The sequence below is a fragment of the Ctenocephalides felis genome, unplaced genomic scaffold (genome assembly GCF_003426905.1).
Source record: "Ctenocephalides felis isolate EL2017-DRISC unplaced genomic scaffold, ASM342690v1 CF-g0.4_SCAFFOLD_03570, whole genome shotgun sequence".
Lineage (NCBI taxonomy): Eukaryota > Metazoa > Arthropoda > Insecta > Siphonaptera > Pulicidae > Ctenocephalides > Ctenocephalides felis.
In genome coordinates, this window is record NW_020539724.1 from 11,445,821 (window position 1) to 11,517,909 (window position 72,089).

The window sequence follows — 72,089 nt, forward strand, 5'->3', positions numbered from 1 at the left end:
GCAATACACACTTTCACTAATATTCAAACGACGTACATTGATAAGAAAATTGATTAATTGCTCTGATTAATTAACGAATTTAAGACACTAAACATATTTTGGTGAAAGAAACATTTTAGAGACGAGGAACAGGTGATTGATTTGGATGTGAAAATTTAGGGTTGCAAAGGGCAAAGGATTTGAGTATCACTTTTCTCACAAACTGTCAGATCCAATCACGTTGTTTATGTGTTTACAGTACATCCATAACCTCTGTTTATTACACAAATGTATGTTTATAGCACTTAACAATTTATTTTACTTCCACTGGTCCATTTTGATTACAATTTTTTCGGCACTCGCACCTTCCGAAGCGCGGTCTTCGGTCCACGGGCCCCGCCGGGCTGAGAGTTTTTTACGCCTTTTTAGCACTTTTTTCAATCGATATTAATATTTTTTAATTAAAGATTGTTCGAAATGAACCAAACGCGGACGTGTACTGTACATTTATAATGCATACGATCGCAACGTAGAACGACGCCGAACAAAATGAAAGTTGTGTACTGGCACTTACGACAGAACCACTGAATAGAGAAGTATAAATATGAAGCAAATAAAAAATGTATATATATAAAAGTGAATTAAATTATTTTCTGAGTCCCTTCTACTGTCACAAAGCGAATTATAGAGAGGCGGTTTTTTTTCCACCGCACCGCTGGACCAAAAATCAGTTCATTCTGTGATCCATAAAATTTTGCATTTCAGCAAGAAGTAGAATTTGTTATTGTGAAATGAAATATAGTTATATTAAATAATAGGATAACTTAAATTACAGCATGGTTTGTATTTTAACAAGGAAACGTATAACACACTTTTAACACTTCAGCATTTTTTATAATCATGAGACATTTGGCCAGTTTTTAACTCTATATTTTCAGTACTCACACTCTAAAATGAAGAAAATTTTACATACTTTATTTTTTTATTTTTGAGTACTCAGTACATTACGTTTTTTTAGTGCTATTTTATATTTTTTCGTTTAAATGTGGAAGTGGGCTTCTGGATCAAACCAATATAACTATGTATTGAAACATGTATATATTTTTCAAGGCAATTTTAATTCGTTATTTTATTATTATACTAAAAATTAGATAAATTGAATAACTGATCCAATTTACGACATTTTTATTATTATTTATTATCTATCATACATTGATTTTTATATATATATCTATTTTATATATTATATTAAGAATATTATATATTATATGAAATGTTTATTAAGAGTATTTTGAATACATTAACATCATTTAATTTTTATTAAATCTAATAGTAGTAGAAAATTCACAATCATTGGCAGATATTTAAACTATATTTCAGCGTTTCTAAAGAATCATAGGTTCCTAATTTAAAAATTAAAAGAATGTAATTTTTAATTAGAAACCCTTAAATTTTTAATTTGTGAACGATATGCCAATTATAACTTACGACGTTTTTAGAAGAGAAACTATATTTGAGCATTTTATAAAAACTTAATTAATAATTATAATAATTTTAATTAATCCGAAAGCAGAAAAGTTATAGTAGTAGTGAAAATTGGAAGAACAATTAATTGCGTTTAATAGGTCTTCTATCTGAGTCCATTACACCTTACGACATTTTTATTATTATTTAACGCATTTATTATCCATAATACGCTGCTGCGACCCAGGCGACAATACATAGCCGGATCGTGATTTGCAGACCTGATACTTTCCGATTTCTTAGCTAATGTTAAAGAAGATTTGTCTGCTTCTTTAAAGGTCGTACGACGCTCTCCGGCGAAAGTGAAAGAGCATCCGCAGACACAGACACATTCATGACATTAATCCATAAATATTAATAATCTATGCGGATGGTGTTAACAACATTGTAATAAAAGAAATATTAATAAAATTCTAACCGTTCATTAATCAAGTCAATGATTTTTGAGAATTTTTGGACCACTTCTTTCCCCTTGGTGATATCTGGTGATAAAAATAACCCCTATCCCATATTATGTTCATATTAAGTATCTATAGCAGAAAGTGAAATTTTTGATATTTTTTTTTAATTCAGGTAATAAATAAATGCACGTGTTAGCTTTATAGAGCCCTCTACTTGATTTTTTGTCATTTTTTTTCATACAAAAAAGTGTAATAGCCATGATTTTTTAAATTTCATTTCTTTAATTTGTGTCCTTTTTTCTTCTAAATATTATCTTGAAAATCTTACTTTTTTTCTTACTTACAATTTTATTGTAAGAATTCTTATAATACTTAAGTCAGCACAAGGACTCGAAACGAGTGTCACTGGCGAGAGAATGGGATATGCTACTGACTGAGCTATTTTCGCCACTAAGTATTGAAACAATCATGCATTCGTATACATTTTTGTTCTTAGGTATGGCAAAGTTTTTAATGTTTTTATTTAACTTTGGAAATATTTTGATGTGAAAAATGTTATGTTTTGTGCTCAAGTTCTATTACATACTAGGCTTCTGATAATAATTTGAATCATCATTTATATCTCTTTTAATGTACATCACGTGCATATAAAATATATAAAAATCGCAAATTTACTTTGGAGAATCTGGTTTAGCTCATTGGATTCTTATGGACTATTATGCAATCTCTTAACCATTATAATTTTTTACCAGCTAAACATTGGGACTTGAGATGTTTTTTTGTTTTTCCGGACTTGAGAGGTTGCCTACCTCTAGTATATGTTTAATTTATATATATATATACGTATATATATATATACTCGTATATATATATATATCTACATACGATGATCTTCCATGATCAACACTTCAATAGTTTTTCATCGTGTAATGCCATCCGTGTTAGGGATTGCATTGTATAATATTCCCATTTGATGACAGGCTAGATTTAAATCGACAGAACGTTTTTTTTCATACTATACTAAATTATATTAGTTGTTTATTGCAATAAACATCAAATCGTATCATAACAATGCTTTTTGATTAATATATAACAATGGGCGAGCGCTAATTTAAAACGAAAGTGCAAAATATTACCATCTTTTTATAGCCTACAATATCCATTTAAAGTTTGTTGCCTTTCTAACATTGTATTTTAGATTATGCGTTGTAAATTATGGTTTTATATTGTGTTATAAAATATTATTAAGAATTATGAGTAATATACCTTCAGTAAGATCAATATAAAAAAAATTTTGGTCTTCCGTGTTCATATCAACTTAAATTTGATACGGTCGTATATACTAAATATACGTATTTATCATTCTTCAGTTAATGATTATTTATTTTATTATTGATTATTGATCATAATCAATTATTAACAAAGTGAATTATCATGATGCCGTGACTTAATATAATGTTTTCCATTGTATTTAATTTAAAGATTTATTAGGATACTTAACCCAAGGTTCCAGCCAAGAATTTGAAAGCAAATGCACCTACGTAGAAAATGTCAACTAATCATAATAGGGCGTAATATTCGTAAAGATTTAATAAATTTAATAAACAGGGTTTTTCAATTTTTTGAAAGAACAGATCCAATTGTATGTTTTCGACGTTTCATGTCATTCTGAAACGTTTGACATCAAAATTGGCAAAATATCAGTGAGTATATGTATATCCATATAGCTGAATTTTAATTCTTGTTGGCTAATTTGGGAAGTTTCCGCAACTTGCCTTAAGGCAAAATGCCACTTACAACTAGTACAACATTTTATTTGCATATTCGCTTATATTTCATTTCTTCAGTCAGTATTTTTCGTCTTGCATAATTTTAAGAATCGTTCAAGCATCGACTTCGAACTTTTCTTCTCTCATGACGTTTACCTTTACATTACATGCTGAAATTTATATAATTCAATTATTATCGAATGATGTAATAAAAATGACATAAATCATTATTGTGACAGAATGCGTATCAGAATTTTCAGTCATTCGTGAAATTTTTCCATTGAATACAGATTTAGTTGACAAACTATATAATCTAAAAACTCTAGTATTAAGAAATGGCAATGGTTGGCAAAATAATTTGCGGGTGAGTGGTATCGTTTCGAAAAACTTAATTTGAAATCGGTAATATATATATATATATATATATATATATATATACTAGCTGACCCAGCAAACAATTCGCCATATTTCTACAAAATAAAAAATAACTAACATATTGTAAATGTAGAAGTAAAATTTAGGTTTTCCATAAGCTCAAGAAAATTTCAATTGAAATTTGGTGAAAAACATTTACTGACTGAAAACGTAATGAAAATTATTCAATTATTTGTTTTTGGCAAGAGGGTGAAAATTTAGGGCTGTGTGCATTCTTTATTTAAGTTAGATCTAAAGATCGGGCATTACATTAACAAAACATGTACGAATTGTTTTCTATTTGTTATGTATGAATTAATATTTAATAATAAGTTCTTCTTATGAACTATTGTCTCAACTGGCAATTACGTTTAAAATTTCTTTATTCACATCTCTTCATAAAAGTACATTTACACGCATATCACAATTCCATTAAATAGTTAGCATGTTGAATAATGAAATGATTACTGGTTGTCAACTTTTTGTAATCGTTTTAGCAGTTTCTCTCTCCGATAGTTACGACAAAATTAATTGTATGTTATGTTTTCTAAGAATATTATTCTTTATTGTTGTCCTAAATTCTGGACATATTGCATCGGGAAAAAGTAATTGTACTTTGTAATCAGTGGCGGATTAAGCTTTCTGCCGCCCTAGGCCCTATCCGTTCAGCGCCCTTTTTAATAGACAAAAATTTTACTTTTTTAATTAAACAATTTATTTTAAATTATTTAGATATAATTTTTAACTATGCGTTGGGTAAGTTATAGTAATTGCAAAAGAATCGAAAATGTTTTTTTTTTATCTTCACGCTTCAAGGCCCTCTGAACATTTTGGTATATTTCAAAATATGTATGTGTGTATGTATGTATGTATGTATGTATGTTCGATTCCGATTGATACGAAGACGTTCTGATTAATTTTTTGCTAAGGTAGTCTAGCCGTTTCGAAGATACGAAGCAAAAAGTGCAAATTTAAATCTGAACCTTACACCCTGAATCTTTTCCTTATGTCGTATTTTTGTAGAACGTAAGCCGACTGTTGATCGATCCATAATACATTACTTCATTATTAGAAATTATCTAATCTACCAGGACTGACTTATTACAAACTTCCCGAAGGAGCAGTTTGTTTGAAAATTTAGAGTTTTTTTTGCAAAGCAATGTTAACAAAATTAACTTACCCCGCGAGAAGTTAAAAATAAAAACAAAATTTCTACTGATTATTGAAATTTTTGTAAAAAAAATTGATAATTTGATTTGCAAATCTACATTGATCATTTTTGACTACCAAATGAGACTTTTTTGGATCACCAAAAACGCTGACTCTGCTATCGCAAGAATTTAGTCAATTCTTTATTTAGTCGCACAAGTAAAATGTTTTGAATTCTTCAATCGGGTAGAGAATGGGCCTCTAAAAAATTGAATAGCTTTTTTTTATCATTTTGCCCCCTATTCCTAAATGGGCAAAACTGTATTTACCAAAAACTAATCAGCGCATCTTTCCGACAATTGAATCACTCAATCGGCTGATTTGTCTAAAAAACGTCAACAAAAAAATGTAACCGGAAATACACAATCATACATTTATTTTTCCTAAGGTATGCCAAAATGTTCAGAAGGTTTTGAAAAGTAAATATTTATAAACAATTTCATTTACGTTTCGTTTTTCAAATTACTATGACTTATCTGTGAACGGAATGCCAATTGGCGGTCAAAAATAATCAATGAACATAAGCACACCAAATTGGCAGATATTTTAGTTTAGGTTCACTTTTATCTCATAAATATCATTTTAAAGAAAAAAATATATACGAACAACGAAATAATTAAATTATCATAAAATAACAATTAATATATTATGTTAATTTCCGAACTAAAATAAGATTATGTATGATTCACCTTAACAAAGTTGCAAGAAATGAGCAGAGCTTCAATATTTCTCCCAAAAAAGCTTATCAATTTGATAATTTATTTATTTATTTGATATCAATTTAATTATTTATTCCTTCCAAAAATTTTATTTTATTAACTTCCCGAAGGGGAAGTTTATGTTTTCGTCAAAAAATCCGATTAGCTAGTTTTATGTTTTTTCGACGTTTTAAGCCGTTCTGAATGGAATGAGACCAAATTTGGAAAAAGTATGTGTGTGTGTGTGTGCGTGTGCGTGTGCGTGAACAGATTTTTTGCTGTAAATTGACGTTTTCTCAAAAACGGCTGTACCGATTTCAAAAATTCAAAAGCCATTCGATGTATCTCGATGAGGACTATCGTTTATCAATTGTGCGACGATCGGCCTAACCGTTTCTTCGTAAATAGCAAAAAAGTGAAAAGTTTTTCGTCTACGTTTTAGCCCGCAATTTTAAATCGTATTGAAAATTCAAAAACTGTTCGAAAGATATTGGTTGGGAATCGACCTGATTAGTTTTTGGTAAAGATCGGCTGGGCCGTTTTCTTGTAATAAAGTTAAAAAAAAAAATCGGCGATTTTCACGATTTTTTTTTGTTGATAGATATCATGGGTTTCTAGATCATACTAAAATATTACGGCCCTATGACAAGCCGTTTAATTTTAAAAATCCGTCAAAGTTTGCAAAAATTAGTATCGTTTTTTTTGGCATTTGTCAAAACTAAAACTTTCATCGACGTTTGCTCAAAAGCGCTTGAACTGATTTCAAAAGTTTAAAAGCCATTTGATGTATCTCAATGAGGATTATCGTTTGTCAGTTTTATGCGACGAATTTGTAATTTGGAAAAAAGTGTTAAACTTTTTGTCCACATTTAAGCTCATACTACTGAATCGATTTTAAAAAATCAAAAAGTGGTCGAAACATATTTGTTGGGAATGATACTGATTAGGTTTATGTGAAAATCTACCGAGCCGTTTTCTTGTAATTAACTGTTGAAAAAAACATTTAAGCCGATTTTTATGGAACTTTTTTTGGCAATATATATCATGGTCTTATATAACTTACTGAAATATTACGGCCTTACTACAAGTAGTTTAATTTGAAAAATTTATCAAAGTTTGAGAAAATGAGTAGTTTTTTGACGTTTGTTAAAATTAAAATTAGACCATTTACTTGGTATAACGATAAGTCTTAATGTACATACTGAACCACTAAAGTCCTACGGAAACTGGTTCAATTATAAAAATTGTTGATTTTTGAAAATACTCCGAGTTAACGGTTCGTTCGTTTTCATGTTATGTGTGATAAATCCACTCGGAATACATTTATTCACTCATAAGCTGATTTATTGTTTATTGATTAAGTCGATTATTTACAAATATCGGAAAGTTCATGTATTTTGCCTCAAGGCAAAATACCAACTAGTTTTATTTTATTTCTCTCAAAAAAGCTTATCAATTTAATATTTTTTATTTTAAACATGATACATCAATAAAAATATTAATGAGGCGCCTTGAATAAGTTTGATTAGAAAACGAATAACATTTATTTCATAGAAAATAATCTAGATCAGAATCAATCCTTAAAATAAATTGCCGTGACAATTTTTCGGGTTTAAAATTTTGATATTCGAAAAAATTTGCCGCCCCCCAAATTGTGCCGCCCTAGGCCCGGGCCTCACGGGCCTATGGGGTAATCCAGCACTGTTTGTAATGTTTTTTTTATTTTAAAATTCAACTATTTTTAACCACTTAATTAGGCAAATGCAATTCTAATTGCATTTACCTAATTTTGAGTCATAATGATTGATGAAGAATGCTTAAATTAGTTGGTTGGCAGAGTTATTTTTTTTTATCAAGAGTTTCAACTTTTATTTTTTTGACTAATTATAGAAAAAAATAAACATTATTCAAGTACCTACTTTAGACAAAATTTTATCGATTAATTTTAATCATCCAAATTTCAACGACTGTTCAACTTCAATAATTCATGCATTAAAAATTATTTATAAAACTTATTCACTGGGCTGATATCTTTCTATAGGGTACATAATTGTCAATTTATTTCCATTGGTTTATTTATATTGACTTTTTGATCTTATAGTCATTTATAAATTATTATATAACATCTTATTAAATCTGATTGTGTATATTGTCAAAATCTTTTTTCGCTCGATTGAATTTTAAACCGCAATTGCATAATATCAATTTAATGGTAACATAATCTGCTCTTTATAGAGACAATCAAATAGATCGTTGGAATAAATGAACTGAATATTAAATTGAACTATTAATATGAAAATTTGAAAATATTCGTATAAACGTAAGTTTAAGCTAAATTAGTATAAATAAGGTTGAGAATTATTGTATAAATTAGTAATGGTTTCATACAATTATTTTTAACAAAAAAATATTAAAAAAATGTATCAGATAATAGTAGAGTACATAGGAATGCACCAATTATATATAATACAGCTAGAGTTTGTTTACTGAAATTCAAAAAAATGTGCAAAATTGTTAAAAGTAACATACAATTATTATACAAGTCAGAGCACACCATAGATAAATAAACATAAAAATAAATAAATAAAAATAATAATTAAAATGGAGCACACACTGTTAGTAGTTTAAGTTAACTAAAAGACTATCAAATAGAGCAATGAAATGAATGAACTGATATTAAACTGAACCATTAATGTGAAAATTTAAAAATATGCGTATAAACTTATGCCTCAACATAAATCAGTAAAGGTTTTATGCAAATATTGTTAACAAAAAAAATTAAACAAATGTATCAGATAATAGAGTACATAGGAATGCACAAAATGTAGACAACACAGTAACAGTTTATGTTAACTGAAATTCTACAAAATTCACCAAATTGCTAAAAGTTACATACAATTATTTTTAACAAAAACATTTTTAGTGGAGTTATAAAATGTATCAGATAATAGAGTACGTGAGGTAAAAGTTACATGCAATTATTTTTAACAAAAAAATGTTTTAATTGAATTATCAAATATATCATATAATAGAGTACATATGAGTGCACAAAGTGCAGAGCACACTATTTCTAAATAAACATAAAAATAAATAAATAAAAAGAAAGATGAAGCACACTGTTGCAGTTTAAGTTAATTAAAAGACAATCAAATAGAGCAATGAAATAAATGAACTGGTATTAAAATTAATCATTAACGTGAAAATTAATAAAAAATATTCTCAAAAACGTATGCTCCAACATAAATTAGTAAAGGTTTCATACAATTATTTTTAACAAAAAAAATATCAAATGTATCAGATGATAATAGAGTGCATATGAATGCACAAAATGTATAACACGGTTTATATGTTATCTAAATTTCTGAAAAATAAACAAAAAAATTAGTAAAAGTTACATACAATTATTACTACTCCTCAACAAGCAAAAATATTATTAAAAAAATGTATCAATGCTTTAACAAAAAAATTATTATTAAAAAAATGTATCAGATAATAGAGTATATGAATGCACAAAATGTATATAACACAGTAACAGTTTATGTTATGTGAAATTTTAAAAAATTCACTAAATTGGTAAAAGTTACATACAATCATACAATTATTTCTAACAAAAAAAATTTTTTGTGGAATTATCAAATGTACCAAAAAATAGAGTACATGAGGTAAAAGTTATATACAATTATTTTTAACAAAAAAAAATTTTTAGTGGAAAAACAAAGTGCAGAGCACACACAGTTAGATACACACAATTATATACAATTCTAAACTGCATTGAAAAATTAAAAAAATATATATAATCCTTAGCATAAATGAACCAAATTAATAGAGATTTTATACAATTATTAATAAAATTTTAATAAAATTACTGTCAAATGGATCAGATAATTGATAATAGAGTACAAATTATGGATTGAGTCTACGTTTAAGCATTGAAGTGTAGAGTTAGTAGAGTAGCCGAGGCCGAGGCACATAGTTATTGATCGTTTACATTTTTGCTATGCTTTTGTGAAACGGTATATAAAATTTCTTTTACAATATTTGATCGTAAGAATGATACATTAATGTTTATCAATAACATATTAATGTTTTTTTTTATTTTACTTATTTATAGAGTCAGTGTAATCCACGATGGCTTCGGCTTCGAGCAGTAGCGCGAGGTCCTTGTTCAGCGACTCGAAGCGCCGGCTGGCAGAGCGGGTCCAAGTTAATGTACAGAACGCGGCGTCCGTGGCGCGGCAGATTGTGAGAGGATCGCGTTCTACCGAGGTTTTTATCTTTACTCATTAACATAATAATAATTTATTCATTAAATTTTAGTCTAAGAGTATCTGATATATTATAAAAAAATAATATAGAGCCGTAGAGTACTAAGGATAATTAAAATCCGCTCCCTCAAGGACCCGTTTTAAGTTAACACCGTTTCAAATTTTAATCACCTTTGTACTACCACTGAGAGGGTCATCTCTAACTCAGGTACATCTCTATGCGTTTAACCTTAATTTTGATTTTCCAATTCGTTTATATCAAGTCAACAAAAATAAAGTCATATTAAATACTATATCCTTTTTATACGATGAGTACATTCGATGGTTTTATCCCCGAAATCCCTGGTATATCAGTAGACAAATTTCTGCCCCAAAATCTCGAATCCTCCTTATTTTTTCTATCCCATTGCCATCAAGATCATATGGTAGGACTCAAAGAAGCCTCAGAAGACACCGTCGACTTTCCTGGGAAATTATATGCAAGTCCTATATCAGTTGTGTTTTTAAAACAACAATTTCCTAGACTTGCAGACCATTTAGTCGAATTAGACATAGGACGTACGTTGGAATTGATATAAATTCATAGATTATTAAGATATTTCACACCTTTATATATTTGTAGATTCTAAATTAATTCATTTATTAAATGATGGTCAAGATGAATCTCTGTATGTTACCGCGCTGCCTGCAGGACATTGTCCAGGATCCGTGATGTTTCTATTTGAAACGAATACCTTTAAAATTTTATACACAGGAGACATAAGGTTGTCTGTAGGTTCATACAAAAAAATGCAAAGACTGCATACTGCCCAAGGCACACCCAAAATATTCAACAATATTTATTTAGATACAACATTTTTTGATAAGGATTACAAGTATTTTCCATCACAGTTTGAAAGCTTTGAAGAAATTTTTAGGATATCAAATAAATGGTTAAAATCAAACAACAAAAATATAGTTCTATTACAATTACCTGCAAAGTATGGATCTGAATTTGTATTTATTGAACTAGCGAAAAGGACATCTATGCCGATTCATGTATCACAGGATTTATTTGATCAATATAAATATATATCAGAAATAGACAAATCGGTCACATTAGATGCATCAGTTACAAGAATTCATGCATGCCAGTATAATAAATCATGTGAGGATTATCATGAAGGTAGTAATAAGATTAAATTGCTTATTAAACCATCTGCAATGTTTTGGAAGAATTTGCAGAAGGATAAACCAATCTCAAATATAAATAAGAACTGTGTACGAGTTTGTTACTCTAGTCATGCAAGCTTTCAAGAATTACAAGATTTTTTAAATTATTTTCAACCAAAGACTTTTACTCCTTGTGTAGTTTTACAAAAGTATGAGTTTGCAGATTTAGTTAATAAAGTATTGTTTGAAATAAGTAACAAACAAACAAAGAAAAACCAAACTGATTTGTACGAAGTGGGACAAGAAAATATTAAAAAAGAAATATATGTTATAAATAAAATTATAAAACGAAAATTCACACAAGTGCCAAATCCTGAGGATAGAAGTAATGCATGTTTAAAAAAACATAACTTTGATTCGGATCTGTGGGATGAATCTGATCTTATAGAATAAAGATAAATATTGTGATTTACTAAATATATTTTATATAATCATACTGCTAGTTGAAATATACACAAGCACAATTTTATAACATTTACATATATATATTTACAAATCATTCCTTTTGATATATAACAAATTTCTTTGCATCTGAAAGAGTTAAAAATATATTAATTTAACATACTCAACTTAGTATTAAACTATATTTTTTTTATTTATTTTTTAAGTTTGTAGAATTTTGTGGTATGAGTGAAGAAGTATTAATTATCTTGTCCGATGATAATTTTTATAAGTAAACCTACTAGAAAACAAACATTCAGTCTTACTGCATATCCTAGAATTTATAATTTATTACCATTTTATTGCCAAATTTGTTATTACTATGTGATTTGTACTACGATTAAACTAAATAAAATATAATCTAGGTATTTGTTCTGAAATGATTAAAGCTGGAAATTTGACTAGTTCTATTAGTCAATTATTTTTTTACTTTCATATTTATTCTCAATTTTTGCCTCCAACGTTTTAAACTGCATTTCTGACATAACATCTTCTGGTCCTTTAACTTCTTCAACTCTTACTACCTCAGGGATATAAAATTGTAGCATATTTTGAACACCGTTTTTCAAAGTAACAACAGAACTTGGACATGTTGAGCATGAGCCTTGCATTTTTAAACTTACCTATAGATGTTTATTTTATTAGATAATTTTTAGAAAATGATATGTAATGTAGAATCAATATTTACCACCCCATCTTTGAAACCCATAAATATTATATCCCCACCATCTTCTTGAACAGTCGGCCTAATCCGAGTGTCTAACAACTCTTTGATCATCATAACTGTCTCTGAGTCCTCTTCATTAATTTCTATTGTATATCATGATATTACTATTATTGTCCTTCATACTATTTACTATTCATTACTATTTATACTCACGTGTATCAGATGAAGGTTTCGCTTCTGTTAAAACTGGTAGACCACTTGCAAAGAAATCCATTATAGTAGCAAATAATTCAGGTTTAAGTACTTTCCATTCAACATCTTCATTCAATTTAGTTATTGTTATAAAGTCGTGTCCAAAAAATACACTCTTAACTCCCTCAATTCGAAACAATAATTTACCTGATGTGTTCAAGGATTATATTAAGGATCTTGATGATTTTTAAATATTATTTACCTAGTGGGCTGCAGAAGGCTTCGTTGGCTGTAGGGAAATCCATTGTGTGGCCTGGTTTTAATATTTCTACGCCGGGGAAAAATTTAAGACTGTTTGGGTTCGGAGTATCTTGGGTTTGGATGAACATATTTCTAAATAATGGGGTTTGTAATTTTGCCAGATTTATATTAGAACCTTTGCTTGATAAAGAGTGATACAGTTTTGTATCAGTTGGTTGAAATCTGAAATAAATATTTTCAATATGAGTAACCTCAAATGGTAATTGAATATATTGTTATTTAATTTCTTACGGATATAATTTAACATTTTTAGACAAAGCGGTGTAACTGGAAAATTTAACGAGCCTTTTATACATTTTTAATTCTATATTAATCTAATTTCAATTTAATATAATTTATTTGCGCAATTACATGCCAATATTTGAACTGTCAAGTTGACATTGACAGTTTCCACCATTAAACCTTTGAAGTGAATTAATATAAATATTTTGAATTATTTGATATAGCAAGATTTATACAGTATTTATAGAATTTTTTAGGTATTTAATATAACAAATTTGATTATTCTATATTACATTTGCTATAAATTATATTCAAAATTGATTTATTATATTCCAGGTGTTGATGCATTCGGCAAGAGGTTTCGTGGCCCAAGAAAATGCTATTGAAAACAGTTTGGCTAATTTAAATAAGATGCAACTTGTTTTGGCACATTTAAATTATCAGCATGATTCTATGGCAAGATCTTCACGAGAAATATTGGAATTGGAGGAAAATATAAAGGCTTTGAAGTAACATATTAAATATGTTTGTTCTTTCATAAAACGGTACACAGAGAAAGTTTAAATTATTAAAAATATTGTTTTCATATGAACTACATAAAGCTTCAACAATAAATATCCACTTCACTATTTAATCTGGCCAAGATTCAATTTTGATGCTTGTGAGTACAAAATTATAAATCCTGTTTTTTATTAATAAATATTGCAAAATTTAACCTGTTGGTATTATTATTATCATCTTACCTGTACCATTGTCATTTTATTCCATATAAACTTTGCTTTAATGAATTATTTTTTGTTATCTGTCAACCGTCAATTGCATTTTCGTTTTGAAAATATTGCATTTGGCGCTCTTTTGAGTGCAATGCTGGCGCCAAAACATAACATCGGGTAACACTAATTTCTTTCATTGCATTTATGGCGCTTTATTTTCTTGTTTTGTTCATGTCAACAGGTTAAATGTACAATAAACGTATTTCATTGTTGCGCGCGATGCTAAATATTGTAAAAGTGTTAATTAAATGAGTGGTTCGAGATATGTTTACATGATATTTATATAAGGTAATTATTGTTTTCCATCTTTTATACGTATAAAATAAATCTACTTCAACGTCTCGTCGACAGGTTATATTTACAGCTCAATGTAATTTTTTTTGAGTATATTGAATGTTTTTGTTAATTTACATTGTAAGATATCGTGGTCTGTCTAAAGCACTGAATGTATTTGAAAATTTAATTTTGTTCTAAATGCATTAGTAACTTAGTGCTTTTAAAAATCACTTTCTATATTATTATTTTCAGCAGTCTCTAAAGCTACAGGTTTATGAAATGTATGTAATTCGCACCTAAAGATGTTCTATTCTATTCAATCTGTTGTTTTAAATTGCATAAGTCTATTAAACAAACCTTCCAGCTTCTAGAATGGCTCAAACACCACATGGTTGTCGGTTCCCCCCAACACCACAACTATCTGCTAGGAAAAGGGAGCTGTTTCCTAGCCCTCTAAACAGAAAACAGCCTTTTGGTTCTATCCTCTCTGAAATTGATACAAATACACCACGGCGATCTACTCGTATTGCTAATAATAAACTTGTGACAGTTTGTGAGGCAGATGAAACTACACCTTCATCCAGACACTTATATTTAAGTGATAATTCTTCAGATTTAGGACATATGAGTCCACTGGAATTGAGTTCGAGTCCAGAACGTTATGATTCTCCTTTCCATAACACCCCTTGTTTAGGTCTGTATTCAGGAATCAAAGAGTGTGGGAATTGATTAATAATAATGGTGTTACTGGTTAACGGAAGCATGGTCCATTAATAGTATTGAAGCATGATCATTTTTTTCAGTAATGTAATAGGTATTAATTGTCACACATTTCAATAATTAATAATAATAATTATGCTTTTAACAATCTATAAGTTAAAAACTGCTGACATAATCAGTATTTGATTATATATATGGTTGTATGGTAAATTAAAGTACAGGTATATTTTCAAATCACAATATTTATTTGCTGCATATCATTTAACAAATGATGCATTACTATATCTTAGTGTATTTTAAAATTTTCTTATGTGTGTTATTTGATTAGTAATTTAATTGTTATTGCCATACATAATAATACATTTATTAACTATGTAATTCATTTGCTCAATGTATAAGCTTTCCTAGCATTTATTCAGTCGTTTTACCTTATTCTCTATGATAAAGCATGCTTTAATGATATTTTTTTATAGCTGGTGACTGCATAATAAAGATCATTTTCTTCTAGCAACTTCTAGTAAATATTCATATCCAGTTTGCATCATTATTCATGAGAAAGCATGTTTTTAATATTTTTTCATAGCTTTAATATTATTTGAATATAATTATAAGTCCTTCACAAAAACTATTTTCAATATTAACAATTTATTACTAATTAGATACACCTTCTGCACTTCTGGCTCGACCTAGATTTTTTGCTAAGAAGGGCAAAGATATTTCTGAATATACAAGTTTTGAAGATCTTGCTAGTAAAATTGATGATGATGAGGGAATGCCATTGGTGGATGTAAATCCTGAAACTCCAAGAAAAAGTTTTTCTGGTATATTTGTGAGGAAAGATCCTTTGCACGACAAAGAAAATATTGAGAATCGAAATATTAACACCATATATAAAGAAGATATTGAATCAATATTGGATGAAGACAGTATAGTACCTGAAACTCCAGAGAAGCATTCTCCAAGTGCTAATTTAAGGACACCACATGAGATTTCCTTTGAGAATGCTGAACCACCTAAGTTGTATCACAGAAAGTCTTTAACTGAAGTGAGCTCATCGAATGTGAAGGAGAATGTGTCTAAACTGAAAAGACACTTATCAAAGGATTGCTTTGATACCGTTCAAAACAAAGTGCCTAAGTTAACAGAACAAGCTCCTAAGGCAAGGACATCTTTGTTCTCAACTAAATCATTTTATCCACAAGTACAAAGAGAGAGTACAATGTCTTCAAAAATTACTAATTATTTTGGTTCCATCAAGAATGATGATTTAACAAATAGATCACATACAAGGAGATCTCAAAATCATCGAGTCATCAAAAAAACCAGAAAGGATGGTCAAATTAATTTGGGTGTACAACATAAAATTCGTAAACCAAAACCCAAGCGTCAAAACTTAAACACAACCCAATTGCTCAAAGCAGCTTTGAATATTATGGATAATTCACCTTTAAATAGTTATCTGAATAATTCTTTTACAACTGAAATTATTAATGGTACTGATAATAACCCACTAGCAATAAATTCTAATAATAATCAAACACTCAATACGTCTTTTAATAGTTGTTTTTCTGAAAAAACTGTACATAGAAATCCTGTAAATGAATTTTCTATATCTCTAAATATTACTGAAAATGATAATTCTAATGAAGAAAATGAGGAAAATCGTCCAGCAAGAAAGTTCTTCAAGAGTAAAAGATCACTTGCAAATAAATTAGTTAAATTACAAGATAACTTGATTATAAATATCAAATCAAAAAATGATAAAGAAAAGGAAGTTAACAAAAGTGCTGACTTTAGTTTTAATACTAGTGACTCATTCAAAGAGACTGATGGTTAGTATATATTATTCTTATTTATTTATTATATTTATATATTATTTATTTTACAACTGTATTTTATATTCTAGGTGATTTGACCAAAGTGCAGAGCGAAGTTGAAAAGTTGCTCTCTGAATGGAAAGATTCTGATGAATCATGGCAAGAAGAAACTGCAAAACGCATTTTAGATAATGAGGACAGTTTGGTGCTCGATTGCCAAAAACTATCCATCAACAATAACAATATTGACACAGGTTTATTATCACCTACAAGCCAATTGAGCAATATGACCTCAGTTATGGCTTTGGATAGTCCTGCCATTGCCTCAAATGCATCAACTGAACAGACGAATAATAATAATAAACTATATCCATTGTTCTATAAAGGATTTGATGGTGGTTAGTATAAATGATTCAAATTTGAACTTTAATAAGTATTTAATTAATCTTTATGCTTGTGATTTAGGTTCAGCAGATGTTTATGATAATTCTTTTAAAAAAACTCGTTCCAAAAAGATGTGGAAACCTCATAAAATTCCTCAATATCAGTTGGATGCTGGTCAAAAGAAAATTGGACTGACTTATTGTGCAGAATGTGATTTTGTATATGAGGTATAAAGAAAACAATTAGACACATTTTATATGTTTATAATTAATAGACACTGTTTACATTTTTGATTAATTAAGACACATTTAAGATTTTTATTATTAAAAGACACATTTTAGATTTTTATTATTAATTAACTAATAGACACATTTTAGATTTTATTATTAATTAAGGGGGTATTCTACTGTAGAATTTTGAAAAATTCGAAAAAATTTTTTTTTTTATATTATCAAAGTTTAGTTATTCAAAAATATGTCATTAAAAGGATTTTTCAAAATTACTATTATTTCCTGAGTTATATCCGTTTTAGTGACGTGGCCTCGGTTCGGGTCAGACCGAGTCTCAAAACTTTGAACGCGTTTTTCTCGAAACTACTTTTTTCGAGCTGGCGGTAACGATATCTCGAGTTCTAATGAACCGATTTACTTCAAATTTGGAGAGGATCTTCTCTATACATCTCTTTATCGTATGGACCTTGCCCAAAACTATAACTTTTCATTTAGTATTTTTAAAAAATTCGGAATTGTTAAAAAAACATGAAAAAAAATTATTTTTTTTTCAAACTGCCGCCATTCAAACAAATTTTTTTCTTTTAACATATCCAAGGTTCATACGATAGCGGCATCTATAATAATTAAGAATCCATTTATTTTTTATGTTTCGGATCACCAGGAGGGTTGGAATCATGCACGCCAGGACACCCTCTTTTTTTTTGAGCCCCCACTTTGACTGCTCATAACTTTGTGAATTTTAATTTTTTTTTTCTAATATTTTTGTTGTGTAATAATAAAATATCACCAAACAAATGATAAAAAAATCGATGGTAAAAATATTATTTGTTTCCTTTATACAGCGCTTCAAAAACCAGGCGAAATTCATACCTCTAAAGTAGAATACCCCCTTAATAGACACATTTAGGATTTTTATTATTAATTAATATAAACATTTTAGGTTTTTATTATTAAATAATTACACTTTAGATTTTTATTATTAATTAATAGACACACTTTAGGTTTTTATTGTTAATTAATAGGCACATTTTAGGTTTTTATTATTAATTAATAGGCACATTTTAGGTTTTTATTATTAATTAATAGGCACATTTTAGATTTATATTATTAACCAATAGATACGTTTTAGATTTTTATTATTAACTAATAGACACATTTTAGATTTTTATTATTGACACTTTAGATTTTTATTAATTATTACACGTTTTAGATTTTTATTATTAATTAATACACTCATTTTACATTTTTATTATTAAGACACATTTCGGATTTTTATTATTAATTGACACATTTTAGATTTTTATTATTAATAGACACATTTTAGATTTTCGTTATTAATTAAAAGACACGTTTAAGATTTTTATTATTAATTAATAAACATTTAAGATTTTTATTATTAACTAATAGACACATTTTAGATTTTTATTATTAATCAATAGACACATTTTAGATTTTCATTATTACTTAATAGACACATTTTAGATTTTTATTATTAACTAATAGATACATTTTAGATTTTCATTATTAATTAATACACATTTTAGATTTATATTATTAACTAATAGACACATTTTAGATTTTCATTATTAATTAATACATATTTTAGATTTTTATTATTAATTAATAGACATATTCAAAATTTTTATTATTACCTAATATACACATTTTAGATTTTTATTAATATTTAATTCACACATGTTCATATTGTATTATTTATTTATATTATTTTAGGTTGCAGATCCGGATGAGGAATTGTTTCATTACAATTATCACAATTCCCTTCATATTCTTAACTTTAAAGTAAGTCGAATATAATATTTATGTATCACTATAATTGTGTAATTAATCAATCATATAAATCATTTTTCCACTTATTATTTTTCAGGGCTGGAAGAATGAGAGCGTCATAAGTGTTCTAGTGAATGTAGGCCGTGTTATTCATATCAAATGCAATTCTCCTAAACCGTGGTTTAATAGAGTTCAACAAGTCCTAGAAATTGTTGATAATGAAATAGGAGCTTTTTCTGAACCATTTGAACCTGATGAATCATCTCAAGTCAGTTGAATTTTTGTTTGTGAAATACTTCAACGAATTTTAGTTAATAATGTAATTTGTTCTAGGTGTATTTGATGGCCAATGCCAAACAAATCATTGGAATCTTGTTAGCAAAGACTTTAAGTAAAGCACATCGTATGATCAGCAGCATTGACAGTATAGATTTGTGCACTGAGGAATCATTTGATGTCAAGTAAGCAAAACTTCAGCAAGCAATTGTATTTTTTTACCTTTTTTTTAAAAATCTATCTTTTACCCTTGTAGATGTGGTATCTCACGGCTTTGGATCGCGCCCCCTTTTCGACGAAAAGGATATGCAACACATATGTTAAATGCCATGAGGTGCAATTTTATGTTTGGCAAAGTTTTAGATTTAGATGAAATAGCCTTTAGTTCACCGACGGAAGCTGGTTTAACTCTGGCTAAAAAGTTCTCAGGACGTGAAGATTTTTTAGTTTTTCAAGAAGCTTAATTTTATAATACCAAATATAATGTATATAGGAATGAAATGAATTTTATATTGATTTTTTTTTAATATGCCGTTTATTGTCACAGTGATTTATGTTGCGTCTTTTGTACTAAAATATAATATATATTTAGTCAATTTTTAAATATTAATATTGAATATTTAGTTCTAAAGATATTTAATTTTATAGATAGATAGTTTTGTGAAGTTGATAAATGATACATAAACAAATGTATATTGAGATTAATCATTTATTTTTATTGTATTTAAATATTTTTAAAAACATCTTTTTTTTACAGCCATTGATCTTCTTAATTCCATTGAAATTCTTTTTACAGCAACGTTGGTCCAATATTTGAATTTTCAGGATAAGAAGTTTCAAGAACATTTCTCAATCAGGTTTGGCTTTTTGATTATCTTTAATAATTGAAGAATTAATATTCAATTATTAATTTTTATTTGTTAAATAAAAATTAATAATCAATATTATTAAAAGCTCTTGGTAATTGATAGATATCAAATTATGATCTCAATAATATTGCATCAGTATAAAAAATATGCTTTTTTTGATAACTGACAATAATCAGTTTTTGTAGTGAAAATTTTGTTTTTCTTATTATTAATTTGTTTAATGTGTTCATTTAATATAATTTTGAGAATTGTTTGATTTGGTTGGTTGATGCAATTTTAATGAAAATAGCCATACACTGTTTGAGAAGACTTTTATGTTTTTGCCGCAGAATCCGAATTGCTAAAATTTTGTCTTCTTGATGTTTCAACTTATTCTGAAGCCTTTGAGAATAAAATTGAAAAACGTATGTGAGCCAAAATTTGTCTATTCTTCAACGCTTTCTCTAAATACGGCTGCACCGATTTCTAAAATATAAAACCATTTATTATTATGTAGTTATATTTTCAATAAGTTGTTGCAGAAAAAATAGTTATTTATTTGTTTATATATATATATATATATATATATTTAAATAAATGAATAAACAAATAACAATGGGAAGAAAATAATTTATAAATTATTTCCTGTGAAATTAAAATATTTTCAAGAACATACTTATATATATTTTTTTTGTTTAATAAAATATATACTATAAGGCACGTTGTCTGGTGTAAGAGGCCACAGTAATCATTTTATGCAAATTCTGTTACATAATTTACTGATATTTATTATAATAATAAATTTTATTGGTATTATTTTGGCAGTTGCAACACTATTTATTAGAAAATTATTTTCCAATCAGGTAAATTTCCCTTTGGAATCAAATTAGAATTCATTCTTAGTTCGGAGTCGGTTCGGTGTACTACAAATTTGTCGATACGTATTTTTCGGGATCGTAATTTGTGTGTAATTAAAGTATTTGTAAGTTTCATAAGTTTAATGCTAATTTCACTAAAATTATGGTGATTTTAATATAGAACACGGTTTTTAAGGCAGTGTTGTGGTTAATGTGCAAATAAGTGCTTTTACGTACGATTTTACGTAAAAGCACTTATTTGCACTTTTAGCACATAACTAATAATCATTATTAGTCTTTGTCCCATACATAAGTTTTGAGACAATTAAAATATAATAGTTATTAAAGTGATTAAAATATTTTTACCTAAAATATAATTAATTAAATAGTATTTGGCAATCCTATAAAGATTGTTATCGCCGAGGTTTAATAATTGGTTTCATATTGGAAAAGCACGTGTTTAGGGCTTCAGATCGACCAGAGAGGAGTTTAGACCCCGAATAATAAGGTGAGTGTATTTTATATGTTTTTTTATCTAAATATTATTTTTTTACTTTTCATTAAAGTTTGTAATACCTAAGGATTTATTTATTTATTTATATACCATTCCATTACAACTTGCACTGAATATTTAATTGTATTTCCACACATATCATCAATAAATATTAATTAATATCGATTGATTGATTGATTGATTTCAATCAAATAAATTTATTCATAATGTTAATTATTTATAAGGCCCATAAACTTACTAAAAATAATAAAATAAATTTATTCTAATTGTTCTAATTGTGTAAAGTTGTACATATACATTTCATAACTTAACAATTGTTTCATCTAATCTAAAGTAACTAACAATAGTTACTGTATTATTTATTTTTTAATTACTTATACTATTCATAATATTTATTATCACTGTTTTGTTAATATAATCACTATTTTTGATTATTTGTTCTAATTTTACATTTTTATTTATGTTATTAATCATACTCTAATACCATTTGTCATCACACTGATGGCCTTTCATTGGATATATACATGATTATGTAATATAACTAGATGTTTTAATAATAGTTGGAACGAAAATTGAAATTTAAAACTATATAAAATTATAATTTATATCATATTCTTTTCTTGATTCATAATATCATCAAACACTGACCACAATTATATATATCAATTGATTATTATTGATTAATCTTGTTTTATCTCACAAACAAAATACGTCTACTAGTGTTATTATATACAATTATAATTGCTTGTCACTATATATCTTTTCTAATAACAATAAGATATATCGTATTTATAATTAAATTCAGAATCTTTTACCTTCTATCTTCAACTATTGTAAGACGAATATGTGGAGTCGATTTATCCTTCAAGCAAACGATGATTTAACTCTCCGTTGCCCTAAGACACAAATAAATATATGTAATTCTAAGATTGAAAACAATTTGTCAAAGAAATAATAGAAAATCTTTGAATAATACCTTTTCAACTGTTAAAGGTAACTAAAAATTACGCACAAATACCATAAAAGCATTAATTATATAATACGTCTGTAATATTAACAAATAAACATATATATATATATACATATATATATATATATATATATACATTTTACTCAATTAAAAAATATCAAGTTAATACCATAAACTAAATCAATAAATAAATACTGTTCACGTTTTTTTAAAACACATTTTACTTGAATATGACTATTGAAAAATTAAATAAAGAAATGTATTTCTTATTTTTACTTTTTCTATTATATATGGTCTAGCTGCCTTAGTATGTATGGGAAATGGATATATAAATGTATATATTGATTTATACATGATTATATATGGCCTAGCTGCCTTAGTATGTATGGGAATTGGATATATACATGTATATATTGATTTATACATGATTCTATATGGTCTAGCTGCCTTAGTATGTATGGGAAATTGGATATATAAATGTATATATTGATTTATACATGATTATATATGGCCTAGCTGCCCTAATTTGTATGGGAAATGGATATATAAATGTATATATTGATTTATACATGATTATATATGGCCTAGCTGCCTTAGTATGTATGGGAATTGGATATATACATGTATATATTGATTTATACATGTATATATATGGTCTAGCTGCCTTAGTATGTATGGGAAATGGATATATAAACGTATATATTGATTTATACATGATTATATATGGCCTAGCTGCTTTAGTATGTATGGAAATTGGATATATACATGTATATATTGATTTATACATGATTATATATGGCCTAGCTGCCTTAATTTGTATGGAAATTGGATATATACATGTATATATTGATTTATACATGATTATATGTGGTCTAGCTGCCTTAGTATGTATGGGAAATGGATATATAAATGTATATATTAATTTATACATGATTATATATGGCCTAGCTGCCTTAATTTGTATGGGAATTGGATATATACATGTATATATTGATTTATGCATGATTATATGTGGTCTAGCTGCCTTAGTATGTATGGGAAATGGATATATAAATGTATATATTGATTTATACATGATTATATATGGCCCATCTGCCTTAGTATGTATGGGAAATGGATATATAAATGTATATATTGATTTATACATGATTATATATGGCCTAGCTGCCTTAGTATGTATGGAAATTAGATATATACATGTATATATTGATTTATACATGATTATATATGGCCTAGCTGCCTTAATTTGTATGGGAATTGGATATATACATGTATATATTGATTTATACATGATTATATATGGTCTAGCTGCCTTAGTATGTATGGGAAATGGATATATAAATGTATATATTGATTTATACATGATTACATATGGCCTAGCTGCCTTAATTTGTATGGGAAATGGATATATAAATGTATATATTGATTTATACATGATTATATATGGCCTAGCTGCCTTAATTTGTATGGGAAATGGATATATAAATGTATATATTGATTTATACATGATTATATATGGCCTAGCTGCCTTAGTATGTATGGGAATTGGATATATACATGTATAAATTGATTTAAACATGATTATATGTGGTCTAGCTGCCTTAGTATGTATGGGAATTGGTTATATACTTGTATATATTGATTTATACATAATTATATATGGCCTAGCTGCCTTAGTATGCATGGGAAATGGATATATAAATGTATATATTGATTTATACATGATTATATATGGCCTAGCTGCCTTAATTTGTAGGAGAAATGGATATATACATGTATATATTGATCTATACATGATTATATATGGTCTAGCTGCCTTAGTATGTATGGGAAATGGATATATAAATGTATATATTGATTTATACATGATTATATTTGGCCTAGCTGCCTTAGTATGTATGGGAATTGGATATATACATGTATATATTGATTTATACATGATTATATATGGCCTAGCTGCCTTAATTTGTATGGGAAATGGATATATAAATGTATATATTGATTTATACATGATTATATATGGTCTAGCTGCCTTAGTATGTATGGGAAATAGATATATAAATGTATATATTGATTTATACATGATTATATATGGCCTAGCTGCCTTAGTATGTATGGAAATTGGATATATACATGTATATATTGATTTATACATGATTACATGTGGTCTAGCTGCCTTAGTCTGTATGGTAAATGGATATATAAATGTATATATTGATTTATACATGATTATATATGGCCTAGCTGCCTTAGTATGTATGGGAAATGGATATATACATGTATATATTGATTTATACATGATTACATGTGGTCTAGCTGCCTTAGTATGTATGGGAAATGGATATATAAATGTATATATTGATTTATACATGATTATATATGGTCTAGCTGCCTTAGTATGTATGGGAAATGGATATATACATGTATATATTGATTTATACATAATTATATATGGCCTAGCTGCCTTAGTATGTATGGGTATTGGATATATAGATGTATATATTGATTTATACATGATTACATGTGATCTAGCTGCCTTAGTATGTATGGGAAATGGATATATACATGTATATATTGATTTATACATGATTATATATGGTCTAGCTGCCTTAGTATTTATGGAAATTGGATATATACATGTATATATTGATTTATACATGATTATAAGTGGTCTAGCTGCCTTAGTATGTATGGGAATTGGATATATACATGTATATATTGATTTATACTTGATTATATATGGCCTAGCTGCCTTAGTATGTATGGAAATTGGATATATACATGTATATATTGATTTATACATGATTATATATGGCCTAGCTGCCTTAATTTGTATGGGAATTGGATATATACATGTATATATTGATTTATACATGATTATATGTGGTCTAGCTGCCTTAGTATGTATGGGAAATGGATATATAAATGTATATATTGATTTATACATGATTATATATGGTCTAGCTGCCTTAGTATGTATGGGAAATGGATATATAAATGTAAATATTGATTTATACATGATTATATATGGTCTAGCTGCCTTAGTATGTATGGGAAATGGATATATAAATGTATATATTGATTTATACATGATTATATATGGCCTAGCTGTCTTAATTTGTATGGGAAATGGATATATAAATGTATATATTGATTTATACATGACTATATATGGCATAGCTGCCTTAATTTGTATGGGAAATTGATATATAAATGTATATATTGATTTATACATGATTATATATGGCCTAGCTACCATAGTATGTATGGGAATTGGATATATACATGTATATATTGATTTATACATGATTATATATGGCCTATCTGCCTTAGTATGTATGGGAATTGGATACATACATGTATATATTGATTTATACATGATTATATATGGTCTAGCTGCCTTAGTATGTATGGGAAATGGATATATAAATGTATATATTGATTTATACATGCTTATATATGGCCTAGCTGCCTTAATTTGTATGGGAAATGGATATGTAAATGTATATATTGATTTATACATGATTATATATGGCCTAGCTGCCTTAGTATGTATGGGAAATGGATATATAAATGTATATATTGATTTATACATGCTTATATATGGCCTAGCTGCCTTAATTTGTATGGGAAATGGATATGTAAATGTATATATTGATTTATACATGATTATATATGGCCTAGCTGCTTTAGTATGTATGGGAATTGGATATATACATGTATATATTGATTTATACATGATTATATATGGTCTAGCTGCCTTAGTATGTATGGGAAATGGATATATAAATGTAAATATTGATTTATACATGATTATATATGGTCTAGCTGCCTTAGTATGTATGGGAAATGGATATATAAATGTATATATTGATTTATACATGATTATATATGGCCTAGCTGCCTTCATTTGTATGGGAAATAAATATATAAATGTATATATTGATTTATACATGATTATATATGGCCTAGCTGCCTTAATTTGTATGGAAAATGGATATATAAATGTATATATTGATTTATACATGATTATATATGGCCTAGCTGCCTTAGTATGTATGGGAAATGGATATATAAATGTATATATTGATTTATACATGAATATATATGGCCTGGCTGCCTTAATTTGTATGGGAAATGGACATATAAATGTATATATTGATTTATACATGATTATATATGGCCTAGCTGCCTTAGTATGTATGGGAAATAGATATATACATGTATATATTGATTTATACATGATTATATATGGTCTAGCTGCCTTAGTATATATGGGAAATGGATATATAAATGTATATATTGATTTATACATGATTATATATATACCAGCTGGCCTAGTTTGTATGGGAATTGGATATATAAATGTATAAATCGATATTCCTTCAAAACCGGGACCATAATTATATATCTAATAGCGTATAAAGCGATATATAAATGTATATATTGATATTTCTCATATGCCAGGACCATAATTATATATAATAGCGTAAAAAGGAATCCAATAAGAATCATATGTTTCTAAGGCGATTGCATGCAGCGCCTCTATGCAAAATTGTTCCCAGTTCGTGAGGAACTACGTAGTGACTACCGGGTTCATATGGTTCTGTGTTAGATGGCGCCACCGACCGATACGTCAAACGGCGCATATAAATTCAAAACAATAATAAGAAAATTTAATAAATAAATGTATATATTGATTTATATATCATTATTTGTGCACTAGCTGCCTTAGTTAATTAGGAAAATTTAATTTAACATATATATACTTTCTGAAATGTATCCTAATCTTCGCTTACTCGAATATATAAATGTACATATTAATTTATACAATGCTAGGACACTAGGAGTCACAAAATGCTTATGGATTTTAGGATAATATATATATTTATTTGTTTTCACATATATACATGTTTATATTTATATATGTATTTAAATACATCGAGTCTATAAATTAATAAGGGCTATTTATCGCTTCCTAGCCAAAAAAGAGCCTAACTGATATTGTATTGTCCTATATCCTAATCTTGTTTAGTTCTCTCAAGAGAACGCCGATAATAACTTTTGCAAATAATTTCGGAAATGTCTTTAGTAAATATTACGAAATTGAATGACAGCTTTCGGACGGGCACTTGTCACCCCGAAATTCCACCCTTAAATTCGCGGCTTACCGAGGCTTAATTTCATTGCATTTTGCTCTGTCAAGGGGAAAAATGACACTTTATATATAGACGCGATTGTAGACTTATTCTGAGATAAATTTGCTCCTATTTTACTAATAATAAAAACAAAATTAACAAAAAAAAAATCCGTAAGAAATAGACTTATTCTGGGATAAATTTGCTCTTACTTCACTATAATAATAAAGAAAATCTATTAGATATAGCCTTATTCTGGGTTAAATTTGCTCCTATTTGACTACTAATAATAAAAAATCTATTAGATATAGATTGGAATAAATTCGCTCTTATTTTACTACCAATAATAAAAAAAAATCCATTAAATATAGACTTATTCTGAGAAGAATTCGCTCTTATTTTACTACTAATAATATAAAAAATCCTAATAAAAAAATCTATTAGATATAGCCTTATTCTGGGATAAATTTGCTCCTCTTTTACAACAACAATAATAAAAACAAACCTTAATAAAAAAAAATCTTAACAAAAATCTTCTATTAGATATAGCCTTATTCTGGGTTAAATTTGCTCCTATTTGACTACTAATAATAAAAAAAATCTAAATAAAAAAATCTATTAGATATAGATTGGAATAAATTCGCTCTTATTTTACCACTAATTATAAAAAACAATCCTAATAAAAAAAATCTATTAAATATAGACTTATCCTGGGATAAATTTGCTCTTATTTTACTACTAATAATATAAAAAACCTTAATAAAAAAAAATCTATTAGATATAAGCTGAAATAAATTTCCTCAGATTTTACTACTAATAATAAAAAAATCTTAATAAAAGAAATATGGACTTATTCTGGGATAAAATTACTCTATTATTTTACTATTACCGACAAAAATACTAATAAAAAAATCTAAAAGAAATATTTTTATTTCTTAAGTATATTACAATTTTTTCACTTACCTTCCTTTAAGATTCTTCCAAATTGTGTTATAGATGAAAATTACTTCGTATTAGTAATATTTAGTCCAGGGTTTTTTATTATTTTTTTGGGTTAATAAATAAATATTTATCAGTGATTACCTAAGTGGGTCACTTGGACTCCCAAAGGTCTATCATTAACCAGAAGATGTACAAAAATGTTGCCAAATGTTAATAATTAAACATTTACTTTTTTTTATTTATTTATTTGCTTTACTTTATTTTTTTTATTATTTTGTTAAATTGATTAAATAAATTTATATAAGTAACATGTATTTTTACGTTTAAATATTTATAATAATTTTAGTAGTTAGAAATTTATTACTAGTTTATTATTTATTAGTTAGAAATTTATTTATAACAAAAAATCTTTATCGAGTAAATAGGGGTCAACGATATAAAATTTTTGGAAACTCATAGTTTGGTTTATCATTTTTTTTTTGTTTATATTTTTTTATAAATTTTTGATATTTATTATATTATTTTTATAAATTATTATACATTTTTTATAAATTATTTTGTTAAAGTTTTATTCGCTAAAGAAGAGTCAAGCTAGGATTTAACACGAATTGAAGTCTAATATTTATTTTTGAATTAACTATAATTTTTAGACCAACCTCTGGATAATAAATAAATGTTCATATTATTTTATAATTTAAATTATTTTATATTTATTATATTAGTATTATATGTTATGTTGAAATTTTATTCGCTGAAGAGAAGTCAAACTGGGAACTAATATATAATTTTTTAAAAATCCAACTTAATAACTGAATGGATTGGCAGTATGAGAAACTTTATAATATATATATATATATATATATATATATATATATATATATATACATATTATCATTTTAAGGAAGTAGCAAATTTTATAGTACACATAAATAGATAATAATTCTATTACCACATTTCCTGGCTTTGTGGTTGCAGAGATTAATAACGGTTTCAAAGAAATATAATTGTTATTAAATATTAAATAAAATATATAATTATTATATTTTTAATGCTGTTAACACGTTAATCGCCACAAAAATATCAGAACATTTTTTACATAAACTATGGTAACTTTATTAAATAATAATTCAATTAAAAATGTATAACGAAACTTACTGTATCAAAGGAATTTTTTTTACAACAATTTCTAAAAGAACACTTTTTTATCGCACATATGTGACTAGCATGGGGATTAACGTGTTAATTTAAAAAAAAAAAATTATAATATTAATAAATGATCTAATTTATATCAAAAACAAGAAAAGATTGAATAAAGTCCATGCAAAATTCATATGTACAAAAAATCTTTACTATTGGATGGAAAAAAATATGTGAAATATATTGAAATACTACTTTTATATTCGCTAGATTTTAATACTATGCTGATTTGGTTCATTTTTTATATTAAGAAATAAATAAACCAAATTTTTAAATTATATCAAATTAAAAAAAAACTTCAGTAAAATTATTACAATTACTACAATTTTGAATAAATTCCATTACAAATGAACCAAAAAAATAAATATTCATGATATGATTTAATAAATTAATTAAATTAATGTATCTAGATTAAAAAATGTGTTACACTTCTGAAATTGTGTTTTTGTTATTTGATCTACAAAACCAGCATAGTAGTTGATAGTCATTCGCGAATAATTTGCTGAAGACAAAAATCAAAGTTTATTAAAAATAATAGTGCAAAATTTAGAAAAATGTCAATTTACGTGCAAAAGTTCTTAAGTAAGGTAAGTGAATTTCAAATTAATATCTGAACATTAACTGTCTTTAAAAATTTCATTTAAATTTCTAAGAATTTACCATTTTCTGGTCAATTTGGAGTCCCGATAGTACCCAGTTCGTTTGGATATCAAACCATCAAAATTCGTGGACGAATGTTAGATTTAGATGAAGCAAGGTAACTAAATTAAAATAAAATTTAACTTTAACCACTTTTTGAGTGCTCTTGTTTGGATGTCTTTGCATGTGCTTACTATTTGTATTCTTTAATTGTTTTCGATAAAGTATTTTAATGGTATATTGGATTTACTTGGATCCGATCAGCTAATCTGGTACCTAAAAATTAAATACTGGTGTCCTGTAAGGACACAAAGCAGAATTCATTTATATTTATAACATCAACAAAAATTATAAACTAACAATAATCAATTACTTGACGTACTGATTAAATTCAATATTAAATCTTAATAAGTGCTATTAAATTGTATCTATTAAGTGTAACTAAGTGTTACTAATTATTTTTCTTAAAGTTTCTATGTAAGTTTGCAATCTGGAGGTTCCACAAATGGTTTAGATGATTCTATCTTACACATAAAAGCCCACAATACTGATTTTAGACCTCGATTATCTTTCAATACTTTTGCCAATGTTTGGGCTCGAGAGGAAGAATGTTGTGAAAAAGCTATAAAGCCAGGAGACGACTTCGAATTGTCCATAGTTTGCGAACATCGTTTGTATAAGGTAATAATATAAACACAGTTGTTTTTTTGATAATGTTGATAATTTGTTTCTTGTAGATTTATGTCAATGGAGTGTTTATCCATAGATTTAACCATCGATATCCTACTGAAAGGGTGAGCCATATAGTCGTTGATGGTGATTTGGAATTAAAAAGTGTGGAAAGAGAGTTGCCAGGAGATTTTAGCTCAGCTATAGCTCTTTTGCAAGCTGCTACATCGCGTACAGTTTTGATCTAAAAAATAAAAAAGAAGCAATATTATCTACATACATATAAATCATCATTTTATAAAATAAAATCTTATCTGGTTGCACCCGAGATTTGGTTCTTATGCAATTTAACAGAAAGGTTAATTTGGAGTTTGCATTTCATCTTAATTCAAAATATTTTGATAATCTCTAATAAATATTTAATAAATTTTATCTTATTTTAATTTAAACTATTTGTTTATATTTATTCTGTTTTTTTTTTGACTTTCAGAAAGAATTTTAAGAAGGAAAATTGTTCTTCGTTATTCAGATTTACAATAAAATTCATCAATTATTTATGAGATTTTTTATTTAAGTAGTTTGTGACGTTGATAGTTGTTTTTCCAAAAGTTTTAAGAGTTGGATTCTTAATTTTTTAAATGTACACAAATTAGTTATGATTAAAAGAAAGTCGAAATTCAATTAGCTATGATCAAAGAAAAGTTACAAATGTAGTTATCCAGAAAACTTCAACAAATGCAGTTAAAATGAAAATATTAAAATTTACTATAATATATTTAATTTACCAGAATACCTTTTTGCTAATTTGCACGTGGACGAAATCGCAGGTACAGCTAGTTTTATATACAAAATTAGATCATATCAATTTTTGTTAACTTATATCTATAAATATAATTGCAATAAAAACTTGAAAAAGTATTTTCATTTAAAATTCTATATATAACTTCAAGAATCAAGACACCTTTTAGATATAATTCAAATAAATAATTTTCAATAATTTACTGGATAAAAGTACCTGATTTCAAATTATTAGGTAGGTTTAAAATTTTCTAATAGCTATTCGACTCCTAGGAGTGTATGAGATTGTGTATATAGAATTGTAGTAAATTTTATCTATTTTCAAAAAACTGAATTACTAATACTTATCTTTAGTGGAATGTTTTTGATTTCCATAGATCTTTAATACTGGTGCTCCAGAATATATTATAATTTCTCGATGACGATACCGTGAAAACCGTAACAATATGCCTTTAACCTGTGCTCCTAGGTTCTTATTTTGTCTTAAGTGCTGAGCCGATGATTTCTTTGCTTGTCTTGTGCATTTTTTTAACCGAAAGTCAATTTTTCGATATTCATTTTGTATTTTTTCGATTCTACTTCGAACTTCAAACCAGGAAAGGCAGAGTCCTACTAGGAAAAGATTTTTATGGAACTTTTTTTTAGATCAGACGAATCTGTAATTTGAAGAAGTCATGTTTTAATATAAACCTGAGACAGGATATAAAATCCAGTTAATTTAGGAAAAGTTGCTATCGTACCTTGTTTCCTTGTTTCCTACACTTTTTCTAAAATTCAATTTTTGAAGTTCAAAGTTTTTTGAAGTCAACTAGGAAAGATAGAGTCCTGCTAGGAAAAGAATTCTACGGAACCTTTTCAGATCAGACGACTCTGAAATTTAAAGAAAACATGTTTTAATATATACCAATACAAATAATATATTCCAATACAAAAAAATATGAATCCAGTTAATTTAGAGAAGAAAACTATTGTACTTTTTTCACTTCCTTTTTTTTTAATTCGTCTTCCAAACTTTTTAAATTTATTGAATTTTTCCTTTTTATTTGCATTTTTCTTGTGTAAAAATATTTCCAGTAAAATTTGTAGTGCCTAAAGCTTTCCTAATGATCAGGTAAGTACTAAAAATTGAATTAATATAAGAATCAATAATGTTTGCAAACAAGATATGAAATAAAACATTAAACATTTAACATAAATATCTGTTGAATTTTGATCAGACGATTTTTCTTAGAAAAATCTTCAGTTCCTAGATCATTTTCCACAATAACTTCTGCTTTTTAGACATATTTCCAGTAAATATTTGGTACCTAAAGCTTTCCTAATGATCAGGTTCTACTGGTCCAAGTACTAAAATTTGAATTAACATAAAAATAATTAACTTTTGCACACAAAATATTAAATAAAACATGAAAGATAAATACTAAGCCTGTTTGACTTTTGGCCAGTCAATTTTTCTTAAGAAAAGCTTTGTACGGATAAGTTTTATCAATTATTTCTTCTTTTTAGGTATAACTAAAATTTACCAGGTTTTGCTTCTTAGTTTTTTGATACTATATAAATCCAACAAAAATTACAATTTTGGATAAAATTAAATATTCTTCTGCTTTATAAATAGATAATTTATGTTAAGCACACACACATACACACACACACACACACACACACACACATATATATATATATATATATATATATATATAAAATTACACATTAAAAAAAATGTTTAGGTATAATTTAGAGACAAATAAATTAAAAGTGAAAATTCGTGTCATTTTTTATTGAAAATTCGACGCTCTGCAAAATTTTTGAATTTTTTTTCATGCTATTTTCATACAAAACTTTGGTTGAATTGCGCTCTATCTAAAAGACAATATTAAGAGCTAAAACTTTCAGAGAACTGTTTTTAATGAATATAGAACCATTTGAGCCCTTGGGAAGGAAAATTCGAATATGTTCGAATATATATATATATATATATATATATATATATACATAGTTTTTTTTGACACTCTGTGTAATATATTTTTTATGTGAAATGAATAATTCTAAGTCTTTATATTATTTTTCTAAAAGTAAACGACAATGAATTCATTCAGTTAACTGATGACTTGTACAACCAGTGGAAGAATTTATGCGAATATATTAGTTTTGGTTAAATAATAGAAGGTTTTATATACAATTTTATGAGTTTATATATGTATACAACTGTATTCTGTCATTGGCCATAAACAAATTAAATAACACCAATGATTCCAAACGGGTATCTAGATCCTATCCCGGTCCTGTCGAAAAATGACTGATTTTTTGTTTTAGTTAAAAAGTGTGCATTATTATTATTCGAGTCGGATCGTAAAAAATGAGGGACCCATTTATAATAAGCGCTTGCTCTTGGGTGCCACATCGTTTCTACTAATTTATATCTTTTCAATATGCATGAATGGGCGTGACCGGCGCGAGGGCGCTTTTTCTATGTTTTAACATGTTCGACAGATTTCTAATATAAATGTAAATACAAAAAAACTTAAATTAACTAGGGCATTATGGAAGTGCCGTGAAACTAATAAGCTTAACCGTAGCCAAAAAGTTATTACATAAATTTATTGATATTATAATGTACATGAGCAGTTTTTTTTAAAGTCACTCATTATGATAAGCATATTATATTCTTCAATGTCCTCGTTATTAAAATAAATATTAATATCGATTATTTTTATACTAGACAGTTTTTATTAAAGTCTTATATAAAATCTGATCCTCAACTTCTTTATTACTTTTCTACTATCAGCAATTCGTTTTACATCAATTGAGAAATAGTACAAGAAATATATTCGACAATATAATACAAAATTTTATACAATGTGTTAATTTCATATACATGTGTTAATTTATCAAAACATAATTATTTTATGGTGACAATTTCATATTTGAAACAAGTAATTTCGAACATTATTTATCCGCAATTCTATTTCACTAGAAAAAGAGTGTGATAGTAGCCCGGGCTAATTGCCATTACTTTTTTACCTGGCATGCTCTCTATTTTAACAGGACTCCAAATATCATCATATTCCCAATCAATTATACCCAAATTCGTTCCTGAGCCCCAGGCGTACACATCACCCTGGTCAGTAATAGCAAAAGAACTTGCAATTCCGCAGGAAATATCTACGCATATTTTATCTCTAAGATTTGGAATCTCAGCAAGGTCTACAGGAAAATCGTCTAGGTTTCCTAAGCCCAACAAACCAAAGTCTGCATTACCAATCGAGTAACACTTGCCTCTCATGTCGATAGCTAACGTGTGCTCAAGACTTGTTGAGATTTTGGTTAAATTGATCTCTTTCGATGAAATTTGTGACTTTCTTGGAAAATTTACTTCATCAGCATCTTCTCCAAGTCCCATTTTATTACAGGCGTTTGATCCAAATGCATAAACATCAGGAATTTCAGATCGCTTTATAAATGAACTATAGCCTCCAGCCCAAATTTTATCTATCTTGCCCCTTGGTGATAATTTGTATTCAATTTGTTTGAGAACTAAAACATCTTCTCTCCCGCCACGATCTAAATTTCTGCTAGAAAAGCTTTGGTACTGTCGGCCTCGTTGTCTCTGTTTAACGCTTTTAACCGTATATAATTTTCCAGAGGTATCCAGTAGTAATAAGTGTTCTATCCCGGAACAGATATCGACAAATTGTCTTGTATGACTAAGAAGTTCAGGTCTATTGCAAGTATAATACCCTTCTTCATAAGTCTTCTCTAGAAGTTCTCCAGTTTCTTTATAAATTCCCCAAACATAAGCCGTACCATCTATCAACAGTGCGCAAGAGTGATAATCTCCTGCTGATATCTTCACGGCTTCGTTCGGTAAATTAACTAATCCAGGGTAAGCTTGCAAATCATTTTGGTCTCTAGTGTAATCAGTGTTTCTACCCAAAACTCCATCTCTATTGTGGCCAAATGTGAATACCTCACCTTTGTTGTTTAAGCAGACGCTGTGAAAGCTTCCTGTATCAATTGCAACGATATCTTCTAAATTGATATCTAATGGGAGAGTTGTCGTTTTTGCTTCAGGTCCTAACCCGAGTTGTCCATATTTGTTTTCGCCACAAACTAAAACTCTACCAGCTTCTACATTTCTTGATGGTACTGTCAAATAATGCTTGGATTTAATTTTTTTTGTGGGTTCTTCTTGGAGGGGTTCAGTTGCTCTGCGTTTTGTTCTTTCAGTTCCATTTCCACCTTCCATTTGAAAACATATAATATAACTGAAACAGAGTTACAATATTAAAGTAGTTGTCTTTTATACTGTTTAACCATTTCATTCCAACTGGGGAAGAAATAATTGACCAATTCAGTAGAACCCCGTTAGGACAATCATGCTTAATACGATTTGCGCTGGTCCATGTACTTTGAAATATGTTTTTATCCCGCATAATACGCTTTCTTGCTTAAGGGTCCGTTCAAGTATTACGTAAGCACTATATGGGGGGCGGAGGGGGTTGTTGATTTGCTTATTTTGGGTTGACATGGAGGTCAGGGAAGTCTGAATGATGATTACGTCATAGGTAGTATTTTTATTTTTTTACATTAATTGCAAAATGTTTACGTAAGCATGGGGATAGGAGGTAAAAGCTTTGCTTACTTTTGCTGACAAGGGGGATGGGAGGGGGTAAATAATTGTAATAAATCTGCTTACGTAATACTTGAACGATCCCCAAGACCGCGTTTTCGGCTTAACGGGGTTTTACTGTAATAACTTGATAAAAAAGGTACGTAATATTCATATATTTTGCTTTTAAAAAAATATTTAATTTTTATATGATGCGGTTTAAGAGCTAAGTACTGATCAATAAATTTATAATCTTGTTTGTGAAGGAAATTTTTGTTACTGAAAATTGAAATTACAGAACACTCTAAATTACAGTAGTCCACTGATTGTGTTGTTTAAGGGGCACAACTAGTGTGAAATTTTCAAAAAAGCGAATTTTCAATTTTTCCATATTTCGATAGGTTATACCTTTAAAAATAACATACCAAAATTTTTAATCGATATCTTAAATAATTTTTTGAGTTACAGCCATTTAAAGAGTATATATATAATATATAGAATAACGATCATTTTATCTTTAAACGCGTTTTTCTCGAAACAGCATTTTCCGAATTTGCTGCAGCGATTACTCAAAAACAAATGATCTGATCACTATCAATTTTTTTTTACATGCTCTATATATAGTTCTCCATAAAATAAACTATCGATTTTTTGAACGGATCAAAAATCGAATTTTGGCAGTCGAAAAACGACCAAAATTTTGGGTAAAATTCGACTTTTTTTTAAAACGCTGCATTTTGTCAATTTTTTATTTTTTTTATCCTAGTTCATTTTACAGACAATATTATCTAGTTTAATGAGATTTTTTTTAAATTTCATCCACGTGGAAGGCCGGAATCACTGCAGCAGTGAAGAGCCTTTTTTTCGCGTCGTTGTTGATCGACGATAACTTAAAACATATTTAATTTTTCTTTTCAAAAATTTTACTATGCATGCTTAAAACGTGTAAATATATTCTTGAAATTTTGAAATGATTGACAAAGTTTTTTTTTAATATAAAACGCCAATAATTACCAGTTACACTAGTTGTGCCCCTTAAGTACAAAACAGTGCACATTCGCAACATATGCTTGTTCATTTGCAACCTTTATCTTGCAACTTTAACTTCGAAAGTCGAATTTAGAATGAACGTGGTTCCAATTAATCAAATGTTTAATAAATAATTCGAGCTTATATATAATAATCAATATAACTATAAACAATATCGGGCATTTGAAGCCCGAAAATAATGCCGCGCGATACATTACCCGCGCAACCCAAGTCTAAAAACATAGCCCCGGGCTGATACTGCAGCCGCACGCACGCATATCACGGGGACTAAATAATTTTCGCTCCGGGCGACAAAATCATGATATGAAATTCGCGCAAAGGGCCCCCTTGCGCAAGGAAATACATTCGGCGGGGCTGATAATTTTGGGATGTGGAAATTCAAAATTGCTATTCGGGAGACGATCGAAATAGGTGGACGATAGTGGGTGGATGATATTGTGCGGTTTATGAATATCGTATAGCATGTCGATAAATAGAAGTAAACTAGTGGTGTATGGCATCGTGCCTTAGGACAAATAGCTGGAACTTCCCGTATCATAATTCAAAATTTTTAACTGCTTTAATTTTTTTTTCAAAATTTCTTGTTTCGAAGCAATTACAATTGCACATCAACAAGTTTTTGTAGGGAACCCATAGAAATATAAACAAATTTTTGATTATTATTAAAATATCTATAAAATATCTGATAATTTGATATGCCTTATGATCATTTTTCAAATAGCAATCTTTTAACTTTTTTATTGAATCTCCAAACCCGCTTGATCTGTCTTTTGAAAAATTTAACAAACTCTTCATTATATCAATACAAGTGACATGTTTTTTGAATCATTCAAATCGGATGATCTCTACTTTCGTAATCGTGGACAAAAAATGTATATAAACATACACACAAACATACTACATACACACACATCCATTTTTTCTAATTGTAAGGTATGTCCTACAGGAAGTTAATAAAAAACTGAGAAAGGTTCACATTTTCAGGAAAAATACTGAACCAATTTTGAAAATTTTCAAAAAACTATAGTTGGGGATTGTGCCAATTACCTTCTGGTCTAAAAAAGGTAATTAGTTAAAAGTTTTTTTACGATTTTGATAAAACTTTTTACAACTATCCAAGAACTCATTGGCTCAACGAATGTCCTATGAGAGCTGGTTTCACTAAAAAAATAATGAAAATTTGGAACAACAGGCCGGAACAAAATTTCAAATATCTATCGTCACGATTTTTAAAGTATGCATTGTATGATTATTTAAATATATTGGAAAATTTTTGCAACTATTAAGCAAAATGACACTTACACCTATTTCTGTATGGTTTTAAAAATATTTATACATAAAACCATTTTTCCTTCGATGCATCCAAACTAAATCCAAAAAAATCTTTATAAACACTGTAATATATATTTCCTAATTAAAAAATTGTATTCAACATGACAGATTTTAAATCTGTTCAAATATTCTACAAAAAATCATTAATACAAATATGTATATAATTAAATATATTGTTAATATCAAGTAGTAAACTTACCTTAATTTACCACATAAAAATAGTAAAATATTCAAAGCTTTCTTATAATACTTTTAAAATTATTTTGAACATAAAAAATATTGAGTTTTCAAAATTTACAAAATCATTTGTTTTAAAAATTCATAACTGTCTGTGCACAACGTATTCTAGAAAAAAAATTTAATTTGGAAAATCATTTTGTTTTTTATTTATTTTAAAACCTATAAACTTATAACTTTATTATTAGAATTTTTTCATTTTTATTAGAATGACATCATTTTTTTATTATATTCTATGTTGAGTGGAATTTTTATTTCACATTTTTATGTCCTGATGATAGATGATGTCTATAATTTTTAAACTTCATTGGATCACGGATATCTTTAACACAGTTTCGTTTTGCTAACGAATTACTTATTACATTTTTGTGTTTTATTTATTATTTCTAAATTTTCCAGCAGCAATCAGAACAAATCCTTCTGATCCACAATTATTACAAGACATCCCAGTGGATGTATTTATCTTTCTTTGCCATGATATTATTATTAGATATTTCCTCCAAAGGCTTGTCATGATATTATTATTAGATATTTTCTCACTACTGCTTGATATCAAGCTGTTGGAAACAGGAATAGAATTTGAAACCGTGGTTGTAACTAAAGGTTATGCAAGTGAGCCACAACAAGCTCGTTGAGTGGCATTTGAAATGTTTTTTGAAAATATCAGTTATTTTTATATTTTCTAATCAGTTATTTTTATATAAAGGACAGCTTTATATGGATAATTTTTATCAATAATTTGTTTTTTTGAAAAGATCAGTTATTTTTATATTTTCCAATTAGTTATTTTTATATAAAGAAAAGCTTTATATGGATAATTTTTATCAATAATTTGTTTTTTAGGTATTACTAGTTAAAATGTAGTACCTACAGTTTTCCTCATTTTCTGGTTTTGATTCCTATTTTTTGATACCATATATATTCAACAAAAATTACAATTTTGGATAAAATCACGGTTGTTACTAAAGCTTTTGCAAGTGGGACACAACAAGCTCGTTGAGTGGCATTTAAAATGTTTTTTGAAAAGATCAGTTATTTTTATATTTTCTAATTAGTTATTTTTATATAAAAGAAAGCTTTATATGGATAATTTTTATCAATAATTTGTTCTTTTTCAGGTATTACTAGTTAAAATGTAGTACCTATAGTTTTCCTCATTTTCTGGTTTTGTTTCCTATTTTTTGATATCATATAAATTCAACTAAAATTACAATTTTGGATAAAACCGCGGTTGTTACTAAAGCTTTTGCAAGTGGACCACAACAAGCTCGTTGAGTGGCATTTGAAATATTTTTTGAAAAAAATCAGTTATTTTTATATTTTCGTCTTTTTGCAAACAAGGATGTTTACCTCGTTTTTTTGAGCCTCGCTGCAAAAACTGCTAAAGAAATAGTAGTTGATAAAAAAAATTTAGATAGAAATCGTTTGGGTACTCGGCAAAAACTTCTCGGTCCTTTTTTTGGCATTGCTGGTGCGTTACTGTATAATACGAGTATTGTACAGTGTACGGGCCTTCCGAATATAATGCATACGTGTATATTGTATAAATAAAAAGAACAAATGAAAATCGCGGTGTGTTTGTCTTAGCCCAAGGGTCTGGCAGCCATTTGCAATATTGTTCCGTGCTTTTGATCCCCGAATAAGATCGCTCGGGGCGGAAGGATCCGCGCGGCGGCGGCAGCGGCTGCCGAAATGTCACAATATGGTTCATTGAGCCCGATTTCGAAGTCCGAAAGACGGAAAAAATATCTGATACCTTGAAATTAGCCAATATATTTTTTCCAGATATAGAAAAAAATCATACACAATTAGAAAAATAGACAAATTTTTAAACTTCCCTAGGCCTATTACATGTGGTGGGAATAGATCAATCAGTGCCCTCCCTGTCGACGTCAGCAATTCTTGGATCGATCCTTGGCAATGACAAATGTTGAATTAAAGTTAAACTAATGGTGTGTATGGCATCGTGCCTTAAGGCAAATTGCTGGAACTTCCAGTACCGTAACGGAATATTCGATAAATATTAAATGTTTTCACATAGATTATTATAAATAAATACTGTATCATTGTCGAATATTTATAAGAATTATATAAACTGAATTGCAATGTTGAAAATATTTGTTTAAAGCATATTAAGACTCTAGTCAGAATTACAATTAAAATCTGAATTATTTTTGATATACAAAAAACAATATAAAAAAAATGAAACAATTTTTTTCCAAAAGTAATTATTTTGTTAAAACAAGCAGAAAGTTTTTTGAATCATTAATCGTTCTCTCAAAAACTGCTCTTGTTTGCACATTTAGCTCTGTATCTCCAAAACCGCTGGACCTGCCTTTGCCAAAAACTAATCACCACTACTCCCCGTCATTACGAATTGAATGTTTTTTGGATCATTCAAATCGAATGCTGTTCTCTCAAAAACTCGATTTCTATTTTCTGCACTCTTTGCTCTTTATTTCCGTAACTGCTGGACCTGCCTTTACCAAAAGCTAAGTACATCTCCCTATCAATAGGAATGTAATGTTTTTTTAACCATTCAAATCGGTTGATCCGTGCGCCCGAAAACGTGACCGAAAAATTGTATCTATACATATATACACACCACACACATCCATTTTTTCTGAGGTATGCCAAAATGTTCAGAAACCTTCCAAACGTCGAGAAATACAAAAATTTTAAATTTAAATTTTTGGGCGATTACAATAACTTACCCCACGCAAAGTTAATAAAATTTGAATTGTTGATAGGGAATTGCATAGAAATAGAAGTAAGAAGTAGAATTCAAAAATAGTTCATTCAAAATTTAAGAGAATTTTGAAACGAATTTGAACCGTTTTTGAAAATTGTTTGAAAAACATCAGTTTCGGATCGTGCTAATTTGGTATAGTGAACGTAGTTCGTTGAAAGTTTTTTTACGATTTTGACTATACAAGAATTCATTGTCGTAATTAGAGAGGAAATCAATTGTGAAAAATCAGAATTTTCAGTATAAACTGCGATCAATACTGCTCGATATCGAACTGTCCGAGACAGGAATAGGACTTGAAATTAAAGTTCTTACAACTGAGCTACAACAGGCTAGTTTAGTGGTAATAGAAAAAAAATTTGGAAAAAATCTATTATTTTTGTACTTTCGTCTTGTTGTAAAAATTCTCGTTTTTTTCTAGAGACGTCAACAACCCAGAGCAAAAAATAATAATAAATTAAAATTAGATAAATTATATGATATATATATAATACTTGTTGTTTGAGCAACTTTGCCTTAAGTCAAGTTGCCAAAATTTCTTATAAAATAAACTAATTATATAAAATAACATAATTATATAATTTTTTTCCCTAGAAATTAAAACAAACGTATTAATTACATAGTCGACAAATACATGCTTGTATGGTATGTCCTTAAAGCACATACCATTAATCCAAAGTTTAATTATTTTTTATAATTCAATCACTTTTGTTTTTAGACCATTAACAAAATTATTCTGTAAATGCAATTAATCAGCAGCTAAGATATGAAATTTCGGCTTTCACATATATGCACATACTTTCTCCCGATTTAGTTTCAAATACTTGAAACGCCAAAACATAAAAATAACAAGCCAGATTTTCTGGGAAAGATATAAACTTCTCTTCCGGAAAGTTAACTAAATAATATATTAAAATATGTCTAATAAAATATATGTTAATAACAATCCACTTCACAATGAAATACAATAATCTTGAAACAACTGTAACTTCAATAAAATAATTCTAAAAAATCATCATGTATTTCTTTCAATTTTACCCCGTAACTTTTACCCTTTAAACAGCTGTCTTGATCGATATTTCTAGAAATATTAAAAAATCTTCAACAATTCATAACAGTGTTTTTTGAACGATCAATATATCAACTATAGATCTTCCTTTCATCGTGAAGATTATCCTTCGTGAGCCTCTAAATAGGGGTTGTGTTCGGGTTAGGTTTAAAAGGGTTGTTAGTGAGCATATTGGTAAATAGCCTAGAGTATTTGTGCAAACATTATCGAAGTGCAGTATATTGTATTGAAATCGCAGTGCATTAGCTAATTGTGGCAACTTGGTCGGAAACTTAATAATAAACTATTGTATTGATATGATTGAAATTCTCTAAACATTTTAGGAAGAACACTTTCCTTGCGTTGCCTTGGTTTAAAAATCATTAAAAAAATAATATAAATTAAAAACAAATATATTCTGTTAGTTAATCACGCAAACGCAAAATATTCGAACAAACAATAGATTTAGCAATAAATAATTAACCCAATTACGGTTTAATCGATTATATAATGAATTAATGAGTTAGTTTAAAATCTGATTATATTTAATACCGTATTATATAATCGATATGTTTAACTTTAATATTTTCTGCCTACGTTGTCAATACAAAAACTAACCTAAGAATTTAAAATTTTCTAAAATTGCGTTTGATTATAGGGTCACGAGATTTTCTCATGAATTGACATAATCAACTCAGCAATTATTGAATTATACAATTTGTGGATGGACGAGAGTGCACGTCATGACTAAAACGCAAAAAACTATCGGTCTAATGTCATAGAGATTCAGATCGCTTTTTATCTTTAGATTTTTTACAATGAGAAAAAATTTATATATAAATTAACAACGGCAGAGCACGCGATACGACATTAGAAACATCGCTTAGTGTGAAATAGAGTATAAAATGAAACTGCTTAAGGCAGAGAGGAACTAGACACAGAATATTTTGTTTGGGGGGCATCTATTTATCACGTGATCTGTTTATACGGATTTGCAAATCTCCCCCCTTGGTGGTACGTTGATATTTAAAATTACCAACTCCACCGACCCAACACCACGTGTAAGAAAAAATCGTACAATTAGGTGAAAAATACAAGTGACATCTTACTTGACCTCCATCTGTGATATTTTATCAAACCCCTCCTTCTTTTAAACCTCACGTGATTTATAGATAGCCTCTTGTGAGTTTGAATTAGTCCCGGGTTCGATCTCGATTTAGGGCAACTTGATAACAAGCAGTATAATATTAAATATTAAATTTCCACTTCGGATTGTAGATCATAAAGACCATCTCAAAACAAGAACGCCTTTCGTGGGCATTGCTGTAACACAAACAAACACCAACAATAATTGATGCCTTCAAGAAAAATAGTTGGTTAAGATCTACTGTAGCAAACACAGAGTTTTTGGTGCAACAACTCCAACTCTAACCTTAATTACCTATATATTACCTTTCATTTACATTGTCTGATTATTACCAATCTGGCTCTGTATTCACGAGTTATTCGAAATATGTTAATAACATCAGAATTATCTACAGGACACGCACGTAACATTATTTAAGATATTGCCCATGTTTTTGTTTTGGCCGTGTTTTGTCCGTCTTTTCCAAGTGTATCTGTACCATTATCGTCCCGTCGAACTCTGTTATTAAAATTGTACTTTATTGTTGATAATGGGTCGGGACATCATTCAGGACGATGCTATAAAAATACCTCTTTGACAAGGCATAGAAGTTTTATGACTTTATAATATTCGGTAAAGCTGGAATTACACCTATATTTTTTAACAACAATCAGAGCTACGTGTTTTAATATCAGTGTTAGCTATCGTACATCCTAAACTTCTAACTTGATAATTTCCTCGAGAGGGTAACCCTACAAAATTATTTATTGAAAAATCAATCCCACTTCCTCGATCACCCAACTGTCACATTAAAAGTAAACATCGTTCCGGACATTTAAGCTCAATCCTAAAAATGACATACCTCTTATCTCAAACGCCCCCTCGATACGAAACGAGTCTATTTTAAAGACCCCAAATTAGAGTTTAAATTAAGGGTATGGTTGTCACGATTAGGTTTTTCAAAGGCAGGGGTTTGAAATTATCCGTGTAATTTAAAATTTGCCACGCCGGTCCCCCGGAAGGGTGATTCGGAAATAAAGATTATTTTGTACTTCTGATGCGTTTGTTGTGTTCGAGAAGGAATTGGATTTTAATCCAGATTATGTGTAAAATTTTGAAGTGTTTTTAATGACGCGAAAATCCGGTGAAACACATGGTGAAATGAATTTCGAAAGGTATTAGCCTGTAGTAACATGGAATTTAATTACAAATCGATTTTTTAACAGCAATTAGAACTAAAGTGTTTAATGAGCTGCTGTGTTGATGCTCCTTAACTACTTGGTATTTTAGAAGACAACACCGCATTTGGCATAAAATATTCAATATTTTTGGACTTATAATACCGATAAAATATTTCTAATTTAAAGCAGCATAAAGAAGGGCTATTTTCACTTGTATACAGATATTTTAGATCTATATGTGCAAATGAAGACAAATGTCACTAGTGCTTGATATCCATTCCTAAATAGGTATCGTCCAAAATGGGTTACGAACTTCGAAATAAAAATATGGAAATCACTTCAGTGAGTAGTTTTCTAATTAAGGATAAGACAGCGTCACGGGCCCAAATTTTTTTTTAAGTTTTCTTATAACTGATACATGGTTCCACTGAGATCCTGAATTTTTGAAATATGTACACTACTTCTGTCTTTATATTAGTTCTTTCATTCATTATATTTAGTTCCATTATGGACTAATTATAATGATTGCGTAAAATGGACTTTTGATAACAAAATCATAAACCCAATATAATTTGCCAAGAGTTTGTAGTACACAGTAAGTAACGTGTGCGCGACAACTCCAAAGTTTTTCACTTAATTTTCCTCTGTTTCACTCGTTACACGATTATATTTTAATTTGTAAATTCATTCAGGCATGTTAAATAAAACTCTTTGAAAACATTGCATTCCACAAATACATAAGTGATTTGCTTAATATCTCGACCAGAGTTCTCTCTGTATCCATGGTGTGTGTTAGTTGTCGACTATTGCATTTGACATATGTGGCTTTGTGCTTTGATCTTCTGCGGGGTAGGTTCAGTGCAAAAAAATCAACTGAACGAACAAAGACCAAAGGGTGGAACAAAAGGGCGGTCTGGGGTTGTAATTATATATTATGCCTCAAACCCGAGCGCACGCGGATAACACTCTGGGCGCGATAGGTCGGATATCATCATTTGCATCGTGATGATATGCTAATCGAAGATGAAATTGCGTATTAGGAATTGATATCGTCTAGTCCTTTGTTAGGGAAATGTTTGATACATTGAAACAAGATACTACGGGAAATACATTTATGTTATAACTCACGTAGGTATTACCCACTATTCCATCTCTAAATCAAATTATTTTGATGAAATTATTCCTCATTCGTATTTTTAACATCTTCATAGCATCTCCATGATACCAAGACATGATATTAATAATCCCAATTGTATTTGAATTTAATTTAATTTATTATTTTATTAAAATCTTGTGTACATCAATTTATTGGCTATACAATAACGGGCCATGATTCTATTACCAAAGGTAAATGGATTGAGTCTTGGTACTGTGTAAACAATTTCATATTTGAATTATGATATTAAAATTGAACTTCAATACTTAATAATGTGAAGATGATCGACTTATAATATGGAGTAGAAACTTGATCAATACTTGAAAAATATTTTCTGTTAAGAGTTATGTAAAATCGATAAATTAATAAATCACTTGAGTCCATCTAGTACCACTAGATGGATATATACAAAGTTAGTATAGAATTTAGAATAAAAACGTTGTAAATGAATAGCTTAATGTATAATTTGGCTTGAAAATATTCGCACAATTCATAAAAATACAAGAATTTTCACTTGAATGACATTTATGTTAATGTTTAAATCAACTGCTCTTTGTTAATAAATAATTTATCACTATTCAATTTTCCATCTACTAATAAAGAAAGTAAAAATTCAAATATAAATCAGTAAATTTAGTTGATAGTGCAGTTGATAGATGACACCACCCAATATGTCTTTCATAATGGTCTCAATAAATGTGCCAGTCGATTTTTGACATTTGTTAAAAAACTATAAATCAATTAATATTGTTTCAACAGCAGTTTGTGAGTGATGGATGTATTTATAGATATTTATGTGATATTCGATTTTTTTGTTGGATCAGGTATTCATTAAAATTAAACGTATAAAATTTTATTTTACTTGTTTTTATTTAAGCTGTTTTTATTTTTATATTATATTTGATAACTCGGATTAGATTCTAATCATTAGAGGCTGTAAATATTCCTAAACAATATCTTCTATAAGTTGTGAAAAATGTTCTCATGTAATATGCATATGCTGTCTGTAAATGAGATATTTTAATGATATTAACTAAATAAGAATTGAAGTTCTACCATTTTTTGCTGCGTCAGGTATTCATTAAAAATAATTTTTTGCCTCATAGACAAAAGGCAGTTTCTTTATTATTTTAATAGTAAACATTTTTTTACTTTTTGTTCATTTATGCTATTTTTATTTTTTATGGAATATTTTTCTTCGTTTAATATATTAATCTACATATAATGTCCAATGCAATTTGATAACTCGGATCAGATTCTAATCATTAGAGACTGTAAATATTCCTAAACAATATCTTCTATAAGTTGTGAAAAATGTTCTCAAGTAATATACTATCTGTAAATGAGATATTTTAATGATATTACCTGAATAAGAATTGAAGTTCTACTATTTATTCCTTCAGCAACAATAGTTTTCTTCTAGCAACAAATTACCAAAAAATACTAATACTAATAAAAATATTAATTGAAATTTAGCAATTTTCAAATTGTGACGATGCAATATTTCAAATTTTAATGAATTTTTATAATTAAACTAATTTTCACGAATATTTTAATTCAAAGATATTGATTTAAAGAATGAAAATAAAAAATAAGAAAAGTGCATTTTGTTTTGAATTTTGCCCAGTATGTTAACTAGTATATCTCAAATTTTCGAGGTCAATTAACGCAAAGTTGCAATCAATGGCTTGAATAATTTGAAGCAGCTATCCAAATTTTAAGGTCCTATTTCACCATATCTCAAGTGATTGATATATCTATGCACATTTTTTGAGTTTTGCAGTCAATACAGTAGGTACCCATCGAGTTAACTCGTGTATCTCAAATTCGTGGGGTCAATTAATGCAAAATTGTGATCAATTCGAGCGTTTATAAAGCCCATGGTATATTGGTGGCTTTGTATGCCGTGTCGTTGTGTAAATATGTGCAGTTCGGTGTGTCAAACCCCAATGTATACAGAATATGCCGAATACTGAACAGAGCCAGTCCACAGTCGGTACGCACCGATCACATGCTCCGATGCGTTCAATAACATGCATTGTTGGAACATTTCGAGCCTCTGGCCGGAGCAGTCAAGTGGCATACGATTTTGATACGATTCATATCTAATTGTAAATACGGGACGAAATGCGCATTTACAGCTAGGACACAATATACGCATACCTACTGTAGTCACTGCTTTTAAAATTTTTTATAGAAACTTATGTTGAAGTACAAATTCATTACAAATTTTAGATATGGTAAATCTATACACTATAGGCGGGCCCCGTAAAAATACTCATCAGACCAAACTGATATGTGTAGCGGGCAAATCGCTTGCTCGACACGAGTGCTCTTTCCGTCGCCTCGCATGAACACAACTGACTGTCACATTGAACATATTTTTTTATAACTCTTTTTTTTAAAAAAAAAACCGTCTGGTTGGTTTGAACTATAAAAAAATTATTTAATTAATGCATAATTAAACATAAAACTAACAAAAACTAGTGGCGTATGGCATCGTGCCTTAAGGCAAATTGCTGAAACTTCCTGTACCATAACGAAATGTTCGAGGAATATTGAGTATTGAATGAAATATTTTTTTCCTAAAGCAATTGTTATGTCAATACAATCAGAATGTTTTTTGAACCATTCAATTCGGATGCTTATTTCTCTCAAAAACTGCCATTTTGTGTACATTTAGCTCCGTATCTTTGAAATGGCTGAACCTGCCTTTGCCAAAAACTAATCACCACTTCTTCCAATCATTACTAATTTAATGTTTTTTAGATCATTCAAATCGGATGCTCCGTTCTCTCAAAAACTCGATTTCTGTTTTCTGCACTTTTTGCTCTGTATCTCCGTAACGGCTGGACCTGCGATTGCCAAAAACTAATGAGCACATCTCCCTATCAATAGGAATCAAATGTTTTTTGAACCATTCAAATCGGTTGATCCGTGCGCCCGAAAACGTGAACGAAAAAATGCGGCCACCAAAAACACACGCACACAAACAGACACATCCATTTTTTCTGAGGTATGCCAAAATGTTCAGAAACCTAAAAACCGTAGAAAAATGGAATAATTTTCATTCGTGATTTTCCGCCCATTACTATATTATATATAGGTTAGTTATAACTAACCTACGGAAAGTTAAAAATTTAACGTACATTAGATATATAAACCACTTTTTACATACGTGAAATTTATGGAAAAAATCACCCCTCATGAAGAGGTGCTGGGACCCGAATAGCAAAAATAGCTGAACCACTTCAATTTAACTATTTGGTTTCAAAACAACGCAACTTTGACCTAAAAATGATTCAATAATTGGAGGATTGTCAAATTCTGACCACTCCACTTCTTCATTGTCATTATTTCCAGGATCTCTGGAAATAATCGGTAAAACTCTACGTCTTCTAGGATGAAAAAAATCTTCATCCACATACACTACCAAAATCAGTAATATCAGAATCACTTCCAATTTATGATAAATTATTGGCGCAAACTTTACTATCGCTATCCGATGCCATTATTTCATTATTGCAAATAACAATGTAAAAAAACTATACAAATTGAACTATACAAATCTGACTAATAACTAAAATATTTGATAAAATATATATTGAACACCATTTTATTGTTGTAAATTTTGCATATTTATCTACAAAACAAATTGCGAGTAGCTTGAATGAAAGAAACTTGAAGATAAAACATATTGTTTCTTATCCTTATTCTTATTCTAAAAGTCTTTCAATACGTAAATCAATTGAATCTAGAAAAAAGTATAATATCAGCTATTCTTTCAATATCATATGCAAACCGATCAGATAAAAGTATTTTGACTCGCTTAGTTAGTCTATTCAAAGCGTAATAATACCTTGCCCGCCGATAAGCAACAGTCCTCGCAGAGCGTAATTTTACGGGGCCCGCCTATAGTGTGTTAAGATTATTCCCCAAAACTCCATCTCCAATAATAAATCCTGAGATAGAATTAATCATGGCCCAAAATTTCATATTTTTTATTTTATACTAAATTTTCGTACAAATTCACTTCAGTGCTCTTACAACATATAAATTGATTTTTAACTTCCCTAATGAGAAGTTTGTTTTCATTAAAAAATCCGACTTGCCAATTTTATGTTTTCTTCACGTTTCAAATGAGACCAAATTTGGAAAAAATATGTGTGTGTGTGAACAGATTTTTTGCCGTAAATCGACGTTTTCTCCAAAACGGCTGTACCAATTTCAAAAATTTAGAAGCCATTCGATGTATCTCGATGAGGACTAGCGTTTCCGAGTTTTGTGCGACGATCGGCCTGGCCGTTTCTTTGTAAATAGCAGAAAAGTGAAAAAAAATTCGTTCACGTTTTAGCCCGCAGTTCTGAATCGATTTTGAAAACTCAAAAACCGTTCGATAGATATTGGTTGGAAATCGTGCTGATTAGTTTTTGGTAAAGATCGGCCAAGCCGTTTTCTTGCAATAAATTTAAAAAAAAATTCAACGATTTTTATGTTTTTTTTTTTGACGGTAGATACCATTGTCTTCATCATACTAAAATATTACGGCTCTACGACAAGTCGTTTAATTGTATATATTTTCCAAAGTTTGCAAAAATTAGTATAGCTTTTTTGGCATTTGCCAAAATTAGACTTTTGATCGCCGTTTTCTCAAAAACCGATTTCAGAAATTTAAAAGCCATTTGATGTATCTCGATGAGGACTATCGTTTGTCAGTTTTGTGAGACGATCTGCCAAACCGTTTCTTTGTAATTTGAAAAAAAGTGTTAAACTTTTAGCCCAAATTTGAGCTCAAACTACCGAATCGATTTTAAAAAATCAAAAAGTTTTCGAAAGATATTAGTTGGGAATGATTCTGATTAGTTTTAGGTAAAAAATTACTGAGCTGTTTTTTGTAATTAACTGTTAAAAAAAAAATTAAGCCGATTTTTATGGAACGGTCTTATAGAAGATATATCACGGTCTTATAGAACTTACTAAAATATTACGCCCTTGCGACAAGTAATTTAATTTTAAAAAATTATCAAAGTTTGAGAAAATGAGTAGTTTTTTTGACGTTTGTTAAAATTAAAATTAGACGATTGATTTGGTATAATGATAGAGTACTTAGTCTTAATGAACATATTAAACCATTAAAGTCCTACGAAAACTGGTTCAATTATAAAAATAATTGATTTTTGAAAATTTGCTTTTAGAAAATACTCCGAGTTCGTGTTCGTTCGTTTTCAATTATGTGTAATAAATCCACTTGGAATACTTTTAATCACTCATAAATTAATTAATTTTTTATTAATTAAGTCGATTATTTACTCAAGGGAAAATACCAATACCAACTAGTTTGGTAATTTGTTGCCAGAAGAAAGCTATTGTTGCTGAAGGAGTAAATGGTAGAACTTCAATTCTCATTTGGATAATATCATTAAAATATCTTATTTATTGACAACATATTGAGTATTGTTTATACATACATCAGCATGAATTCGCAACTTTTTCCAAGGCAAAAATCCACTTACACCTATTATTATGGTATATTAACAACATGCATTTAATCTCAGTAGTTTTTTTTAATCAGATGTGTGCATTTTAATTGAAGATGGTTTTAATTAAATTAGTCTATTATATTTACATTTGAAATAATTCCAATAACTGTACAACGCAAATTCTATTCAACTATTTTTTCAATATCTCGGTTAAAATTACACACTGAAACTCATACATCCCCCTCTTGAAATCTGAGATTTATACAATAAATCATTTATTCATATATTCAACATTCACCCCGCTATCCAACCAATGCTGAATATTGTTTTCTTTTCCTCAAACTGAATGAGAATTTGATTTTATTTTCGTTTTCCAGTTTTGCATTCGGGCTTCGTTGAATTGCAAATACTGGAGCAAGGGAGCAGCAAGATAGAATTGGAAATATCGAACAAGCAGCAAAAATACAACTGTGATTTTTTGAATTGAAGAGAAACATTTGCGGCAAATTGTATATCTACTGGAAATGGGGAGAGGATGAAGTAACAGGTTAGTTTTTAATTATTAAAATTTATATATATATATATATATATATATAATAAAAGTAGACCTGGAGTTTCATTGCAAATTCCAATAGTAACTGGGAATTGTAATGCTTTAAATTCAAATGCTGTATCTGTCAGTATTATGGGCATTCGAAGAATGAGGACATCTTCATTTTTGAAAGACCTCATGAAAATCATTGTTTCCACTACACTTTTTATATTTTTTTTTTATATATATACTTTTTTTATTCTCAAGTCAAAGAGTTAACTATACATGAAAGCTGCATATAAAATTTTTAAAATATAGTCAACTCTCAAGGAATTTACAGCAAGCGGTTTTGTTTAAAAATAAATATTTACTACGTAGAACAACGCATAATATATCTTAACTTTATTATTTCAATAACAATAATTTCTACAGGCATATATTGCCGATATAATTGCTTTTCCAAATAACGTTATTTATATCACTAACTACAATTCGCACTTTTTCGCCGATAAACATTTACGTCGAACGTTTATTCTATCATCCATCAATTATAGTCATGTCTACTATATAGTTGATTCGCAAATTCTTATTATCCAACTACTTATTATTACAATAAGCAAACTTGTACCGGGTTATGATTTACATCTATATTAATGGGCAAAGCGCGTATATGCAGCTCAGGCCGATAAAACCGTATCGCTATGGGCATTTTGCATGCTGGATTACTCGAATAACAGAGCTGAATTTAATCGATGTGCGATGTTGCAGCAGCGAAATTTACTAATCATTTGCATAAATTCGAGGCACGAAATTATTCCACGGTTTTAACACATTTGGTTAAATTAATTCTATGCATTAGATACATTTTTAGTTATTGAAAAAATATACTAACGTAAACCACACAAAATGCTTCTTTCAATAAATAAATGATGAGTACCAATAAAATCTAAACATGTTGTTGTTGTTTTCAAATCTAATCTAGGTATTGTCATGTGCTAATGAAATTGATGCCTGGAAATACATAATTTTTTTTTTATGACTCTCTCCCTCGGAGTTACCGGATCTGTTCTCTTCCTCTCGATTTACTATCAGTGAAAATTGATTACGCACGTATTTATACAAAGTCGATTTATACAGGATATGCATTCGCCTTTCGCGTTCCGTCCGTCCATGATCAAAAATGCATAATATCCTCCGAGCACCGGAGATGGGCCTGTTATAAATTTAACAGGCAGAAGCATATTACTGCCTACTGATAAATGCCGTTGCAAAACACGTGGGCGACGTTGAGAATCTTGAATTTATACATACCGATACATATTGGATGAGAAACAGCAAGAATCGCTCATATTGTAAAGGACAAGTGTAAAAATAGCTATTTTTCATGATATTTTCCTTCATGAATCTACACCAACTTCTCCTCCAGCACAAATGAATATTCTTACTCATATCAATTAATAAGAGTGTTAATACACAAACATCTAAATAATCGTACCTTTCGTATGAGTAGCAGCAAATAATGCTCATATCTTAAATTATATTCTTTAAAAAATCTTAAAGTATCAATTATCATTCTATTGAGATCTTATATCAGAATACACAAAAGTATCAGCCGTCATGCTCTAGCAAAATAAACATGATTAAATAAATAATACTCTGAGAATACTTTGGGGTGCGTTACGCCAAATTTACCCATGACTAACAAAGTGTGGGAGCAACTGAGTAATACTGTATTCTAGATTATCTTCGACGGTAATCCTTTTAGCATTTATTGTGTACACGGGCTTAATAAGAATTTAGTTGGGTTCTACTCAAAACATGTGTTTTGGGGAAATTCTTTGTGATGCAGTAAGGTGCATTGCTATAAAAATATATTGAATAAGAAACTCACTTATCTAGAACTTTATAAAGAAATTGGCAAAAAAATCTACTACTACTACTACTACAATAGCCTAAACATAAAGTTATTGTGCAAAATAGAGTTTTTATATTATTATAGTATAAACATCACTCTAATAAATGATTTTCTAATTAAGTCAAGTTAGATCAATAGGCAAACATTTCTTGAGTCCTTTTATAGTTGATACATTGAGAACAACTGGCCGTAATAACACATCTGAATAATCTTCAATTTTAGATATTTGAGTACTGATTCTGTCTTTAATTGTGAAAAGTATTTTTATAAGTCATTATATATAATGAACTTAAAATCATTAATTGTGTTGGCTGCATTTTAACAATATTGGACTTACTTGTGCAGCCCCAAAGCTCAATGCTATAGGTCCAAACAGGATTTATAATTGATTTACCTATATATTAGAGCTTTGAAATTTTCTAATGAAAGTTTCGAGTTTTTTCGTATAATCCACTGCAATTCTTGTTATATATTGACTTGATATGTGGGTGCCAGGTTTATTTTCTGTTCAAATAAATAATCATTATTCAAATTCATTATTCAAATAAACAGATAAACATAAAGTTAATAATCCTTGAAATCATCACGTTTTTATGTAAAAATAATAGATCTATTCTTCCTAGAATTTATACCTTTTCCAATATATTTCTTATAATATTTTTTTCAGTGCCAAGTATATAACAAAATTTTAAAATAGCAAATTAAATTCTTTAGAGTATAACTTACATTCTGGTATTCCAGAATGATTCTTTTGATACCATTGAATAAATAACCGTTACTCTACGCATATTCTCCTTTCAGTAACCACATTTATTACTCTTAATTTGCTTCAGCTTTTTTCGTTTTATTTAGAAACTTTCATTCTCTTCTTTATAAAATCTATTATTTTTTTGAGATTCTGTAGAGTGCTTGACTGCTGCTGTATTCTCCATTATATTATTTTAGCTCCTAAATGCACAATAAAATTTTAAAATAAGCTATTGAATTCTTTCGAGTATAGCAACTATTTTGGTTGTTACTATATGATTCCTGCGAAACAATTCAATAATTAACCTTTCCCCTACGCATATCCGTATTTAAATAATCCACACTTAATACTTCACATTTTCTCTGGCGTTTATTTTTGTTTTTACTTAGAAATTTTCGTTCTCTTCGTGAAATCAGTAATTCTTTCGTGATCCCGTTGCGTGGGCGCTACACTCATTCGTATACATCGTTAGTACACATGCGATTCGGTCGGCAGTTGCCTGCTCGCCGAGATAAAAAATAAATACCTGGCCCGCGGGCGTCGAATGTGCATATGAAAAAAATTGGTCCAAATATTGTGGTACCGGTATATAGCATACACTGTTGACGTGCCAAAGGGGTCATGAGACGTTGAACTTTACTACGAGTATACGGAAAAATATAGATTGTAGTAGTACACAATTCAGATTTAAGATTGGCAGTAGTTTTGGATGTAAGTAGGCATGATTAGGCAAGGTAACTAGTACTGGTACGATTATTGCCTTGCAACAGAATATCCCGATTGCTCTGACTCATAGGTTTTCATTTAGTTTTGGTGACCTGCACTATCTCATGAAAGATAATATCTTTTAAATTATGTATCAATGTCATATCATTGATGAAAATACAAATGTTTCAAGAGAAAAAATTAGACTTCGAAAGTCTAGTCAAGTATATGGATATTTCCTATTGAAAATATAGATAAACATATGTTTTTAAATGAATATAGTCCCTTCCCGGCATTTGCTGCCTTATGATAATAATACAGAAAAAATATTAGAATTTTTTTTATATAAAATATATCAAACAGACAACCACAGGGCTGTCTTATCAAAGTTTATATATCTCCTAATTCCTTGTTTTTTCTTTAAAAAAAAAAACAAATAAAAATATTCATTCAAGACTTTTGAGTGACACTTAAGGACACTAGTATTGTTCCAATTTTTGCTATAGAAGGCAAAAAATCAGTTTAATTAAAAAACGAAACTAGTGGGGTGTATTGCATCGTGCCTTAAGGCAAATTGCTAGAACTTCCCGTACCGTAACAAAATGTTCGAGGAACACTGAATGTTTTCAAATAGATTCTTATAAATATTGTAACATTGTCGAATATTTATAAAAATTATATAAACTGAATTGCAAAGTTGAAATTATTTGTTTAAAGTATAATAGAACTTTAGTCAGAATTAAAAATAAAATCTGATCTATTTTCGATATACAAAAAAATTAAAAAAGAAATTAAAAAAAAATATTTTAAAACATATTTTTTTTCCAAGATCAATTATTTTGTTAAAACAAGCAGAATGTTCTTTGAATCATTCAAATCTGACGCTTACATCCCTCAAAAACTGCCATTTTTTAACATTTAACTCTATATTTTCGAAATGGCTGGGCCTACCTTTGCCAAAAACTGATAACCACTTCTCCCAAATCATTACTAATTGAATGTTTTTCAGATCATTCAAATCGGATACTCCGTTCTCTTAAAAACTCGTTTTCTATTTTCTGCACTCTTTGCTCTTTATCTCCGTAACTGCTGGACCTGCCTTTGCCAAAAACTAATCAGCACATCTCCTTATCAACAGGCATTGAATATTTTTTGACAATCGGCAAAATGTTCAGAAATCTTCAAAACGTCGAGAAATGTAAAAATTTTCAATTTCAATATTGGACTATTACAATAACTCACCCTACGGCAAGTTAATAAAAATATCCATTTCAGATTTAATGACACTAGTATACATAATCGAATTAATCTACAGAATCGATATTCAGCTATTTGATAAAATGTTAAACTATTGTCACAAATACAATTTTATCTTTCACTAGTTTTATCAAAATCGTCAAAAATTTGTTACATACACTTCTCCTTCGGGATATATAGTACTTATCAAACATCTTGCTTCCACTATTTCTTACCAAATCACCTAAAATCATATAAAACTTACCCTCAAACCTTTCAAACCTCATTGATAATCTTACAATTAGTAGCTCCATTCAACATCGCGCTTTCCTCAAGTTTTTCCTTCGCGTGGTCCTCGAAAAAGCTCTTGGATAGAGTTGCTGCCGTTCGCTCTTGGGGGGCTAACACTTGTGTGCGTATGTGCGATCCCCACATCTCCGTGGTACTTGGCTCGAGGCCAATTGGGGACACGTTTTCCCTACTTCGTGAAGCACAATCGTAATCCCTACTCACTCACTCTCGGAGAGAGCTTGTGAGGCTATTCTCCGGCCCGTTTGGAAGAGAGCTTAAGCTCCGCCCTGGGCGATACAGATTGCATGTCCCTGAATGTATGAGGGACATACATGCGTAGAAATTATAATAAATACAGGGGTAAATATATACACATACGTATAATAGCATACACACACATCCACACACACATATATTTATACAAGTATCAACACTTAATCACAATTTTGTGCATATTTAAGATTTTAATTAATAATACACATTGGCACTAATTTAAACACTCACAAATTTACTCAGAAATTTAAAATTTTTACATTTCTCGACGTTTTAAAGGTTTCTGAACATTTTGGCATACCTCAGAAAAAATGGATGTGTGTTTGTGTCTATGTATGTATGGGTACAAATTTTCGGTCACGTTGAAAATAGAAATAGAGTTTTTGAGAGAACGGAGTATCCGATTTGAATGATCTAAAAAGCATTCAATTTGTAATAATTGGGAGAAGAGGTGATTGGTGAAAGGTAGGCCCAGCCATTTCGAAGATACAAGGCTAAATGTTAAAAAAATGGCAGTTTTTGAGAGAACTAAGCGTCCGGTTTAAATGATTCAAAGAACTTTCTGCTTATTTTAACAAAATAATTGATTTTGGAAAAAAATATTTTGTTTCAAATTTTTTTTTCATTTTTTTTTCAAAAAAAAATTTTTTTTTTTTTGTGTATCGAGAAAAATTCAGATTTTAATCGTAAACCTGACTAAAGTTTTAATGTACTTTAAACTGTAATATGTTTAACTTTGCAATTCAGTTTATATAATTCTCATAAATATTAGACAATGTTACAGTATTTATTTATAATAGTCTATTTGAATACATTTAATAATCCTCGAACATTTGCCTTAAGGCACGATGCCATACACCCCACTAGTTTTAAGTTAGATTCAAAAATGTAGTCTCTATAAAAGCTTACATATGGAAGGGGTAAAAAGAACCAACTATACCTTTACATTGGCAAAAGTGCAAACAATGAAAAATAGCCAATAGAAAAGTAAATTAAGTTCAGAAAGCAATTTTACAAGAGATACATTCCTTTCAAAATACCTTATCAAGGTAAAACAAAATCTTTGTACAAATTGTTCCCATATAGTTTGTATTGCACATTGATTATATATTGTAGCTCCTTATTTCGTAAAATGTCTTTAAAATTATGAAAAAGACGTTTGATCTGTTTGCCATCTGGCTGTCCCTTCTTACCCCACTCATGGGGCAAAAAGGGTTATATGACAAATTTTAGAAAAATGGTTAAAAAACATTTTTCTATAAGTACTTTTTACTTTCTATAAGAAATTTTACTGAACATAGTTCGATAGTTGTTTGTTTGATACATGTTGTTATGTAGTTCATTTAGTTCAGACTGTATAATTACTGAAAGTCAAATTGGACCTTTGTGCCCCACTGTACTCTACATATTTTATTTTATAAAACTACTTACATTATTAAGATAATAAGAAAACAACAAAACATTATGACAATAAAAGGATTGGTAATTTTTTTTTGACTTCATTTATTAATTTTTTTTATCTTATTAAGTATGTGTTCTAGCATCTAGTTCATAGCTTCTTAAACTATGGGTTGCGACCCCATTTGGGGACGCATAGAAAAATTATGGGGTCCCGAGAAATTTTAATGCCAAATATATATATATATTATTAATAACTTCACATCCAGATTCTTGTATGTTTTACAACAAATTCTAAATTAAATAAATCATGTAAAAAATATAATTTCACTTTCTTTTATATTTGTGTGGGGTCGTCAAAAAATTCGCCGTCATAAATGGTGTCGCGAATGACAAAAGTTCAAGAAGCCCTGATCTAGTTGATATATTATTATACCAATCACATAAAAGTTATTTGAGTACGATTGAATTATGTAGAAATTGTTCTTATAATAATAATATATAGATATAATTACTTACGTTGTTAGAAGACAGTAAATAGAACAAAACTTTACGAGAGGTTAGAGTATTTACCCAAGACTTTGCACAAGCCATCCATTGTTGAAATTTCGCCACAACCATCTTATACACTTTATTACACTTTTTACACAGGTTTAATGTGTAGTAATTGATTTGTCTCTATTATAAACGAAAATAACGAACCTCAAAAAAATGTCGTACAGCAGCGGCTGTCACAATTTAGCAATGAACACACACGTGCCAATATAAGAAATAAAGTCTGCTCTGAACTTGTGTAATTGCATGTGAGTGTATGCAATGTGTGCTTTCTGGAAGTACTTCATACTAATGTATTGGTTGACACAAATGTCAAAAAATATTTGCTGGAGTGATTATTATTTAAAATAAAATTGTGTGTGATGAATAATAGGAGTATATATAAGTTTTAAATATATTTATAACGCGAAGTCTATAAGCTTTACGAAAATTGGTGTTTGAAAATACCTTACGTACTTTACTATATAATTCGAATAACTTACCATATGAAGTGTCATGCTAATTACGTGGATATGTAAAACGTGAATTCTATTAATGATAATAATCATATCATTATTATTAAATTATAATATTCCTGTTATGAAAAATAAATAATTTTGACAAATATTTTTTTATAATTCGCGCGCTCTAATTTAAAACATCCTATACTTCCTGAACGAACTTCATGCATATGCATAATAATTTATGCAATGTTATGTGGTTGTGGCAACACTAATGATGTTTTTAAAATGGTGATCGGTTGCATTTTGTTAATCCAAGTTATAAATTGTGTAATAAATAATATGTGGGATAAATAACAATGATATATAGATTATTAACGCATTAAGATTCGTGTTATCCAAAATTTTATATGTTTTGAGTACGTACTTTATTTTTACATGATAATTAATGAGTTGTTGTAACAGTTTGATAGATACTTGCAAAATGGTGTCCGGTGGCGTTTTTAATCCTAGTTAGAAATTGTGTAATAAATAATACGTGGGTTAAATAACAATGATATATAGATTATTAACGCATTTAAATTCGTGTTATCCAAAATTTTATATGTTTTGAGAACGTACTTTATTTTTACGTAATTATTTAATGAATTGTTGAGACAAAATGGTGTCCGGTGGCGTTTTAATTAAAGCTAGATATTGTGACAATCCGGTGTCAAAATTTAGAATTTGTTTAATTTAATATTATATAGACTTTCAACATATTTAGAATTTCTAAGGTCTAAAGATTTTACAACTCTAGGTATTTAATTATATTTTATTTGCTTTTACTACGTTTCATTTAAATTTTTATATAACATGTCATGTAATTTTTTTTAACTTTATTATTATATAAAATATTTACAATAATGACAATAATAGGTAATTTTTACGTCTGTCACAAGCTGAGTAAATACCTAATGAACATTATTGAAAATTTTATTATATAGAGATTTTTTTTATTATTATATTTTTGGGGGTTTGTTTCATATAGGATGCAGTATTTGAAGTGGAAAAAATTGTTTCTGAAAAGAGTATATAAAAAAAACATTATTACTTATGTTTACTTCGAGTACAATTTAACTTGTTTAAAAAAGATATCTTACTGAGATTGTGAATAAAAAAATAATTTTAATATTATATTTTTTCACAAACAATTGCTTCCACTTTGTATTATATTTTTGAATCAGATCTTAATGTTCATTGACCGTTGTAGCAGGTTTTTTCTATTTTTTTTTCTAATATAACCACATTTATTTCTACACAAAAAACAAACAAACTTTTCATATATGAAATACTTTTGAGTATTTTACTTTCTGACAATATTTCAACTTAAATAAAGTCCTATTGCAAAAACCGATCACAATTTTAAAAAATCTTGGAAACACCAATTCCCAAAAGATTCAATTTCAGTGACCCTGGAACATTCATGTTTGAAACATTGAAATTACGTAACTAATTTCGAATGCCCCAAAGTATGTACCCCACTACAAGACAATAAAATATGAAATTGGAACACTTTTAGACAATTTCAAAAGCCGCCTCGAGGATCATCCAAACTCACTTGGCAGAGAACTACACCACAGCACTAGCAGAGCCAGACTGAAACAGAAATTCATGCTACATTAACCAATTTTTCTAAACCTCTGACAATTGGTCTGAGAAGATTTTGCATTTTTGGTCATTTTCTTTAATCCTGCAGATTTACTGTTCCATCATTTTTCTGTCCTGAATTATCCTAATTTTAGGACAAGTGTAAAAATTAATATATATTAAAATTAATATATATATATATATATATATATATATATATTAATAAAAAAGGGGCACGTTTTGCCACCCAGAGAGCTTAAATAAATAAAAGTAATTGATAATTCTTATGGCCACATGTTGCTTATTTATTGAAATTCATAAAATTCATAAAAATCATTCATTCATTTTCCGAAAATACTTGGAGTTTAAGTTACATTCTCTTTCATATTTTTAAGAGAAAAATCTCAATCTCATTGTTCAAAAATTCTGTGTAATTCCATTCCTGGTATTTAAAAGACCCAAATTCAGTGACTCTAAATAGCTTAACTTTTTTTAAAACTCATGTTTGAAAAATCGATCAGGGCACTTTTTGCTACTCAGAGAACCTTAAATATTTTTTTTTATTATATATATATATATATATATATATATTTCATATCTCAGTCAGACAGAGGTGCCTGGTATGAGAGATTATGAAAAACAGTTTTCATATAAAATTAATAAATCTAATTGGTAATTCTTACTACCTTCTTTTCTCTATTCATGAATATCATTTAATTCACTTATTAATTCTCTATAAATACTCCGACTGTAAGTTACATTATATTTCATATTTCTGTTAAAGAAAAAATCTGAATATCGATCTTCAAAAGTTCTGTGTAATTCCGATTCCCGGTATTTAAAAGATCCGAATTCAGTGACCCTGAACAATTTTCAATACTCATGTTTGAAACATCAATCAGGGCACCCAGAGAACATCAGATGAATTAATAAAACTAACTGATAATTCTTATGACCTTTTTCTCTCTATTCATGAATATCATTTCATGAATTTTATTCACATACGCATTTTCCACGAATACTCCAACTGTAAGTAACATTCTCTTCCATATTTCTGATAAGAGGAAAATCTCAATCCGGATCTTCAAAAGTTCTGCATAATTCCGATTCCCGGTATTTAAAAGACTCGAATCCAGTGACCCTGAACAATTTTCAATACTCATGTTTGAAACATCAATCAGGGCACGTTTTGCCACTCAGAGAGCTTCGGATTAATTAATAAAGCTAATTGATATTAGTGCCATAATCCGCAGCTACCATATCGCCATAAGGAAGATTGATGCTTTCCGACGTTCCTGGCTTCGGGCTATGTTTTTGGATTGAGTGGGTGCATGCGAAATAGAGACATGTAATAGAATTTTAAAATATTTGTTTTACACATTTGTATGAATGTCTCTGATTCCCTATAATCCGGAAATAGATATACGAATAAGTATATGCACGATAATTTTGTTTTGTTTGGCTAGCGTTCGATAGCCAAACGCATGCGCCTTCTAGCCTGGGGCTCTGAGCTCCAGGCTGATCCTGCGATCTGTTCCTTGTCTCAATATAACAACAGAAACATTTTCCTCCTTGAGGTTTTCAAACTGTGTTGAAATACTTTCAGTTTTCGTAGACAATTGTTTCACATCGTTATACGTTTTTTTCTGTAAAGGATCATGTATGGAGGCAAAATAGGAAGAGTTAAATCCAATATTGTCAATGATCAATTTTTTAGTAAGATACTGTTTGATATAAAAATTATCCGAAGGTGCTGTGAAATTTATTCGTACATTTTTTTCTTATATGCAGTAATTTAAAAAGATTGTCAATCGAATTAGAAGACTTGTTAGAAGTTTGTTGATTTGTCCTTTTGGTAGTCAGTATTCTTGCTTTTAGATTAGCAAAATAATAGAGATATAACTTAAATCAATATCTCCGAGTTTAATAGAATGAGCTTGTTCTTAAAGCCTTCTTCTTAAAGTAGTCATCCATTCTTAAAGTAGTCATCCATTCTTAAAGTAGTTATCCATCAATATGAACAATAATTTTATTACTTAGATTCCTTACGGCGCAAGTTGCAGACTCTATTACACCCCTAAAACAAACAAATAGTAATTTAGTAACAACCTTTTTATAATATATGTCATAAATCTCCTTCCTTCGTGGGCAAATTCTTTCAAATTACATAAAATTAATCGCAAGAATATCTCAAAGATAATGTCACCATATAATTACATAGAATCACATGACGTAAGATAAATAAATTGTGATTATCAATCACATTAAATGTCAACATCTTCGGTGTGGGCATAGTTAATATAACATAATATTCTTTAAATAAAAAATTGGTTATTAGCATAATGATATGCGTAGACTTAGTAAACAATATGTAGAAGTTAATTGGTAATAAATCAGACGTGTAGGTTTTGCCATGGTAATAGATAGATAGATACTCGAGCTTTCGAGTATAGAGATTTAAAGATAGCACCAAATCCAAGTGCAGAAGCCATATAAAAAATTGTACAATGCAATCTTTTATATCGCTTTATTTTCGCCCATTTATTTCTGTAATGTCGGTTTTGAACAAAATGGCGTAGTATCATCGTGCAAACCGGTCGTATGCGTTTTATGAAATGTCCCGAGGGTGTTGAACACATACAAAGAAAAAAATCAAAATAAAGCACTGTAGGGTATTGCACCCCTAAATTGCGACGCACCTATACACGTACATTATGCGTTAAGGGTTGAAATGTGCAGACTAGAATTTGCCGGCAGAACTACCCCTCGAACGGCTTGTGTGAAATTCGCCGTGCTGCGTGCTCGCGATGCCGTGTGATGCGTGCAGATTGGTCTGAGCCGGATGACCAAGGACGAATTTGGAAATAGAATTATGCCAAAGCATGGAAATAGGCTGTTATGTAGATATAAACATAGTTATATTCTTTGGTATCAGCTTATCTTCTCATATTCTCATCATACCTTCACCATTTTCTAACTTTCCGAAGGAGAAGTTTGTTTTCGTCAAAAAAGTCGATTTACCTTTGCCTGTGAACTTTGATGTCAAATTTCTACTTGAGGTTATAGATCTAAAATATAGCCTCAAGTGAAAATCGCCTCTCGTGCGTATAGTTGCACACATATAATGAAAATGCCAGCAAATACTTCGAGTATAGTTAATTAGCCTAATGGACAACTACTGGGTTGCCATCCATTCAAAAATCTATATAAAATAAAGTCAAAACAATTACTGAATGTCCTAAGTGTGACATATTGTAATTAAAATTATTAAAGAAAAAAAAAACTTTGCCTGGGCTGCGTTTTCTCCAAAACTTGCTCCTGTGATTGATATGGTCTTGCATTTATTAGCTTTGACATTCCCAATCGTAATCAATAAAGCTCATGGTCACATTTTCACATGGACAACTATAATTTTTTTAATGTAAAAACTCGCTTTGTATAGTTCTAATGCCGTGGTCAGTCAACTGGGGTAAATTACCAAAAATGGGGAAATAATGTAGTTTTTGGAGGTAAAAAGTATGTATTTTTGATCGATATTTACTGTATTTATTACGTTGTTATCCGTATGGGAGTAGTCTCTCATTTCCGTGAGGGTAATATCTACTTAGAAAAAAAGTATTTTTGGGTAATGAATGAAAAATATCCCAGACCGTTGTTCAAATGCATTGGATTCTACTATAACCTTTGGAATAAAATGGAATGGATTTGGAATCTTTGTGTATAAAATTCTGTAAAATTTAACGAAATTGCAAATAGTCAAACCCAATCGTATTGTAATAAGTCTATTAACCATATTAAAATTACATTCGTTGATCATTTTAACTTTTACCAGTACTACATTTCCACCTCGAGGCAGACGGGATGATGTGCGTTTCGATTCTATTTGCTCATAAATTTCATTAACCGGTGAATATCAAGCTGATATTGAACTGTGGTGTATTGCATTGGTTTTAATACTTTGCATATGTATTGAAATAATCGTAAAATTCAACAACACGAGAGAATGAAAACGAATCAAAGGCACCCGCAATATAATTAATGTGCAATAAATTAAATGTCTTAAGGTAATAGACAGCTGGCCGGTAATGATAAATTAACTTGATGAATTAACAATTCTTGGTCATCGGTGAATTTTTTGATAATTCAGAATTGAATGTATCACTTATTTCAAATGTTTCCGAAATACAAAAAAAAATTGTCTAGGAACTGAAAATTCCTCGTGATTGCAGTAATTCTTGTCCCAAGTCTAGTTAAATCTTACCATTTATTTTTTATGGTTCAGGACGAAACATGCATCTTCTTATACCTTGATTTAAATTTATTTCAAGTATCATCTGACAGAATGTGTGTGACAAGCGTTTTAAATTGATTGCATAGCGTTAATGCATTTTACGATCTTGCTAATGAAATTCTTAATCATGCGAGTACTTTTACTGGTACTTAACTTATGTAGTTATTATCGGTGCCATTGTCGACGATGTCCTGCTGTGAAATTCTTTAATTAGGGTTTTGTTCTTCGAGCTTGATTTATTTTATAAAAAAAAACACTGTATTGTAGACTTTATGTGGTAAACGGATGCTTTTCTGAATAAACATAAAATTTGAGAATATGGCAAGAATAGGATCCTAAAACGATTGTATACTCGTATTCAGTATGATCAATTATTCCTAACTAAACTTTTAGATTTCATTCTACAATCTATAATCTCGTTCAAGAATATTCCAATTCTCACTTTACCAGGGATGTTTTTCTGAATCAACATAAAATCCACATAGCTAATTGCGCGAAGTACTTAACATTCTTGATTTGAACGAGTTCGAGGCGTTCTATTTGCTCAAACAACACTTGTTCATTAACGAACTTCCGAAACATGGAAGAGTTTTCGTTTTCTGCATTGAGAAATAACTGTACGGAAACGTTTAATTCGAGGCACACAAATAAAGTTCATTAAGTTAAACTCCTTGATCAATTAAGCTTTACCACCTAGCCTCGCGTCTGCCGCGAGGTAATAGACGGAGATCCGAAGGAAAAACGATGAAATAGGTAAAAAAAATATGAAAACTGCATTTTGCACTTGCTCATAGTAATTTTATTTTAAGTTTCTACTTCCAATTTAAGTTTTGAGTTAAGAAAAAAACGTACCAAGTAGATAAGAGACCATGAAAGCATATCCCCTTGCTATACAAAAATTTAAGAATCCAAGAATTGAATCTGTAGTTGAGAGTTGTGCTCCAATATATTTATAATAGAATTGGCGTAGATTGTAATCTTCTCTATACATAAAAATAAGTCGGGTTTTCCTTTCTGACGAAATAACTTCAGAACGCACGAACCGATTTCGACAATTTTGCATTCGTTGGAAAGGTCTCGGGCTCCATGAGGTTTATAACAAAGAAAATTGAAGAAGAACTTTAAGAGAAAAGCGGAAAACACTTTTTCTTTTTTCACATATAGCGTCATCTCTAATACTTAGCATGTACTCCAAACCAATTTTTTATGTAGATGGTGCCGGTAGATACATTGTTTGAGAGCTACTCATTTCCTTTTCAAATATAAAACAAAACAAAAATTCTTCATCTTTCTCGTGAAACCATCTGGTGGCGAAACGGGGTTAGCTGGTTTTGCTAGTAATTGATAATACATACATATATAAAATTCAATTTGCTGTTAAAAATTCATTCTGCAATTCATTCTACTTTTTTTCCAAATCTGATCCTCTCTTTGCTTTAATCTCTAATCTTGCTTTTCTTCTCAACGATTAAAATCAATTTCATTTCAAATGATTTTATTTTAAATTCTTCTTGTTACTTCTATTTCTATGCAATTTCAAATCAACAATTCAAATTTTGATTAATTTTAACTCAAAATCTCAAATTCTAAGTCATTGCCGAGGATCGTTTGCTGGCGGGTGAGTATGACACTCCATTTATTAAAAATCTCGTTTTTGTAATTTTATATTAAAATAACTTTTTATTTAAATTTTTATTACCACTAGCTCTGTGAATATGGAATAAAACTGCGTTAAAAGAGAGCAGAAGTTCATATAATTTGATCTCATTACTGTTTGTTGCCCCGTGAATAAAACCGAGAATGTTGTGCGCCTGCGGTTTAGCAGAATTTTGCGTGTACTGACGAATATTAATGGATAATAAATTTGTTTAAGAGGTATATAAATAATACAATCTTAAATGAATAATGTGAATCTTTAGTCAACGTGTTATTCCAGGTAATAATAAATGGTAAAAATAAATTTGAAATTAAAATAAATAGCTTGATTATAGGCTCGCTTTGTCAGGAAATCTTAGATTTTAATATTCATAGTTTATTTTTTTGTTTACTTTTTTTTTAACTTTTACATACTATTTCCTAACAAATATTAAACTACATTAACCCAAATATTTATAGAAATTTGAAGGCAAGGAAATTTTTAGGGGTTATACGTCTTTATCTATGGTTATGCATTTCTTCAAAAATATTACCAATAGCAGGATTTTTGTAACCCCAAATTTTATGGTAAACGAGTAAACCTATCAAAAGCTTAAAAAATCCCAACGCATTTGAAAATTCTCCAGCATTTACTAAATCAAATAAATCACGTTGCCAAATCGTTCTACTCATACACAATTGCATTCTGGCCAAGAACATCATCGTCAAAGATCGAGCTGTATATACTTATATATATATATATATATATATATATATATATATTCAGTAGAGTCGTGTTCAACCCATCGGGAATAGGTTTCCCTAAGCTTCGCCCTTCTCGGGGTCTCTCCCAATATACATCGTGAACATCTATATACTGTGATAGCGCCCGTATTTAGACATCTCGGTTCGCCCGAAGCCCCGGGCTAAGCCCTTATTCCATATTACTAACTTGTACCGCCCTCGGCTACGAACTACCCCTGTATATTAATGGATATACCCGTATATATATATATATATATATATATATATATATATATATATATAACTAAGAAACTAGAAATTTAAATTCCATTTGTTCAAAAGTTGTACAACATTATATTATTATTATTATTTTATTATTTACAGTAGTAATCTTTTTTGAACCTATTTTTGTATTAGAGGGCCATCCAAGGGTTGACCTTTCTCTTAGTGATAAAATTATTAAATAGTGATTTGATACATTGCACTAATGCCCCTAAAGGCTATTGTAAATTGCCAACATTTTTGGTATTATGTATGAGTACCTATAACATATAATAGTGCTATATGACAATATAACAAGTTGTTAGAATAATTCATACCCAAGTACTCTATTAGAATAGTAATTACTAGAGATGAGTAACTCACTCCGGAGTTATCACTCCGATACAACTCCTCCCTCGGAGTGAATCCGAGTGGAGTTGTTTCACAGGATTTGTCATATCTGACTTCTCTAAACTGGTACTAAATATGTTAACATGTGCAGATATTTGCTTAAGATTTCTTACTAATACAAAGATTTTGGTCGAAAGAAGTGGTCTTTTTCTCTTCTCACAGCCAGTTTTAGAACTTTCCAGGTATATAATGCCTCACAATAATGCTATTTTGTATTCTATATTCTGTTTACGATAATGTTTGTCCGTAAATGAACTGCTTCAATGGTATACAACCAGCCAAAAATAATTAGTATTACATTATAACTTTTACAAAATTATGATTTTATAATTGTGTAGAAGTAATAGTATGTTAATCAAACTACCTGATGTATAATTAATTCTCGAAAAGGAAATAATAAAAGAATGTGCGGTATTATTATTTTGTGAAAAATGTTATACACAAAGATTTGTTCTTATTTCATATATAAGGTTCACTGCATTATTTTCATATAAAAATAAACGCATTCAAAGAATTCTATATTTTCCCTTAAAAAAATTACAAAATTGATTTTGATTCCCAAGTTTTTTGTCAATTTGAGATTTGTATGCTTATTGAATGTATAAAATAATAATTATTATATTAAAAGAACAAAAATGTTTGAACTATTTGTAAACTATTTTTAAAGTATATAATATAAAATAAATCCTTAGATATGTTAACAACACATTTGTCTCTAGTATATACAATTTTCTTTCTAAATTCAACTTTTTTATTTACATTTGGTCGCCATTTGAAGGCAACTAAGCAAATATCAAATGAATATGTGATACTAGATTTTTTCTTGTTATGGTTAACATAATCTTTTAACTGCTAATTTTCACAATTTATATCAAAATCATGTATTCAGTACTTTTTTCATTACATTATCAAACATTCCTTTCCTTAAAACTTTTTACTTACCAAGTCACAGATTTTATTTTTATATTTATATTTGGGTAATACAACTTTATTTAATTACCAAAAGTGCTTGTGTCCATCGGAGTGCATTTATATGCAAATAGAAATTAAATTGTTTCATTTTTTTGTTATTTGACAAAAAAACGGTAAAGAAAAGTTTGCACTTTATAATTAAATTGAAGAAGTTTTTCTTTCCTCCCAGTTTTTCTTTCTTTGCCGTCGGGTTATTACTGTTTTCCATTGGGGCAATTTTCTGCATGAATTGCATTATAATATTCTTCAAAAAAATTATATATAATATATACATGGATATATATATATATATATATACATATATATATATATATATATATATATATATGGTTTTTATAATTATTTTTTCTCTAAAAGTTTTACTATAGTATAAGACGAATATAACTAAAAAAAAAAATTATTTTTAAATAGAATTTTGTAATATTGTATGAAGAACTAATTCTGAATTAATCTTGATCCAACATTATATCAATTTTGTCAAGTATCCAAATTTGGTAAGGAAAAGCTTTTTTCCAGGGTGTCGCGTGTTATACCAAAAAATAAATAATTCTCGAAAGTGTCATAGAATAATTACAGAATCTGCAAAACGAAGAATCTTCAACCAGTATATATTCGCATTCAGAAGTGTATATTATTATTATAACTGTTGGTCTTTGTGGCAAATAAATAAAAATCCGATGCTATTGCTTCAGGGGACCATCGCGTTTTGATCTGAACTCGGTGATACCGATAGCAATTGCTATTTAGAAGAGATATCACAAAGTTATTGTTGGGATGTATTACAGATTTCATACAGATATTGCACTAACTTTAACGGTAAAACTATACGAACGAGTATTGTTCAATGATTTTCGAACAATTTCATTGTTAAAATCATTCATTGCTGTGAAACGCACAAGGAAATGCAACGACTTCATGCAAACATAATTTATAATAATAATAAACTTCATTATAATAATAAAAAATTTAAAGCTTAGTATTTTTTATAAATATAAAATATTCTCATATTCTATTTTGCATAAAAAATTTGGTTGCTAAAATGTAAGTGATGGTACAAAATATCAAGCAAATTATAAGAGGAGCATAAAAATACGAGCAATTAGGCATCAGAATTATTCTATTGATGGGCTGCATTTTCTAATTTCTACTCCTAATCAATATCTATTAAAAATTCTTAATCTTACTCTTCTGAATCATTTCTTGGACAATTCCAAAGCTGGCATCAGGGTTTTAAATGAAATGAAAAAAACGAATAAAGGTGCTAAAACTGAAAACTACGAGCGTCGGAATAATGCGAAACATAAGAGAAAATAGCGGATCTAAATCGATGCGAGTATATTTCGGAAGATTCGTCAGGCTCTATAAAAGAAACACTCGTGTATCAAACACGAAAGGCGCAGGATTGTCAATTGTAGAGGAAAAGAAGAATGGACAATGTAATTTTTTTTATATTTCTATATAAAATACAATCTGGCCCTAGCAAATCTATAATTTGCCAACTAGTTGTAGACTAAGCAGCTAATTTTAGGCTAATACTATTTACAATACTATGCTATTTTGTGTTATTGCGAGAAAACAAGCATTATAAGAATTGTTGTTTACCACTGCTATAATTTAATAAATAGGTTGAACATTACTAAATTCATAAGTCTCTTAAGTTCTTTCGTCAGTAATTTAAACCTGGAGAATTTGCTCTAGTTATCTCCCTAAATCGTCCTGAAATCTACTTATACATAGGCATTTTAAAACTTCAGTATGCTAATTTAAGGATTTTGTTGGTCAGTCCATCGTGTCCAAACCATCTTGCAAAATGTAGTCTTCTGCCAACCATTAGGTAATAAAACTATTCTAATATAAGAATAGATCACCACTGGATTGCCCTCTGATAGCATTTTGTGAAAATAATCATAGAGAAACAAGAACCAGCATCTT

At 28.9% G+C, this 72,089-nt stretch overlaps 5 protein-coding genes across 5 annotated transcripts in view; 3 read left to right on the forward strand and 2 right to left on the reverse strand.

Moving 5' to 3' along the window:
• Positions 1-10,567: 10,567 nt before the first annotated feature.
• Positions 10,568-11,717, forward strand: LOC113383388 (protein artemis-like; the record flags this gene model as incomplete). The annotated part of the gene is made up of 2 exons (XM_026621660.1): positions 10,568-10,817; positions 10,882-11,717. Coding segments are annotated over exons 1-2 (1,086 nt in total), but the record flags the coding sequence as incomplete, so codon positions are not given.
• Positions 11,718-12,288: 571 nt separating this feature from the next.
• Positions 12,289-13,403, reverse strand: LOC113383314 (NFU1 iron-sulfur cluster scaffold homolog, mitochondrial-like). The gene is made up of 5 exons (XM_026621580.1): positions 13,324-13,403; positions 13,034-13,254; positions 12,793-12,978; positions 12,601-12,722; positions 12,289-12,535 (listed from the first exon to the last, which is right to left on the reverse strand). Exons 1-5 carry the CDS (start codon positions 13,386-13,388, stop codon positions 12,323-12,325), a joined length of 807 nt encoding a protein of 268 aa, XP_026477365.1. The 5' UTR covers positions 13,389-13,403; the 3' UTR covers positions 12,289-12,322.
• Positions 13,404-14,234: 831 nt separating this feature from the next.
• Positions 14,235-20,071, forward strand: LOC113383312 (N-acetyltransferase eco-like). Its single transcript, XM_026621574.1, has 9 exons — positions 14,235-14,375; positions 14,728-15,057; positions 15,743-16,915; positions 16,990-17,298; positions 17,366-17,511; positions 19,249-19,317; positions 19,403-19,573; positions 19,639-19,766; positions 19,838-20,071. The coding sequence occupies exons 2-9, from the start codon at positions 14,736-14,738 to the stop codon at positions 20,043-20,045; spliced, it is 2,526 nt and encodes an 841-aa protein (XP_026477359.1). The 5' UTR covers positions 14,235-14,375; positions 14,728-14,735; the 3' UTR covers positions 20,046-20,071.
• Positions 20,072-35,115: 15,044 nt separating this feature from the next.
• LOC113383389 (regulator of chromosome condensation-like) lies at positions 35,116-36,399 on the reverse strand. The gene has a single exon (XM_026621661.1). It carries the CDS (start codon positions 36,397-36,399, stop codon positions 35,116-35,118), a length of 1,284 nt encoding a protein of 427 aa, XP_026477446.1.
• Positions 36,400-47,380: 10,981 nt separating this feature from the next.
• LOC113383358 (transcription factor AP-2-epsilon) overlaps positions 47,381-72,089 on the forward strand; it is a 540,995-nt gene continuing 516,286 nt past the window's right edge. The window contains exons 1-2 of the mRNA XM_026621630.1: positions 47,381-47,465; positions 52,499-52,668. The gene's annotated coding sequence lies outside the window, so the exon portion shown is untranslated. The remainder of the gene's footprint in view (positions 47,466-52,498; positions 52,669-72,089) is intronic.

Coding starts and splice junctions, on each gene's coding strand:
- LOC113383314 (XM_026621580.1), bottom strand. CDS start 13,388: ATGTATAAAAGGCTCGTTAAATTTTCCAGTTACACCGCTTTGTCTAAA. Junction 12,723..12,792: donor GAAACCTTCATCTGATACAC/GTGAGTATAAAT, acceptor GATATACAATAG/AAATTAATGAAGAGGACTCA. Junction 12,536..12,600: donor TGGGTTTCAAAGATGGGGTG/GTAAATATTGAT, acceptor AAACATCTATAG/GTAAGTTTAAAAATGCAAGG.
- LOC113383389 (XM_026621661.1), bottom strand. CDS start 36,399: ATGGAAGGTGGAAATGGAACTGAAAGAACAAAACGCAGAGCAACTGAA.
- LOC113383312 (XM_026621574.1), top strand. CDS start 14,736: ATGGCTCAAACACCACATGGTTGTCGGTTCCCCCCAACACCACAACTA. Junction 16,916..16,989: donor CTCATTCAAAGAGACTGATG/GTTAGTATATAT, acceptor TTTATATTCTAG/GTGATTTGACCAAAGTGCAG. Junction 17,512..19,248: donor AATGTGATTTTGTATATGAG/GTATAAAGAAAA, acceptor ATATTATTTTAG/GTTGCAGATCCGGATGAGGA.